The following is a 72,089-nucleotide window of genomic DNA, read 5'->3' on the forward strand; positions in this document are numbered from 1 at the left end:
GAAATAAAATGACACACAATGAAAAAAAATAAATCACATAAAAAAACAATAAAAAAACAAAGTAGTACAACTTAAAAGTTACTTTACACTTAAAGAACATAATAGGTGGAACAAATTTTGCAAAAAAAAAAAATTAATAACAAGAAAATGAAATTAAACAATAAACTAAATACATAATTGAAAAAAGAAATAAAAAACACCAAACTGTTTTCATAGCTTTTACTTGTACAAATATAAATAAATAGATTGATTAGCAAATGTCATAGTTTAATCGTTACTATTGGTATATTTGTCTACTTAGAAAAACCTTTACAAATAAATGTTAAAGGGACTAAAAAGCTAATGGAGAATCTTGGTAGGAATAAGATTTGGGATAATTTTTTGCTTGATGAAAGCAATGGAAGATATTTCTAAATGGAGGACTTTAAACTATATGTTAAATAGTTGTAAATTTTTTACTTTTATCTTTTTTTTTTTGTTTTCCTTGTTCATAGTGCTTATTGATTAACTTAAAATTAAAATACATCTTTATTAGTGTAATTACCCGTGAAATAATATCTTTACAGTTTGAAATGTGCAAAAAAATAATCTTGGTTTGATAACTAAATTGAGCTGGTGTTCAATGTTCATTACCAAAGTTTAACATTTTCATAGTAATGTAAACTCACGGATTTGTTTAAGTATTTTTTGGAATTTTTATTCACTTCACAAATAAGTTGTTGATCATTAAATACTAACTTAATTAAGAATAGAATATTGATTCTCTTAGCTTAGTTCACTTTGTTTGGAAATCTTATATACATGTAATGCAAAAATTAACTATTTTTTGTCTATGTTAAACAGTCACAAATTTTAATGAACATTAACATCGAGACAAAATACATTATATTTTTTCCCTTTAATATAGGCTAATTGGTTTTTAGTTCTAAACATACAATTTACTAATTAATACATGTTTATTTCTTTGTTTTCTGTAAAATGTTATGAAAAGTTATAAACAACATTCTATTCTACCATAACTAATTACTTTTTCAGCTTAAATGATTAAAATAGTTACTTATAAAAATGAAACCTTATACACAACATTCAATATCTTTTTACTATTTTCTTTAGTTTTTATTGTCTTTAGGAAGTTCTCTAGAATAGTGATACACATCAATCATACTAAAAAAAATAAAAAAAAAAGGACTCCAATTATGCTACATTGACAATGGTCCATAATATAACATATAAAAAAATACTTCTTTTTTGTATCACATTTAATTAAAAATTATATCAACAGAAACTCACATTTTATACATATAACTTACTTTCAATGCAAAACTACAAACTTTGATAACATTATCATTAACAAAATAATCTTAATTAGAATGAAACAATGGTCCTATACAATCTCAGGTAATTAGTTGGTTCTGTAACAAAAAAAAAAACTATCCTCTCACCCTCGGACAATCATAGTTGTAACCTAAACTGCAATCCTATTGGTTATACTATAAAATCCTCAAATCTGTGATTTATTACTACCAAAACAAAAAGCTTTATAAACATTTGCAATCCTAAAATTATTTCTTTCCTTTTCCTTTTACTATTTCATTAATTGTAAAAGATAAAGGCTTCTGTGTTAAAATAACAAGATAGTAACTATTGTGAAGAAGAGAAATGATGAACTGTCTCATATGGGAGTGGTAAAAGTAGCAAAAAAGGATAAATGGTAGTATTTTAGTAGAAAATGACTAGCAATCTAAAAGTTCTTTCTTATTCAAAGTTAATATAGTCATTCTTCCTTTCAACATTATTATATAATCAAGGTGCTATTGCAAAAAAACATTAATTTTTCTATGTTTTGATCAAGTTATTTCATACTAAGCTAATAGATTTTTGGCAAATTATCTATTAGATCAAGTTATCTCGCAATGAGTTGACAATATGTTGCTAGATTATCTAACTAATACTTTGTAAAAAAAAAATACACTTCTCATCTTATAAATATCATAAAACTGCAAATGCAAAATTCTAATGTTTCCAGCAACAATGAAAACATTATTCAAAACCTGCAACATAATTCTTGAACAAACTTCATTCTCTTATAAAAGAATGTTACAAGACATATACCATACAGATTTCATAATTTCTCTAAGAAAATCGTTACCTCTTTTATAAATGCACCTATTCTAGTCTTAATTATTTGCTTTATAGTTGTAATTTTCTTAGAAAACAACCATATTCACCCCAAAGTATACCTAGACTGCATGCATACATCCATAAATAACTTAATGCAACATGACATATTTCATTGAAAGGAATCAACAAAAAAAAAAAAAGGTCAACATTTTAATGTTTATTTGAAACATTGTCTTCAAGCAGAGGAATGTTCTATAAATCCATAGATGAGGAATTAGAATTTAGATAGAACCCTTGAATTCTCTTTTCCAATTTTAGATTCTTGTAGTTTTGTTTTTGATAGGTGTAGGTCTTGTAAATCCATGAAATGCTAACCTGTTACTCATAATTATTTCAATTAACAATAATGAACTCAGTAAACCTAATACCTAATCTATATCTATCCACTAATTCTATGAATACAACACTTTTCCTAAGCCATCTTCAACTTATCGAACTTCATTCTTTGGTTATAAACAATTATTCTTCATTAACCATACTTATAAATCACATTAAAAATAGATAATAAATCAAACAATTCAAGTACATCCACAATGCTCAACAACATCATTGAACTTAAAATTATAAGAAAATCACATTCAAAATAAAGGCTTTTAAACAATACATATCAAACCTTTATACTTTTTACTAAAACTCTAAATAATTCCTAATAACATCAAAATCCGACAATTAGTTTCTTGGCTATTTAAATTCATACGAAAATGTCCAAAGTAAAAAGCAAAACTAATAAAAACAACAAAAACTCATTTTCATCCAAGATGACAACATGCAAAAATAAAATCTTGAAAAAAAAAACACATTCACAACAACATGCAAAACTCTTAATCACAAAACCCAAAAACCCATTCAAACTCCATTAAAGAAAATTACAATATGTAAAACAAAAACAGTGGCAATGAAATAAATAAAAAAAAAAAGCAAAAACTCACATTTAATGAAAAAATAAAAAAGAAAAATTTTTTTACCAAAAAACAGCTAAAAAAAACCAAAAATCAAAGATAAATGAAAAACAACTCATAAAAAAAAGCTACCTTACATGCCACAACAAGTCTATTTCAAACACAAATACAAATAAAAAAAAAGAGCTTTGAAATAGAAAGGATGAACACTTGTGAAAAATAGAAACAGTAAAGACAATAGGTGTTAAAGAAACTGCTTTATCCTCTACTAGAGTCAAAGATAAAACAACCAAAAAATGAAACAGAAATGCCAACCAATAAAACTCACTCACTATAAAAGAAAAAAGAAGGACATGTGACATCTTTAGTTCTTTAAATGATTCTTTTTATATAGGGTTATATAGATTATTATTATTATTATTATTATTATTATTATTATTATTAACCTAGTTAAATAATCATAATTTATTTTTTTAATAATTTTTTGACCCTATCCTTTTAAATAATTTAATTATTTAAATTTTATAAGATACATATTTAAAACTACTTCTCTTAAAGTTTCTAAAAATTTTTTTTTTTCATATTTTTATCAATAATAAATATAACTAATAAAAAAATGAAAATTAAAAAGTTTTCATCAACATATGTCAAATAGTGACAAGTCTATTGAAACCATAGGAATATCACTTATTTGTAATTGTTTTTGTATCATCATTATGTTGGAGTTATTTTAAATTTATTATTTTAGGAAATAATTTAGGAATGGGTTGGTCGATTTTTTAGGAAGATCTTATCATGGACTCACTATTCAAGCAATTAAAGGATTTTTATCCTTGATAACTCTTGTAATAACGGGAATAAGCAAAACAAAGAAAGTAGATTGGATAATTTTCTAAGTTAAAATTACTCTTATGTGCATGAAAAGTAAATACAGTGTATCAAAAAGTAAGTAAATTGTAATAAAATTACAATATAAGTGTGGTTACATTGTGTTTTTGGTTTCAGAAACCCATTTTATATCATTTTAACTTAGATTTATACAACTAAAATTAAAGAATAAGAAAACAAAAATCCTAACTATCTCCTAGTTGTAATTGTTGCCACCTTCCTTGGCTTTATGTTACCATTTATGATTGAAATTGTTTTGTATTATTTTCCACTCCATGTAACTACTAAATAAATTTCAGCTTCAATCTTTTTTGAATCCTTTACCTTCAAGTCAAAATATCTTTTGCATGAAGAGTAATAACTATCCCAGATGAAGGTTACAATTTTTTTATCATATGTAGTAAGTCACTATGAATTCAATCTTTTTGAATTCTTTTTTATTCCTTTATTTTTTTTTCAGCCAATGAAAGAAACAATATTATAGATAACAACTCTTTACAAATTTCCCGTATTCATGTAGTAGTAGAAAATTGTGAATATGATATCTACTTTAAAAAACTCTAATTCACCAATTGTCTCTTCTATATCAGTTAATGAGGTGTTGTTAGCCCTTTTCTACTCAAAATCCCAACCAATGAAGATGAAGGTTGCTAAAGCCAACCTAATTCGTACATTCCCATTCTTTTCTTGTCTCATAATCAATGCAAATTTCTTTTCTGGTATACCTTCCATAAATGCATAACATCTTGTAGTATAGGCCTAAGTCTCCAATTTTTCTTTTCTTTTATGTTGTCTAAGTTGTTAAATAGAACTTCTGAATCTGTCTCTATAATTACATTTTAGAGCTTTTTTTTAACAACTATTTCCACTAGTAGAATCCACCTTGACTATCCTCTTGGCACCTCTAACTAACTTGCCTCTATCATTTCTTATAACCAACTAATACTTGCCTTTTTAGTTTCTCTATAAAAGGCTGCATCATAGTTTACTTTTAGCCAACCTTCCTTTGGCTATAACCACTTTGCTTGATTGTCTATGTTTAAGCTTATATTCCTCTTTATTACCCCTTTTTTTTATATTTTTACTAAACTAAAAAACAATATTCTTTGCTCTTAAAATAGAAAACTTTATATCTAACTCTTTCTTTCCATTGTTTAGCTCACACCTTGTTTTTTAGATTATCCAATACGTAAAGGCCACTGTGATTTTCATATGATTACCTCCCTCTTTAACCCTATCCAGATTTTCAAAAGTTCAAAGCAACAATTTTATCAAAAGTAGTTAATTTTTTTATTTTCTTTAAGTTTATAACAAACCTCCATCTATCTTCCTCTAGTCCAACCACACTATAGAATAATATGTTTCATAGTTTTTTTTTCCATAGATTCAAGTTTGAAAGAAATACATTCAAGCATATTCTCCATAAGAATGCCTTTACCTAATTACTAGGAACATTTAATTTTCACATTTCTTTCCATACCTTTACATCAATCACATTTGAGCTAGAAGGATTCATACTACTACCATCTTTTACACTTTTTCTTCAAAGTCATGTATTAAGTTTTCAAAGTATATTCTCCTTTTAAATATGGAGCCCATACTACTTCATCCTAGCCTCTTTTACAACTTAGACATATCTCTCGGTTTAGCTTAGACAAATCTTTTGGTTAGCTACCTTTTTTTTTAAAATGTTAAACATCCAACTTAAAACTAATTGGGTGTAAGTCAAGGGGCTCAACTTGAATATAAAACTAAGGCTATGAAAAATTTATTAGATGTGAGATAATACCACACTAACATGCCTCTATTACGTGTAGGCAAAGACAGAATAAGCCTTCCACATGACAAATTAGGAAAGGGCAATGAAAAGAAAGTCCTGGTTCTGATGCCATGTTAAGCATCCAACTTAAAATCAATTGACTATAAGTGGACGGACCCAACTTGAATATAAGATTTCAGGTGTCATAATGTTTAGATCTGGGGACCTATCGCTAGACATTAACTTAAAGAGTCATGACCAATCTTTTTTTTTTTAGGTGTGATTGACCACCTAAGGAATCTATCATTTCAAGGAACACCTAAGCATGACTAAGGGTCCCGACAAGAATAGGTTCGGGTCTATTAAACATAACAGGGTTCGAGAGTTCAGAGTTCGGTTACGAGTAAGAAAAGTTATAGCACCCTTACAATGCCCATCGAAAGATGGTACTACCTCAATCTCATGTTATCCATTAAGCCTTAAAAATTTTATCAAGTATTTAATTATTGGAAATTATTCTTAATTAATTCCAATACTTTTGGCAGAAAATTAAAAAAAATTCCTTCACCTCAACAGTATACAAGAAAATTACTGTTTTTCTTACAGAGGCTCTATCGTCAGATTATTTAACATTAAAAATTTTCCAAATAGAGAAAAGAATGATGATTCAATTTTTAATATAGATCCAATTTTTATTTTATAAGAAAAAAACTCATGCTTTTATACAAGAAAAATTGATACTTTCAACTTTTTCTTAAAGCATTTTAAGGTTTTATTTTTTTTTAAAAATTAATACTTCAACTTTTTCTTAAAAATATTTTTTTGAAAATTTTATTTTTAAGAAAAATTGATATTTCCAACTTTTGCTCAAAAATATTTTTTTTAACAATTTTATTTTTAAGAAAAATTGATACTTTCAACTTTTCCTTAAAAATATTTTTTTGAAAAATTTTATTTTATATTATTTTATATATTTTTTAAATTTATTCATGCAAAAATATTCTTAAAAATAAACACATAAAAAATAAAATAAATAAATAAATAAATACAAAAAAAATCAAAATGGCTTGGCTGGAGAGTTGGCATGGCTCGACTCGAGACACAAAAAGCAGCTCGAATGCTCGGCTCAAGAGAAAATCTGCCTAGCTCGGCTCGGCTTAGTAGCAAGGTTTGTGAAGTAGGTTGAAGCGGGTCACACTATGGGTTGAGTAGCCCCAGGTGGAAACGTGTAGATCTTGGTCTTTTTTAAATGCCCAAATGACGTCACTTTGAAGAGGCTATAAAAGCCCAAGTTTCAGCCCTCTGTCTCAGATCTCTCCTTCTCCTTCTCTATTTTTTCTTTTATTTTCTCTCATTCTCTCTCTAGAATCAAATGAATTTTGGTTGAATCTCTGTCAGATTCTAGAAAACGTTGCCAGAATCTAGATTGGTTTGCCTAAAGTCCATAAAAAAATTCAATCGACTTTGGAATATGGGCTGAATTCTGTGAAGCTTGCCGAAAAATTCAACCTACGCTAGAAAACACACAAAAAAATTCAACCGGCATCAAAAAATTTTATCAAATTTTGAAAATTTTCCAAAAAATTTTCAAAAATTTTTTCTTTTAAAAAAACTCCAAAAATTTTTTTTCTCTTTGCTTGCTATGTTTTTGTTTTGATCACCCTAATTTCCCTATTTTGTACTTTCTGCCTAATTTATTGTTGTGTAATCTTCGTGTTTCTATTTTTTCTCTTCTTTTTGTGTTTTCTTTTATGTTTTCTATGTAGTCAAGCCTATATTTATAGGGTCTCAAATCCAAGAACCCTAAACAGAATGGGATTTCCATCCTTTTTAGGTTTTACTTTTGAGTTTTAATCCAACTTAAAATTCCTCACCCAGTCTTACCCAAATTCAACCCCTATTTTTTTCATTTTTCCCATTTTTCTCCTTTTATTATTTTTTTTATTTTTAACAAAAATCAAATGTAGACCCCGGACAGATTGAAGTGTCTACAACTGCCCTTTTTTGCATATTTTTTGTGAAACAGGAATTGTGCAAAGATGTAGATAACCCCAATCAACTTGATACATCTCTTTTCCTTTTTTTTTTTTGTTTTTTGAAAAAGGTAAACAAAACTCCTCTAAACGAAGGCTCAACGACTTTGAAAAAATAAATTGCTCATCTAAATAGAAGCACCACGACTTCAAAAAAATAAATTGCTCCTCTAAACAGAGGCAACACAACTTTGAAAAAATAAATTACTCCTATAAATAGAGGCATCACGACTTTGAAAAAAATAAATTACTCCTCTAAACAGAGGCACCATGACTTTGAAAAAATAAAAAGCTCATTGACGATCATGTCTAGAGGAGTCATAGATCAGATCTGATGAAATTTGTAATGGGAACTCAAAGATTCACAATTTGAGTTAAAAAATCAAAGGTTCAGATTCGCAAGAACCTTTCAGCTTTGCAAGAATTCACTAAAATTTGATTATCAGAATTTTAATTTCATAAGGATTCAAATTTGCAAAATCTCAAGATTTGCATTTGCAAATTGCAAGATTCGCATCCAACATTTAAAGATTCTCATTTGAATTTTGGAGATTCACATCCAAAAGTTCAAAGCTTCTCAATCGAGTCCAAAGTTCACAATTGACAAATTTGGGATTCACATCTAAAAAGTTTAAAGCTTTTTGTTTGAATTTTGGAGATTCACATCTAAAAGTTCAAAACTTTTCATTCTAGTTTGACGATTCACATTCGATGAACTTTAGAGTTTCACACCTCAAAAATTTTTATTTGAAATTCAAAGATTCTCATTTGAGTTCGAAGATCACATTCGATAAATTTTGGGTTTTACACCTCAAAAATTCTCATTTGAAATTCAAAGATTCTCATTTGGGAACTCAAAAATTCTCATCAAAAGATTTTCAATTTTTTTTTCAAGCGACTCAAAATTGTGCAACAATAAATGTCATGATCAATAATGCAAATGTTTTCTTAATGATGCAAATACAACAATCTAGATTCTCATAATGCCATATTCTTAACCATGATTTAAATATTTACTGTATAATGTAAATGCGTAGCCAAACCAAAGTTTCAAATATACTCCAAACAACAATGCAAATGCAATGCATGTAATGTGGATGTCAATGTCATGAAATTCTAATCAAAATGTGGTAATATAGTCTTCAAGACTCCATCATCTCATGTTTTCTCCTTGTTTAGCTTCTCAACACTTTGGAACAAGTTTCATCAACTGATCATCATTATTTTCATCACTTGACCACCATTCATAGGCTTCTCAGCACTAAAAATTCTAGAACAAGTTTTGTCCATTACCTTACATCATTTAATCACGACTCACAGGCTCCTAAATACTAGCAATTTTAGTGTAAATTTTATCCATTGACCCACATTATTTTCACCATAATCATAGGCTTCTCAATACTAGCCATAAATTTTATCGTCTGATCTATATTATATTCATCACTTGATCACCATTCACAGGCTATGTCGATCAATTCATCTTTATATTCATCACTTGATCATATCATCTTTTCAATTTTTGCCATCTCTTCATTTTATTGGTTAATCCATTACTATATTCATCATTTGGTCTCACCATGTACCTTTTTAAATCATCCATTTTAGGTTTTTACCATATTTTTTTCTCCTTTATCATCTTGGATTTCTTTTCAAAGGAATGCAAGACTCTTTTATGCACATTGTCATTCATTTATCATCATTTTAAATCATGATAAATATAATGTAACCATATATTTTCTCGATTTATTCTAAGGATGTAACAATAAATGAGAACAAAGTGAATTGGAAGAAAGGTAATCAATGAGGAACGAGTTTAGTATAAAAACAAATGGGGCAGAAACAAGTTTGAAGCAGGTCATTGGGATGTGTGGTATATCCAAACAATGAATATTCAAACAATTCTAAACATTAATCATAATTCTTTTTCAAAAACTCATTTCATTGATTATCGAAGTCATTTTGAGCTCATTAAACTTTGCCCCATCTTTGAAGGATCTTCAGATGTTTCTGATCTCTCATCTATGTGTACTATTTATCCAACTTTCAGTTCAAAGTTTTTCTACCCAAATTGCCCTTTTTAGATTTTTAATTTGAGTCTTTCTTTTTTCTTTTTTCTCATTTTTTTCTATTTTTTCATTTTTTTATTTTTTTCATTTTTTCATTTTTTCATTTTTTCATTTTTTCATTTTTTCATTTTTTCACCCATTATTGATATCTTTTCCACATCAATCTTTAAAGCAACGAAGCATGATTTTGTCCTTCCATCACGAGGATACCTTAGCCCATCATATGATTATTTAATTTGAGCATTCATACTTGATCCAAATAGACTTTAAAAGGTTATAATATAGGCCATGGTGAGGGGTCATGAAAGAAATGGATGAAATAGGCTTAAAACATATGTTTAAAAGGTTTAAAACTAAAAGATCATCACTTGATGCAGCTTGGCATTTTGCCCCACTCTACATCATTTCACTAGTTTTTTCTTTTCCATCTCATTCCTCATAAAAAGGCTCTTATTACTTTACCCAAAATCATGTGTGACATTTATTTTTTTTTTATTTTTCTTTTTGAGACTTTTTGTGATCTTTAGGCTCTTTTCTTTCTAAAAAATTATCCCTCAGTATGAAGGGTGATCCTTGGTTAAGGTTCTTTTAGAAAAGAAAATCATAACAGGTTCAAAGGGGTAACAATGAATGATTTTTCAAATGATAAAAGAAAGACGATCACTTTTCATCTCAAATGTGAATGCTTTCCTTGAACATCATCTATTGAGCAAAAATAAGCTCACGAATCTGTATAAAGGATTGCACATCTTCAAGACATATTAATTTTACATCTGCTAGTAGTTGGCTTCTTTTACTCAAATAATCTTCTCAGATCAATGTGAATGAGTTCTCAAAATTAAATCCCAAAATTATTGCTATCATTGTCTAAATATTCATCATTTGAAATATGAAAATGGGAATGAAAAGTTATAAAAGGTAACAAAGCATGAAACAATGGTTGAATAAAAGAGAAAATGTAATGAAATGCATTAACTTGCCTTTATAAAAATCATAACAAATGAAATCCTATGGCCTAATAGAAATCCTCACATTACTTTGAAAGAAATTTTAAAATGACAAATGACTTCCAATCAGCCTTAACATTCTTTTTCTTTCCAAAATTATGCCCCCATAAGACCAGGTGAAGAATATTTCTTGTTATCTGGCCCCCTAATTCATTGTAGCTTCCCACGTTTTTTCGAATCAATGTGTTTTTGATTCTTACTTAGAGCATTAACGTTATGATTAGGCAATGATTGCCACTAACATTAGGTGTTGTTACTCCTCATTGATCAAAACTTACGATTTTATCCTTGATCAACTGTTGCACCTTATGCTTTAGAGTAGTGTAATTTTCAGTGGAATGGCCAGTAATTCTATAGTGGTAGTCATAGTGGGCTGTAGGATCATATCACTTAGAATAGGATGGCTTAAGCGGCTCCACATGACTGGAGGTGATCAAGTGGCTGTTAAAGAGCTCTTGGTATAACTCCGTATAAGTCATGAGGATTGGATCAAATACGAGTTTTTCTCAAGTAATTCGTTGCTCTTATGAACCATTTATTAAGCGAACAGGATAAATTTGAGGTCTTACAAGAGGTTGAATGTTAAGGTTGTATATGAGAGCTTGGGGGCTAAAAACATATTGGTATGTGGATGAGTAAGATGGTTGTGGTATGGGCTGGTATGGGTAGGATAAAGTATTGTTCACAACAGGATAGTATGGAAAGTAACTTTATGGATAAGGTTGATATCCCTTGAATTGTCTGTTAAAACTCACAACTTAAGCTTTGGTCTTTTTCTTCTTTAATGCCTTCCTAGTTTTGCCCTCTTTCAACTTGCCATTTTTAATGGCATTCTTAATGATTTCGCCTGAGATCACTATGTCAGTAAAATTTTTTATTGCATTCCCTATCATCTTTTCATAATAGAGGGATTTTAGGGTACTGACAAATAATACTATAGTTTTTTTTACAGTCAAAGGAGGTTGCACCTGAGTAGCCATGTTTCTCTACCTCTGGGCATATTCTTTAAATGACTTAGTCGCATTCTTTTTCATATTCTGTAAGGAAAGGCGATCGGGGGCTAAGTTTATGATATATCGATATTGACCGATGAAGTCATAGGTCATATCACTCCAAGAACGAATATGAGTCCATCCAGTTAGATATATCTCCTAGCAACAGAGCCAATAAGGCTATCTTAGAACACATGCATCAACAGTTTCTCGTTATTAGCATAGGCTATCATCTTCTGACAGTACATAGTAATATGGGTCTTTGGGCACTTTGTGCCACATATTTCTCAAACTCTGACATCTTGAGCTTCAGAGGAATAACCATATCTAGTACTAAACAAAGCCCAACAGCATCCACTGAACCATAAAATCTAAGTCTTTCCACTACCCGTAGCCTTTTCTCTAATAAATTTATCTTCTGTTCAGCTTTTAAGGCTTATAAAGTCTCATTCTCCTTGGGCCTCAATTTTTCTTTCTCTTTTGGATCATCAAAATTAAGGACTGGTATTGGTTCTATTGCCTTTTCAGTAAAGATAAGATTTATATAGCTTTGGTACTATGATGGATTTGAGACTGATGGCATTTCAGGGTATATGTATCCTACAGAATGGGTGAACTATTGTGATAGTAGACCTTGTGCGGGTTGGGCTTGATGTGGCTCAAAACTAAAAAGGTACAATAGGTTATCCACCTCTTGTGATGTATGGTATTGTTGGCTAGTACTTTCTTCTATACCTTTTTCCTTTGTTTAACTTGTTCAAAGCTTTCAAAATCTTATTCAACTCCCCTTCTAGCTTCTCTTGGGCTTTCTCTATCCTCTTAAGACGATTGAAATTTTCTTATTCCATCTGTCTAGCTGGAGCTCTTGTATTGTATTGGTGAGTGAGGTTCTTGCTTGGTGGAGCTATCCTTAAACCTTGAACACCATAATTATGATAAAAAATATTATGCTTTATGCATGATATGATAATACATGAATGAAATGCACATTTTCATGGATGTAAGTATGAGATGATGTATAGAATGAAATGATAATGATGCACGAAATTAAATGATATGATAATGATGCATCGAATGAAATGAAAATGATGCAGGTGCACAAAATCAAGCAAACAAATTGGTTAGATCATAAACTATTCCTTCTTGTGTCTTAACTTTGGGTTACATCTATCACTGGGTAAGAATGGCTCCATCTTAGGGTTGGGTTTTTAGAAGTGAACTATATACTATGTTAGGTGATTTTGACCACTAAAGGTTCTTCAATTGTTCCTTACATCATAATCCATCACAGACTAGCAAGGCAATCTAATCCTCATCCATTACATGCTATAAGTGAAAAAAGTTCAATTTGTGGGAGTATTTCTTTAGTCACTGCGAAGGCATTAAAACCTCACGAAAGCATAGGTACTTTACTCCCTTCTAGAAGGATGAAGCTCAGGTATAGAGCTCATGTTATGCACATGTATATTGATGACATGGTTTGCAATATAGATAAATAAAATGAATGGATAAAAAAAATCCTTACAAAGAATTCAATTTTATTAGGCTTTTTGGATAACACAAATTTATTTGCTGGCTTAACTCTTGACTTGCCCCCAGCGGAGTCGTCAAACTGTCATAACGTCTAAATCCGGGGATCTATCGCTAGACATTGACTTAAAGAGTCATCATCAATCTCTTTTTTTTTTAGGTGTGATTGGTCACCGAAGGAATCTATTCTTTCAAGGAATACTTAAGCTTGACTAAGGGTACCTAAAAGAATATGTTAGGATCTATTAACCAAAATAGGATTCGAGAGTTCAGTTACGAGTGAAGAAGGTTATAACACTCTCATAATACCCATCGAAATATGGTACCAGCTTAATTTCGTATTATCCATTAAGCCTTAAAAATTTTACCAAGTATTTAATTATTAAAAATTATTTTTAATTAATTCCAATACTTTTGGTAGAAAATTAAGAAAAATTCCTTCACTTCAAGAGTATATAAGAAAATTATTGTTTTTCTTGTAGAAGCTCCATTGTTAGATTATTTAATATTAAAAATTTTCTAAAAAGAGAAAGGAATGATGATTGAATTTTTTATATAGATCCATTTTTTGTTTTATAAGAAAAAAAAAACTCATGCTTTTATACAAAGAAAATTGATACTTTCAACTTTTTTAAAAAATATTTTTTTGAAAATTTTATTTTTAAGGAAAATTAGTACTTCCAACTTTTTCTCAGAAATATTTTTTTTAATAATTTTATTTTAAAAAAAATTGATACTTTCAACTTTTCCTTAAAAATATTTTTTTGAAAATTTTTATTTTATATTATTTTATATATTTTTTAAATTTATTCATGCAAAAATATTCTTAAAAATAAACACATAAAAAATAAATAAATAAATACAAAAAAAATCAAAACGGCTCGATTGAAGGGTTGGCTCAGCTCAGCTCCAAACATAGAAAATGGTTCGAAGGCTTGGCTTAAGAAAAAATAGGCTCGGCTCGACTCAGTAGCAAGGTCTATGAAGCAGGCTGAAGCGGGTCGCATTACAGGTCGGGTCGCCCCAAGCGAAAACGCGCGGATCCTGAACTCTTTTAAATGCCAAAATGACATCGTTTGAAAAGGCTATAAAAGTCCAAGTTTCAACCCTCTATTTTAGATCTCTCCTTCCCCTTCTCTCTCTTCCTCTTTTTTTTTTTTTCTCTCCTTCTCTTTTTAGAACCAAATGAATTTTAGTTGAATCTCCGCAGGATTTTGGAAAACATTGTCGGAATCTAGGTTGGTTCATCGGAAGGTCACTAAAAATTCAACTGGCTTTGAAATCTGGGCCAGATTTTGGGAAGCCTGTTGAAAAATTCAACCTGCGCTTGATAACTTGCCAAAAAATTCAATTGGCGCTGAAAAATTTCGTTGAAATTTGAAAATTTTTCAAAATATTTTTAAAAATTTTTTCTTTAAAAAAAAACTTCGAAAAATTTTTTCTCTCTACTTGCTGTGTTTCTGTTTTGATCACCTTGATTTTCCTATTATGTACTTTCTGCCTAATCATTGCCGTGTAATCTCTGTGTTTCTGTTTTCTCTCTTCTCTCTGTGTTTTTTTTTGTGTTTTTTGTATACTCAAGCTTATATTTATAGGGTTTCAAATCCAAGAACCCTAAATAGAATGAGATTTCCATCCCTTCTAAGTTTTACTTTTGAATTTTAATCCAACTTAAAATTTCTCATCCAATTATACCCAAATTCAACTCTTATTTTTTTTTATTTTTCTTATTTTTTTTCCTTTTATTATTTTTTATTTTTAACAAAAATCGAATGTAAATCCCGAACAAATTAAAGTATCAATAACAAAATATTAAAAATTTATTAAATATGAAATAATATCATACTAACATTAAATAATCATTGCTCAATCTTTTCAAACGTCACTTCTAAGCTACCTTCTTAGGCATATTATTATCTATTAAACCTGGGAAACTCAACTTTTGCCCATTCAGACCAGTGATCCAATTATCACACCAAATTCTTATATTCTGTTTATGTCCTACCTGCCATAGAAAGATGATCTTTAAGAAAATTCTACCATCCATAACACTGCTCAAGGCCTATGAAGCTTTGCCCCTTTTGTAGCTGTCAAAACAGAAATGTCAGACGTAAAGTCCTTTCAAAATTTTCACCCATAAGATCTTAAGACTTTATAACACCCTCCAACATTGTTTTGCTAGCAAAACTCTATTAAATAGCTCTAATTCTTTCAATTCCAAACCCTCAACCATATTTGCTTTTGTTAATATTGCCTAATTTTTCCAACGAATTTTTACCTCTTTTATCTTTTTGCCTCCAACAGAAATTAGAAACAATAGAGTTTAACTCCATACACACTTTTGAAAATTTGATACAAGACATAGTATATATCGGTATGGCACTAACTACTACTTTTATCCAAATGTCCTTACCTCTCATTGAAAAAGTTAGCCGCTTCCAGTTTTTAAGCTTTGCCAAGACCCTTTCTTTAACATACCGCAAAACCTCCTTCTTGAGCCTTCCTTATCGACCTAGCATTCTTAAATATGTTTTAGGATTAACAGCTACCTTGATCCTCATGCACTTTTCTATATATTTTTTTTAAAATTTCTTTGGTTACATTATTGTTGAAAATTAGGCTTGATTTCTCCAAGTTCACTCTTCGTGCAAAAACTTGGTAATATGTTTGAATTATTTCAATTTTTTTTTTTTTTGCAATTTCTAATATTAGCTTCTAGAAAAAAATTGTGAATCATTTGCAAAAAACAAATTAGATAAAAGTAGGGCAATATCTTTTAAGTTCAACAAATGTATATGATTAGTGGAGATTCCAATTTGAATCATCTTATATAGGACATCTATTAATTAAGAGGAAAAGATAAGGAGATAAAGGATTTCCCTGTCTAAGAGCCTTGGAATGAGAAAACTTACACATTCCATGATCCACCTTGTCCAAGTCTAATTACCCCAATTTAGCAAAATGGCTTGAAAAACCCGTCATTCTATCTGATCATTTGCCTTGTTCATATCCACCTAAGAGAAGAATTCTTGATGAAACGAGAGAAGCTCTCACTTTTTGGAAAAGACAAGTTTAGTCTTACCCTTATCCTTGTGTTAAATTTTATACTAGCTCAAAATTTGTAACATCTAGTAACTTCCCATTATACTAGACTTTTTCCAGCATAGTTGATTACCATAAGGAGGGATCCAATCTGACTTTAATTTTACTAGTATTGATTTCGGTCCATCATCCGTTACTCCGAAACCATCAAACTTTTTAATAATTTCAAATCTTTAATCTCTTTGCTTCAATTTCAACCCAATTTATTCTAATAATAATTGGTCTTAATGATACTCCAAAGATTTTAGGCCCTATTGGTTTGGGCTTTAATTAACTAGTAAATCACTAATTAATTTGATTATCAACCCAATACCCAATAATTATTTTACTTAGATTGAACTTAATTATGTAATTTATGAGCTAAATTCTTTGGCCCATTTTATGGATACTTTTGGGTGTCAACATAATGATAATTAATGAAAGAAAGTAGCAAATTATATTGGATTAATCTTATTATAATGAATTTATATTTCATGTATTGTCAATTTATAAATATTATATATTATTAGAGAACCACATAATAACACCTCATAAAATAATTTTAAATATATTTTTAAGATCAAGGGTATTTTTTTTTTTACTTTTTAAATTTTAAAATAAAATTTTTAATAAAATATCATTATATGATTCATTAACAACATATAACATTCATAAATTAAAATTTATCAAATATAAACTCATCTATAATTGATACCATTGCAAATTAATATATGGAGAATTCTTAAAAAGATGAAGTAGCATTTGATTTCACTTCAAATAATTTTTCCTCTCCATTTTTCTTATATACGTAACATTATCAAATGCTATTGTTTCTTACATAATCTCTATCTCAAACATATTTAATGACAATAATGCTGAATTTTGTTGTCAGCGACAGCTCAGACCAGGTTTTGATAAAGCTCTAGTGTATGCTACGTGTAACGTGAGAAGTTTCTTAGTCCTACCAACATATGCTCGTTTTGTCAAGTTATCATAATCGTTATCCTCGATTGCATCCAGAATCTTTCGATACAATAGCAACGATGACCAAACCTGAAAATTTTCAAACTGTTAGAACTTATTCAGACTTTCATGAAAGTGATGTTCCATGTTATGGAAATTTTAATATGAATCTTTTTGTTTTTGTTATTCAATCATCGGCTTGACTGCTCAATCGGTGTGAGATTCAAAGCTATCTTTTAAGACCGTGACAAAATGCATGCATTAATTAAATCATTGAACCAAGAAATGGATTGTAATTTGTAAATGTCAATTTCTTATGTAGTATTGCTATAGTTTATAGTGTTTTTTTTTTTTTTTTTGGTTTTAAACTACCTATGATGCAAAACAAGGAGCTAGATTTTTGTGTCTGTTCGAATGTGACAAAGTGTATTACCGGCCAGCGGCTATCCTTGTCAAGCTGTGAAGCTCCCTCCTCAGCTAGATTGAAAAAGAATCTTGCCCTTATAATTTGCTCTTTCATGAAATCTCTCCAGGCACCAGTTACCTTTCTGGAGAACACATCCTTGTCGCATAAACCAAACTGTGCAAGCTCATCTTGAGGAAGATAAAGTCTCCCCTTCAAAGCACTAAGAAAAAAAAAAAAGCGCAACTTGAAGTAAGTTGGGGATTTGAACAAGATATACTTATGAAGTTCATGAGTAACATAAGGACTTACTCTTCCCCTACATCTCGAAGTATGTTTGTTAACTGATTTCCAATGCCCAAGTAGAGTGCCGCGTTATATATAGTATGAGCAGAAACAGGGGACTCTGCTGCAATTCCCCTAACTGGAACACTCATCAAGCCAACAGTTCCTGCTACATAGTAGTAGTAAAGATAAAGCTCTTGAAAATTTTTATAGCGAAATTTTCTTGTGTCCATTCTCATGCCCTCAATCATGTCCCTGAAAGGCTATATATATGGGAGACAGATAATTCCTAAATTAGATGGATTTTTCCAAATGCTCCATGCTTGAAGTTGTATTGAATGCGTATATGGCATGTTAGGCACAATAATCATGACAAATGATTGATTCATTCTACAACAATCGATCAAATAAACTTTGAATGATTAGATTAAGCAGATGGTTCTGGTAGCAAACGTCTCTAAAATACCTTAATGTCCAGGGGAAAGTTAACAACGGTGTCGGATAGTGCTGCATCTAGCATGTCATAGGGGCGTCCCTCAAAGATGTCTTGCAGTCTCTCTTCTCACTTATCAAGAACAGCAGAATTCGTGTAGTCTGCATTCGGCCCGTCAACCAGTTCATCCGTCCTCCTGCACCAAACTGCAGCCACATATTTTCAGTCGCAAAAATAAAATACTTGAAAAAATTTTGGAATTAAAGAAGTATAACCCCTTTCCTCCAAAGCCATGAAACACTAAAAGTTGCCAGTCAATTTCTTCCTTTTCATTTTTTTAATGGAGAGGGAGAAAATAATCTCAAAACCTAATTACCATAAATTGCCCATATGGCCTTCTGCCGCTCTTCTGTCATCAATAAGGTGCCTGCATTATAAGCATCAGAAACATCAAACTCATACTCGTGTGTTCTAGATATATAACAAGCCTCATGTTTAAAACAAATGCAAATGTGCATATTCATAAGATGTTCCTTTTGGCAGAAAAGGTTTTAAACTTGAAAGAAGCTGAACTGATCAATCGAGACTATTTAAAACTCTTGGATAACTCTTTATAAGTTGATGGAGAGAAGGGAAATGAGGACGAGGTTCGACCTAGATAGAAAGTCTTCGCATATTCGGCGCAAATGTTCCTACACTTTTCGTAGGCTTCTTCAATGAACATTGGATGAAACTGCGGTTTTCTAAAGTTGCGTAACTTTGCTAATTTGTTAGGCCAAGATTGCTTGCTGACAATTTCTTGAACTTGTAAATCAGTGTGAGGAATGCCTTGCTTTGTCAATCCGGGGAAGGTGATTGATATTTTTGGAGCTGTGATCACTTCTGCTCTTGCCGTTGTGAACATGGATTTTGGAAACTGTAAGCTTCCGTTGCTCGCTCCAATGCAAGGTTTAGATGTAAGTGATAATATTATACACATCTCGCAATTCTAGCAAGATTCAGGAGACTGATCAGACTGGAAAGAGAGATTAAATATTGGGAAAGGTATCAAGATCGAGAAGTAAGTTATATAGAAATGCCTCCCTTGCTCACTTGAATAGCGAGATTGTTTGATACATAACCTGCATATATTATGCTGTTGGCTCCGAATCTTTTATTTCATGATCTAACTGGTCAGAAGTTTGTTCACTTGTATTTGTTCCTTTGTTGATCAATTGTCAATAAAAGATGTGATTAAAAGGGGACGTTCAACATAATAAGAGAGTCTCGGGAACATTAAAAAAAAAAAGATGTTTCCCATCGATTTACATCACTCAAATGGTTTGTAGTCAGTTTCTTTTCTTCTTCCAAGCTCCAATCATTTTTTTTTCCAAAGAGCATAGTATTATATATATATATATATATATATATATATGATATCTCCGAACCTTTAGCTTAATAATTAAAAAATGTTTGAAGAGATATTAAAAATTTAATTTCAAATCAAGTTTTTTTTTACTTGTATTAAGATTTTATTTTTTTGATGCAACAAAAAAATAGTATTATATATGACAACGTCGATCACATCTTTTGTGAATATTGAGTTGGACAAAGATGCAGGATTTGTGGGCACCAACCTAGCCGAGCATTGTCGGCAACCCCTGTCCTGTTTTGGAAACCAGATGGGAATCTTGATCTTGTTCGATGCCTTGTTACAACTTTCAGCTCGATTTTGATGGTCATGTCCTCAACGATCTGGAATCTAGTTCAAAAGGCTTATTCTCCTAGGAGCGGAACTATACTTTTCTTTTCGGATGGACAAGGTGCAGGAAGCAACAAGGCATATTTTAACTGTGAAATAAAATAATAATAATAAAATACTAAAAAATTCTTGAACTATTTTATTTTTTTAAAATAAGTGTTATATTTTTATTATACATAAATAAATTTTATACTTTTATTTATTTTTAATATTTTTTATTACAAATAAAAAAATAATTTATGTTAAAAGTTTATTTAGGTACATACAAATTAAAAATTTAACTATTTATTTAGATATAAATTAAAGATAAATAATTTATTTAATTACAAATTAAAGATTAAAATTTTATTTATATAATAACGATATAAAATTTATTTAAATAAATTATAAAATTCAAGAGCTTATTTATTATTTTACAAAAAAAAATTCAAATTAATCTTTACTGCAGTGGTGACAAACAATTATGATTTGGCTCCATTCTTAGGTTTAGTCTGCGTCTTTTGTAAAAGGTTTTACCTTTGAAATTTACCAAAGATCTTTCCTTTTTTCTTTTTTTTTTACTGTAGAGCAAGACAGAACAGGAGACTACAGAGCGTTAATAAACGAAGAATGCCAAAAAAAGATAAGACATTTTTTTTATGTTTTTAGAAACTAGTTTATTTGACACGCACAAGTTGACAATACGGTAATATTATTATCTGAAATTAAATTGTTATTAAAATAATTTTATCTCTATTCTTTAATAATAATATAATAATAAAATATTTTGATTGTATAGTGTAAATCGATAATTAATATGTCAAATAATTAAACTAATTTAATTTATTTAACTTGAATAAATGGTTTTACGTTAAACCAAAAAAAGAACTTGCAAGGGAGTTTGCAAAATTTTATTTATAAGACAAAATATATTATCATTTTATTTCAGATTCTCATAATTTGATGATAATTCACTTATATTATATATGTGCTTTGTTTTGTGTTTTTTATTTTTTATTTTTATTTCTGATCAATGACATATCAGAAGGCAAGATTTAAAGGAATTTCTTCACCGGAAATTCGTTAAGGTTTTTACTAAAAATGATTTAATAAAAAATTTAAACTAATAAATTAATAAAATTTAATGATAAGATTGATGATATGTAAAAAAAAATATTAAAAAATTTATTTATAATTTAAATTTAATTATTACTTCTCCAACGTAAAAATTTTATTAAAATTTTTAATAAAAAATGCTAAAATATTGAAAAAGTTCTTGTATATTTTTGGTTTTCTTAAATAAACTTTTTTATTTTGATTGTACTTAAATAAATTTCTATACTTTTATATATATTCTTGCAAACCTTTATCGCTAACAAAAAAGTTAATTGTCGTCAAACTAAGTATCAACTAGCATTTTACTGCCCCTTGAAACATTACATGATATGATGACATGATTAAATGGTATCGAGTTGAATTAAGATAATTGAGAAAAAAAAAATGTAATCACCAAATCAAGAATAAGGAATCACCATTTTGATATCAAAATTAATTAATATGTAATGAATTACCAAATTAAGATATTCAAAAGCAAAGCAAACATATATATTTTGTAATAAATGTCAAATTTTTTTACACAAAAATTCTAAATTTGTATCTCTTAATTTTATTATATAAAACACAATAAATTTTTGGTTGTCTAATATTTATATAGATTCTTAACTTTTGATTTTTTTTCCATTTATGTTCTTTACAACCATTATTTATTAAAATTTATTAATACCTTTGGTTTTCGAACGTTTATATTCTGATCTTTTTTTTTTTTTATGACTTATGGTTTTCCAAAATTTTTTTTTAAAGATGAAAATATGGTTTTCCAACTTCTTTTTAAAGGATGACATGTGTATATAAGTGTATTTTATATCTGTATTACATTTTCCATTCATAATAATGAGGTTTGTTTTTTTATAATGTTTGTGTTTTATAATTTTTTTTATCTTTTAATCAGGATTTATATTTTTTTATTTGATATTTCAATTCTTTTAACCGATTGATGTATTTTTTAGTGTTTGTATTTTTATTATTTTTTAATTTTTTTGTTATGATCATTTTTTTTTATTTCAAGTTTGCATTTTAGCCGATTGGAATTTGTTAGGATTGTTAAATTAACTTTTGAAAGAAATGAGAATGTTTAGCTTTTATGTTTATTAATTGTGAGGATATTTATAATTGTAAGACTAAATATGGCGTTACATAAAAATAATGTTGGTTAATAAAAAGTTATGTAAATAAATTTATTTTTGTTAAATTTATAAATATTTAATTTTATCTGAAATAATTTAACACTGTTAATCTAGATTCGTTTTTATGTAATGATACAAAATCTTCGTTTTTCAAGCCTGCTACTTTATTCATGCTATCCTAAAATTGGAAGTTTTAAAATGATCCATTTTTTTGGCCCGATTAAAGATCCAATTTGACCATAATCAAGGCTTGACATTGATAAAAATGAAGGCCCAACTAGGGGCTTGTTTGCAAGCCAGACAAAAAAGGAAAGAAAAAAGCCCAAATTGGTCATTGAGAGGTAATTGAGAGGGGCCCATGCATTTGGGAGCCCAAGAACAAACCCAAGAGGGGAGGAAGCCTATAATGGAGAGTTCTACCGTTCTTGCATGGGATTCTTCATGGACAAAAGAAGAGTTCACGTGATACAAAACTAAAATAAACAAAAAAGGGGGTGAAGTTTAAATGGCAAAACCAAAAAGCAATAAAGAAAATGAAGCTTGAGAATACCATTTTAAGACCTGCATATAAGGAGACAAAGAGGACAGCATCGGCAGGGGACAAGCTAAAGGTTTGAGCACCAAAAACCTACAGAGAAAGAAGACAAAGGTTAGTGGCCAGTAATAGGCAGGGGAGGGAGAGAGAATGAAGACAAACCAAGAGGAGACTTGAGGGAGAAGGTTGAGGCATAATAAAAAGGGGAGTTGAAACGCATACAGGGGACTTTTTTTTTTGGGAGTTTAGGAGAAGGGGGGTCCGCCGAGAGGTGAAGAAAAGCAAAAAAAAAAAAAAAAAACAGAAATGATAAAGGTAACTCCTTTCTCCTTTTTTCTTTGTCAATGCATATGACATATATTCTGCTCAATGTATGTAGCTGGAAAATAAAAAATGGACTCAGGTAGTCTCTAGGTTCCTTTTTTTTAAATCCTCGCTTATATTGTTTAAAGCCGTGGCTTTTCGTTCCTTAGAGAGGTTCCTAGTTTCTTCTTGGATATGCAATGACGATAAATTAGGCTAAAACGTCCAAGGATTCGGTTTTCTTGCACATGTTGCATGTGGCCTGGGTTTGTCCCTAGTACATAGGAATTGAAAGCTTTTAAGTCATGCTTTTTCAAAGTATTCAGGACAAGAAGAAAAGGGAAAGAACTAGGTTATAGTGCTGAAAAGGAAGGTCATGCCTTGTTGCCTTGAAGGCTTTTAACTCTCATGTTTTCAATTTTCTTTGCATGCTGACCAAAGGTTTTGAGGTTCGCGTGCATGTTTTGAATTCTGTTTCTCTTTGGGTTGTTGTACATGCTTCCAACTCCATTTGGCTTTCTGCATTTTCTGTTCTCCTTCTCCTGCATGTAAATGACTATAACTTAAGCTAAAACATCTAAGGATTCGATTTTCTTGCATATGTTGCATGGGGTCTGGGTTCGTCCCTAGTACATAGGAATTGAAAGCTCCTAAGCCATACTGTTTCGAAGTATTCAAGACAAGAAGAAAAAGGAGAAGAAATAGGTTATAGCGTCGAAAAGGAAGGTCACACCTTGTTGCTTGGAAGGCCTTTAACTTTCGTATTTTCAATTTCCTTTGCATGCCGACCAAAGGTTTAAGGGTTCACGGGTTTGTTTTGAATTCTGTTTCTCTTTGGGCTGTTGTACATGCTTCCAACTTCAAGTGGCTTTCTGTATATTCTCTTCTCATTCTCTTGCATGTTGGCTTGTTGCATGAAAACACAAAACTCCCTCTTTTGACGGGCTTCAGGCGAGGTGTTTGTAAATAGAAAGCTCAAACATTTTTTTTTTCTTTCATGTCTGTGCCTAGTTGTGTCGCGTGTAAAAGGAAGTTTAAAACTTCAATGTATCTACTGCTTCTGTTATTCTGCTCCATGGCCGAGGCTTGTAGGAAGGCCTGAAAATTTTAAGTTTCCTCCATGTGTGCGGGTAGAGTGGTACAAATGTGGTCCTCTTTTTTATTTTTATTTATTATATATATATTTATATATGTGATAATAACGTATGAACATCAAAAGCCAACTTGGGTCCATGATGGTAAGGTTGCATGGAAAATTTCTCCTTTGCCTTCTTTTGTTTAGCTCAAAATCGGATAGATCTAGAAAGTTCCTTTTAAGTGAAATTTTATAATTAATAAATTTTTATAAAGCCTAAGGTTGATTCCCAATAAGGTTTACTTCCGTGTATTTAATTTTAATCATGACTATGCATATTATTTTTTATATTATTTATTTTTAATTGCAAGTTTAATTTTATACATTTTTAATTTCTTTATTGATTGAATTCCTATGCTTGTTTTAATTTAATCTTTTATACTTAAATCTATGTTTGGCACATTTTATTTTTTATACACTTTAGATTTATGTAAAACAAATAACAATAGTAATAATAATAACAATGATGATGATGATGATGAAAATATCAAAGGATGAGATTTTAAGGAAGCTCGAGTTATGATTCTTTAGAATTTCTAGGTGAAAATGTTTTTTTAGAAAAAATATTACTAAAGTAATAGAGTATTTAGAAAAATATTTAATATGAAAGATTTTCATTCATTTAGTTTCCTAAAATTATATTAAATATTGATAAAATAATATATAATTACTCTTTTAGTAATGAAATTAATATTATGATTAATTAATTTTATCTTTCAAAAAAGTTAATTCATTAAAAGTAATAATCAAAACTAAAAATTAGGATTAGAATAAAAATGAAATAAGAAAAGAAAAAGTAAATGAAATTTTCGAGAATGAGATTCTAAGGAGGTCTGAGTAAAGATTCTTAAGAAATCTTTAGATAAGAAAATTCTTCTAAAAGTACTGTCAAAGTATTAGCGTATCTAAAAAATTTTTCAATAAAAAGATTTTCTTTACATTGTTCCTTTTTAAAAATTATTAATAATTTTGAAATAATTAAGGGATTAAAACAAAATTAAAACGAGTAACAAAAAATATAATACAAAGAAATTGAGTAATATATATTTTTTTGGTGCACATATTTTACCTTATTGTTAGCATTACATAATCTAGAGAGTAAACAAAATTTCCGATGATGGGAGTATGAGAAATTCTAGTAGTAATTCTTAATAATTTCCTAGGTAAGAAAAATCTTTTAAAAATTACTAAAGTATTAGAACATTTAAAAGTTTCTTTTTAATATGAAAAACTTTCATTTTATCATTATTTTCTTTAATTTCAGTTTTTTTAATAATATAAAACTATGTTTTTTTTAGGAAATAAATCTATTTATAGATATTATTACATTACTTTTAAATGCTAATAATTGTTATAAAAGCAAATGAAAAATCTTCAAGGATAAGATCTAAAAAAAATTCGAGTAGTGATTTTTTAGTAATCTTTAGGTAAGAAAATTTATCTAAAATGCGGCTAATGTATTGGAACACTTAGAATAATTTTCGATAAAGATTTTTCATTTTTTTCCTAAAAATGGCATAAGAAATGAATTTTTACAAAACATTGTTTAATTTTTAAGTTATAGATATCGTATTTTACAATTTGCTTACTAAATATAAATATTGAAGATAAATATGACTATTGAGAAGAGAATTTTTTAGAATTCCGAGTAGAGATCTTAAAAATTCTTTAGATGAGAAATTTCCTATTAATATTGCCAAAGTATTGGAATATTTTTAGAAAATTTTCAATATGTAAGGTTCTCGTTTATTTTTCAAAAATAAAAAAATATATACTAAAAAAATAACAATATGTTTTTTTTACTATATATAAAATGTAGAAAATTAAATTTTAAATGCCAAAATTAAAACAATTTTGGTCTAAATCAAAAGATAGCAAATAATTAATTGGTATCATTTTTAACAAGTGCTATGGGGGTGCTAATTATTCCCCATGCGTAATCGAATCCTAAACCAAAACTGTTTCCTAGGCCCAAAAATTATCTTTTTGATAAAGCTTTAATTAATTTTAAGGTTTTTGTTAAAATGATAAATTTTAATAGGTGGCCAGTCACATCTAGCCAAAAAAATATTGGTGGCAACTGCTTTTTCTTTTCAAATTTATTTAGCGGTCTCCAAAATCATTACGATAGCTTGGTGACTTCGTTAGGGATATCATTTTTTTAGAGAGTTAGGCCAAAAATTAATAATGTGCTATCTTTAATTTTGTTTTAATGGTCTTAATTGGTATTTAACCTTAATTTTCATAATTTTAATTTTTTCTACTAAAAAAAAATAATAATAATATAATAATAATAATAAGGAAAATGAAAAATTGCATTTCATTTTACCCATGTCATTTATTTATTATTTGCTTTTTTATTTAATGCTTCGTATGTATTATTATTGTTATTATGAGGTGCTTAGAATAAGGATTATAATACTTTGTTCCCTTATTCACTCACAACACATTCATATCATGCATGAGCTTTATACCTGAGCTTTAACTCTCTTAGGAGGGAGTAAAGTACCTAGGCTCTCGTGAGGTGATAACCTCCGTAATGACAAGTGAAATACTTACACTTAAATTGAACCATTTCTATTTAAAACTTGTAATGGGTGAGGATCGAGGTGCCTTACTAGTCCAAAGTGGACACCAATGAGAAATAGTTTGGGCACCTTTTAGATGCAAATCAATCTAAATCAAGCATATAGTAAGCCAAAAAGGTCGACTCTATGTAAAGCCATGTCTACCCTCTGTAGATCATCCTTAAAAATTAAGACAAAAAAATGGAACATTTGTATTGTAATACTTTTCTAAAGAAAATCATAAATGTATGCATTCATATTTGTTTTGATTTTTTTTTTAAATACAATAAGATCTTTATCTCATTTCCTTTTCTTTTTCTAAAAATAATATAAAGAGAAAACTCTTCTTTTTGTTTCTTTCATTTTTCAAGCTTTTATTACTATTTATTATTATTTATTATTTTCATTTTTTTATGTACTAACTTGTTGTTTTTTCCTCTTTTTGTATTTCTTTGCATAAATTACATTGGCATACTATAATAATATAGTGAGGTATTTTCTCTGAGATATCTTTTAGCCAAGTTCTTTTCATGTATCCCACAGTATTATAGATTTGTTCTTCTTTTGTAAGCACCCTTTGTGAATCTTACAATGAGGTGCATGAATGGTTTAAGAAAACTCAATAAAAGGAAAGGGATTGTTTATTTGTTGGTTTTGTGTTTAGATTACCAAAAAAAGTGCATCTGAATTTTACACATAATAACTTAGAAGATTTGGCTACCATATGGAATCGGATGAGTAAAGCTAGAAAAAAAAGTTTTATGAAAAGTATGGGCAGATTGCATCTCTTATCTCAATAGTGATTAAGGAGCATTTGATTCAAACAGCCATTCAGCTTTGGGACCTATCATATAGATGTTTCACAATTAATAAGGAGGATTTGACATTGACCACCGAGGAATATTCGATCTTGGTGGGATTAGAATTAGAGTACCCTGATAAGATATATGTAAGAAAACTAAAGTCAGGGTACCGGAAGAAGATAGCTAAATTGATGGGAATAAAGGTAGAGGCCATAGATGCTTTGACAAAAGATAAAAGCAAATGTGCTAACTTACCTTGGCATTTTTTTTGTGATTTCATTTTGGGAAACTCGAAAGATGATCAAGGCATAGCAGTGTTTGCCTTAGCAATTTACAACATGGTGATCTTTCTAAAAACTTTAAGGTACAATGAACTAGCGATAGTTGATCTATTAGGTGATTAATCCTATTTTAGCCATCCTAGTTGAGACAATTAGGTCATTGAATTTTTTTCGTTGGGACAAAGAGCATTTCATAGGGAGTGCATATCTACTATTTGTTTAGATAAAGAACCATTTCATATGCAAAAAAATTGTTTTTTCCAAGCCTTATTTTCAAAATAGAGCCCTAGTCAAAGAGTTTTGCTAGAGTTAGTGGCCAACATTAAAATTCAAAGAAGAGTAGGTAGTGTTTTTTTGAAGACTTATTAGTTATCAGGTCAAATGGATGGCACCATGGATGCCTCATGTGCCTATGTTATATCAAGGTGGAGATGATTCATAGATACTACTTTTGAGATTGTGGAGAGTGGTAAGTTATGCTCCACTAATAGTGTTAAAGAAATTCGATGCAAAGCAGTTTATCCCTACAACACATGGACTCGCTTAAGTAAAGTTTGCTTATGGAGAACGGGTTCATCAAGAATAATGGAATAATCAATGATGGTATTAAAAAAAACTCAGAGGCTAAGATTATGACCTATCCTTAACAAAGTCACTCTTAACTATTTAATTTGCAAGGTAAAGTATCCAATAGATATTGTGCTCCCTTCATGTGATTTCTCATTTCAACAAGTTGACCTATGGGCAAAAAAATCATTGTTAGAAGTTGAGCTTGTAGGCAAGAACTTGAAACAAAAAAAAGATAAACTGAAGAAAGATAATTTAAGACTTTGAGAAGAAATGGGACAACTAAAATATGAAGTGAAAGCCCGAGAAACTAGACTAAAAAAGGTAATGCAAGATGGGGATTGGTAAAAAATGATCTAAAGGATTTGCATTAAAAAACAAAATGATGTGAACCAAATTGAAAGAGAGAAAATGTGTCAGACTTAGTGGTAGGCATCATAGGGAGATGATTGAACTTTAAGAAGAGATGCAACTTTGAAAGGACAAAGCTAAGGAAAATAAAGAAAAAGCCATATGGATATCTTAAGAGCAACAAAATTAAGAAGGTTTGTATTCAAAAGCTTCAGTAAGGTTGATAGAACGCCAAAAAGAAAATGCTAGATTAAAGGCTCAAATAAAAAATAAAAGATAAAGCACTGCAAAATGCAAAAGAAAAAGGAATCATTCTGCCAATCAATTCAAAAAATGAAACAACAATTATGAGACCACAAGGGCCATATTTTCACAATCATCAAAGAATGACAAAATAAGGCAAAAAATCAGAGATACACTTGCGATATCAAAAATGATGCTCACATGAAGTGGAAGGTGGAGAGCTTGGAAAGGCAACAATACATACATTTGGCTACTCAAATTTGTAAGGTGGTGAGAAAAATAATGGAGATGGTCAAGAAGGTAGAAGCTTTGATATAAGAAATCAATCTAACCAAAAGTTATGAGAAATGTCTATTGGATTTTTTGGTTAAAGCTAGGGATCATTATGAGCAAATTAAATGTTTATATGGTTACAATTCTAGAATGATAAACTCTCTATATTCAAAACTTATTCAGAATTAATGAAAAGTTCTAATGTTTGAGATATGTCTTGGAGCAAATACCTTTCAATGCATTCATGCATACATTGTGTATATTTCTTTATTTCTAAATCTTTTACCTTATTACAATGATGTTTTTAAAATTAAAATAAAGATTTTTCTTTTACAAAAATAATATGGCATCATAATTTTTCAAATTGTGGTAATAAAGGTTTAAAGATAACTCAACCATCGAAAGTTCGAAACCAATATGTTCTCCACCTGTACAATACACAGTCATATATTAAAATTATGAAAAATAAGCAGGTAGCCAGGATAAAAAGAATGGAAAAAGCTCAAGAAGATATACGAGAACAGATGACCAAAATGCAAAAGGAGATGAGAAGACAAATGATGAAGTTAAGAAAGTTAATGAGGAGCATGGCCAATAAGAAATGTGTTGCTGAAACCTCTATTGCAAGAGAAAAAAATTGACCCCATGAAAACAACAATGTTAGAGAAGAGCCATTTTACCCACCTAAGTATACACCACCTTATGCTCGAGCTCTTCAAGTGATGTATCAACTGCCTATGCATGGGTAACCTTACCCATTCGTGAATGTGAACTTACCAACTAATCAATAACAAAATTAGGGGCAATTCGAGCAAAACCTAGGATGTAATTTAGTTAATCTAATTTTTGTTTCCAATTTAGATGATCTCGAAGAGCAAGAGAAATTAGAGAGCATATCAAAGTTAGGAGAGAAAAAAAATTCAACATAGGTATGACTTGTTAGAAGAGAGACTAAAAGTCATTGAAAAAAGTGATATCTTTAGAAGTATTGATGCAAATGAACTTATTTTAGTCCTTGATCTAGTAATTCTATTGAAATTTAAAACTTTTGATTTTGAGAAATATGATGAAAGTAAATGCCCATTGGATCATCTCATAATGTTCTATCATAAAATGGTAAGTCACATTGACAATGATAAGCTTTTGATCCACTGTTTCCAAGACAGTCTCACTGGGTCTATAGCTAGATGGCATGTTTAACTAGATAAAAGTCACATACATTCTTGGAAGGGTCTTGCTAGGTTTTTGTTAGGTCAATACAAGCATGTATTAGACATGGCTCTTGATAGGTTGCCACTGTAAAATATGAAAAAAAGAGCCAATGGAACTTTCAAAGAATATGCCCATAGATGGAAGGACTTTGCTATTCAAGTATAGCCACTTTTGACTAAGAAAGAGACAATGGTGCTTTTCATCAATACTCGCAAGACACCATATTATGACAAGCTTGTTTGCAATGTAACAAAAAATTTTACTAATATGGTGATTTTTGATGAAATGATAGAAAGTGCCATCAAGAGTGGTAAGATTGAGATATGTGATACCCCTAAAAAAGTAATACCATCTAAGAAAAAAGCTAGAGATGCACATGTAATGGCCTATGGGAATCAACCACCTAGAAATTTCATCCCATATCACCCCCATCCAACTTGCTAGCCTTATTACCCTACTACAAATAACAGTTTCCAAGGTCTATACCTATATCAACTGATACCCCCATCGAGGTTCCTATAGAGCTTTTACCCTAGCATGCCTACTTATACCTCTGCACCTATAGCCCAACTTGTTGTTCAATTAAATAGTTCAACAAGCAATCTTAGAGGTCCAAGGGTCATTCAAAGAAAATTTTGATTGACCACACTCCTATGTCTTACATTGATTTATTCCCTTAACTAGTAGCAAATAATCTCATTACGCCTTACCCTATAGAGCCATTGAAACCTCCATACCCTAGATGGTATGATTTGAATGCTTGATGTGATTATCATGATAAGATTATAGGCCATTCCATAAAAAATTGCATGGTGTTTAAAATAGAGTGCAACACTTGATCAATAAAAGATACATAAATTTTGACACTAACAGAAAACTAAATATCAATGAAAATCCTTGACTAAACCACGCTGGGCCAACAATTAATACAATAAATGGTGGTATGGTAAGATGAGTTAAGAGAACTGTTGATGAAGTTAAAACCCTGATGGGTCAAGTGTTTGAAAGCTTGGTCAATGCTAACATGCTTCATCCAATTCCCTTAAAACAAGAGATCTATCATGAAGATTATGACCTAGCCCAAACTTGTATTTATCACATGAATATGGTATGACACTTTATTCAAAATTACGACATGTTTCGCCAAGTGCTACAAACAATGATATAGTCATCATTAGTAGAGTTTTGTGAAAAAAAAGATCAGAACATAGTGAATGTAATAGAAGGAGGATCTTTAAAGAGTATTTTTGCTAAGTTTGTGCTTAAGCCAGTGACAATTTATTGTAATGAAAAACCAAGTGAGGCACAAAAACAGTCTTTGATGAATGGAATAAGAAGATGATCTTTAGAAAGTATGTTCCCTAAGTTTATGTTTAAGCCAGTGACTATCTTCTATAATGCAAAACCAAGCTTGGCGAAAGAGCAGCCCATTTCTTTTCCCCTGAAACCTATAACAATTTGAATACCTAGCCTATTCCCTTACCAATGTGATAAGGCAATGTCATGAAAGTATGATTATAATCTTACGGCACAAAGATTAAATGATTGTCATGTTGGAAGTGAACCAAATGCCACTAGCACTACAAATATAATCGAAGTAGGTGGAATGGCATGTAGTGGGAGATGTTATACTCCAAAATATATTAGAATATGCTAAAAAAAAACTAAGGAAAGAGAAAAGGTGTTGTGAGAAAGAAAAAAAACCCATTTTATAGTGGCTCAAGATGTAAGATATAAAGAACCTGTTACTAAAAAAAAGCTTGTGAGTTTTTGAAATTAATTAAACATAGTGAATACAACGTAATAGAGTAGTTGAACAAGATGCCTGCCTGAATTTTTTTATTGTCACTATTGTTGAACTCTGAATCACATTGGAATGCCCTATTAAGAGTGTTGAATCAAGCACATATGGATCGTAACATCTCTATTGAGAATTTTGACCATATTATGAGGAGTATTATGGCTCTAAATTTCGTAACTTTCATTGATGATGACTTTTCACTAGAAGGTCGGGGTAGTACCAAGGCCCTTCATATCACTACTATATGCAAAAGCCATATCCTAACTAAAGTTCTTATTGACAATGGCTCTTCAATCAATGTCACACCCATGATCACCCTAACAAAAATTTCTCATTGATGCATCATATATGAAGAATAGCCATACAAAATTTCTTATTAATGCATCATTTATGAAGAACAACCATATAGTAGTGAGGGCTTTTGATGGGTCTCAAAAGGAAGTGTTAGAAAACATCGACATACCAATGCAAATAAGGCCATGTAATTTTTTTATAAAATTTTACGTCCTGGACATTTTGCCATTCTATAACTGTTTGTTAAGATGATCGTGGATTCATATGGTAGCTGTTATCCCTCATCTTTGCATCAAAAAGTAAAGTTTATAATTGAAGATCAACTGATTAGTATTTATGGAAAAATGACTTATTGGTAACCAAGGCCATGATTACTTTATATGTGGAGGCTACGAATGAGGCATTAGAGTGCCTTTTTAGATCTTTTGAATTTGCTAATGCAAGTTATGTGGGAAAGATCGAAAGTGCCCACTCTACGTTTATCAAGAGTAACTAGGATGGCCATCAAACAAACACTTGGTAAATGATGGCGTGTTGAATATGACCTTGAAAAAAATTTACAAGGAATCAAAGAACCACTAAGGCTATTCTAAAATAAGGAAAGGTTTGGACTGAGATTTAAGGTCATTGCGACAAAAAGAAAGAGAACCATCACTAAAAAAATTAAAAAAAAAAGATTGGCGTGGCTTAAAGGATATGAGCCAGAGTACGAGAGAATGATCATCCCTTACTTCTATGATACATTTCGTTTAGACAGATGTATCAACTTTGATCCACTTAAGGTCACACAAAAGGGACCTATGCTAAATATATAAAAGGCTTTCTCTGAATTCTATATCTATGTAGTGGGTGATGAAGTGACAATAACTTAGAAAATGGAACTCTTATTTATCCATGTCCTCCAGGCAAGGAGATGAACAATTGAAAAGCAATAAAGTTGCTAATTATCTTAAATCTTTCAAAAAATAATGTAGTGAGTTAATTTCCCCAATGCTTTTGCTTAAGAGCATTTGAGAGACTTTTGGATGGGCTTATCTTTCCTTTATTATTTCAATAAAATTACTAGTGTTTTGCATTTTCATTTCCTCTATTATTTCATTAATTCAAAGTTACAATTTTTTTTCTTTTTCTTTTTCTTTTCCTATACACATGGCTACATACTTTCAATTTCACCCATTTTTAAGTTTTCAAATAATGAATACAAGGATAATCATGAGAATAATCCAAGATTTGACTTTGAAAAAGCTATTCATGTTGATGAATTTGATAATAAAGAAGATTCGGATGAGTACAATTTATCCCCTGATTTAGTAAAACTAATGGAACAAGAAAAAAAACAAATTGAATGCATGAGAAAGCTACCGATGTGCTTAATTTAAGTAATGAGAAAAATAAGAAAGAGGTTAAGGTGGACACATCCCTTTCATCCATAGAAAGAGAGAAGTTAGAAGAATTCTTTATGAGTTTATTGATGTGTTTGCATGGTCATACCCAAATATGCCAGGACTCAGTTTAGATAATGTAGAATATTGATTGCCATTAAAGCCATAATACAAGCTAGGGTAGCAAAACATGAAGCTCAAAATGTTGTTAAAAATAAAAAAAAAATGAAAAAAGAATTTGATGTAGGTTTTTTAAAAGTAATCAAATACTTGGAATAGATAGCTAACATAGGCCTTGTTCTTAAGAAGGATGAAAAGTTTGAATATGGGTCGATTAGAATAGGGCCAACCTGAAAGATAATTTTTTTGTCTTATATTAATATTCTTATGGATAACACTACTAGGCACTCTACATTCTCATTCATGGATGGCTTTTTATGATATAACCAAATTAAAATGGCCCTTTTTGATATGGAAAAAATTATATTTGTTACCATGTGGGGCACGTTTTGATATAGGTCTAAGCTTTTTGGATTGAAAAATACAATAGTTACTTATCAAAGAGCAATGGTAACCTTTTTTCATAACATGATGCATAAAGAAATAGAAGTGTATATGGATGATATGATTACAAAATCTCATGAGGGAGAGGACTATGTTACCAATCTTAGAAAGTTGTTTAAAAAATTGTAGAAGTATCAACTTAAGCTAAACCCAGCTAAATGCACGTTTAGTGCTAAGTCAAAAAAATTATTAAGATTCAGGGTTAGTGAGAATGGCATTAAAGTTGACCTAATAAGATACTCGCCATCTAGAACTATCTCCTTACGCACGTAAAAGAAAGTAAGGGGTTTTTTAAGAAGGTTAACTTATATTTCCTGTTTTATTTCTCAATTTCTAAACATGACCCAATTTTCAAGTTACTTCAAAAACATGGTCCCGGCAAATGGGATGAGGAATGTCAGCATGCATTTGAAAAGATTAAAGAGTACCTATTAAATATGTTGGTGTTGGTACTATTTGTTATAGAGAAACCATTGATTTTGTATCTCACCATGCACAACCATTCTATGGGATATGTGTTGGGGTAACAAGATGAAATGGACAAGAAAGAGCAAGTTGTCTATTACTTGTGTAAGAAGTTCACTAAATATGAGTCCAAATATTCCTAATTAGAGAAAATGTGCTATGCATTGGCATGGGCAGCCCACAGGCTCAGGCTATAAATGATATACCATACTACTTGGTTGATAGTAAAGTAGGATATTTTCAAATGTATCTTTAAAAAACCATCATTGTCAGAGAGGTTAGCAAAATGGCAAGTCATGCTTTCTGAATATGATATTGTGTATGTTGCACAAAAGACAACCAAAGGAAGTGTGATAGCTAAATTCCTTGCAGAGATGCAACTAATGAATATGAACCTATGAAATTTAACTTTCTTGATGAACATTTGATGACCATCTCCTAAATCGAGAAAGGGAACCAATAGAAAAGCCATGAAAAATATTCTTTGATGGAGCTTTAAATGCTTTAGGGCATAGGATTGGAGTAGTTTTGATATCCCCTGATGACAATTATTATCCAAACACTGTAAGGTTGGATTTTAATTGCACCAATAATGTGGTAAAATATGAAGCATGTAAGATGAGCTTACAAATGACAATTAAAAAAAAGATTGGAGTGTTAGAAGCATATAAGGATTCGGCCTTAGTAATCTATTAACTATGAGGTGAATGGGAAATAAGAGATTCAAAGTTGGTATGATACCAAAAGTATATAGTAGATTTGATTAAACAATTTGAGAAAATCCAATTTTGTTAGTACTTTAAGAAGATAATCAAATGGCTGATGCTCTAGCTACATTTGTTGCAATGTTTAAAGTGAGTGACAAAATGAAAATCCAATCAATTCGATTGAATGTGCAAGTATCACTGGCATATTGTTCAAGTGTTGAAGAGGAGATTGATAGCCTGTCTTGGTACTATGACATCATGTAGTATGCCAAGCACCAACAATATCCATAACATACATTAGAAGATGACAAATAAATTATCAGAAGACTAGTTATGAGATTTTTCCTCAATGGAGAAATCTTATACAAGAGAAGTTAAGATAAAATGTTATTAAGATGCATGAATGTTGTTGAAATGAAAAAGATGCTGAAAAAAATACATGAAAGAAGTTGTAGAGCATATGCAAACGGTCACATGATGATTAGACAAATTATGAAAGTAGGTTATTATTGGTTAACAATGGAGAGTGAGTGCATTAATTATAATAGAAAATGTCATAAATGTTAGATTTATGTAGATAAGATTCATGCTCTTTCGATCCCTCTACATGTTCTCGCACCTCTATGGCCATTCTCCATGTGAGGAATAGATGTGATTGGACCTATCTTTCCAAAAGCTTCAAATGGACATCGATTCATTTTTATAGTGATTGACTACTTACCAAAATAGGTCAAAACAGTTTCCTATGCTACTGTGACAAGGCAGTGGTATGCAAGTTTATAAAAAGGAAGATAATATGTCATTATGGCTTTCCAAAAAAGATCATCTCTGATAATGCTTGCAATTTGAATAACAAGATGTTAGCAAAGGTTTGTGCTCAGTTTAAGGTGAAACACAATAACTCGCCTCATATCGCCTAGAGATGAATGAAGCAGTAGAAGTTGCCAATAAAATATCAATAGGATAATAAAAAAAAGATTGATACTTATAAGGATTGGCATGAAAAGTTACCTTTTACGCTGCATGCTTATAGGACATCAGTATGTATATCTACTAGGGTAACTCTTTTTTTGCTTGTATATGGGATAGAGGCCATGTTGTCAATCAAGGTGGAAATTTTCTCTTTAAGAGTCCTGATGGAAGTAGTTTTAGAGAAAGTAGAATGGGTCTAGAATTGTTACAAACAATTAAATCTTATTGAAAAGAAGATGCCCACAGCTCTTTGCCATGGTCAATTGTACCAAAAAAAAAGAATGAGCAAGCACATAACAAGAATGTTTGATTTAGGCATTTTCGTGAGGGATAATTGGTTTTAAAGAAAATTCATTTGATTCAACACAATAATTGAGGAAAATGGACATCGAATTGGAAAAGTCCATATGTAGTCAAAAAGGCTTGTTTGGGTAGAATGTTAATCTTGGCAAAGGTGGACGGAGATGACTTGCCAAACTTGATAAATTTAGATGCTGTGAAAAAATACTTTGCTCAAGAAAGAGATGAAAATGGGTAAATAAAAAAAAAAGGAAAAAAAAATAAAAGATAAATAAAAAATGAAGGAGTACTCATAATTGAAAATCCAAAAAGGATAGTTTGAGTTGAAGGAAGGATTTAAGTTGAAAACTTGAAAAGGTGCTTTAGATGTAAATGAGTATCAATTTCCAAGTACAGGGGACAATGTCCAGTACAACAAACTCAAAAAGGTCAAGTGCATCAATGGAATAGGTTTTCAAAGAGAGAATTTTTGTATGTTGTTCATGATTGTCTGAATATTCATTGTCTAAATATGATTCCCTTATTTAAAATTTGCACTAGTGTTCACTTGTTTAAGTTTCTCACTTGACACATCCTTATACCTTCCTATAATAAATATTCATCTTTCTCTAATATATCTTGCTTTTTGATAATCTTCATTCTCAATAATAGAAGAAATGCTAATTGATCACACTGGTTATAAAATTTAGAATATGATAAATGATTGATAATATTCGTAAAAGGTCTTACATTATTTTGTGAAAGTTAAGGATAACAAAGTTAAAATAAAGACTAAGAAAAATGGAAAAGATTTGGGAAAGTGCCCATTTTTAAACTAATCAAATCAAAATGAAAACTTGTTGGAAGTGGTGTCAAATAACGGTATTGGCAAATGATCATCGTAGTTCATAAGAAAGCACTTTCTAGAGTATGTAGACCAGGATTGAGATTGGTTGTTTTGGAAAAAATGAAAATAAGAAAGGATTGACTTAGAAAACCTTGTTACCACAATTTGGATGTGTCATATTAGTTTTTGATAACACTTGCATCACATATATTGCATTCATTGCATTCATGAATTACATTCAATATATTTTTCAGAGAAAAAATTTGTACTTTAGGATTTTTAAGGTTGAATCCTTTAAAGAAAAAGGTCGAGGTATGGGAAAGGATTTTGAAACTAGCACAACTCATGAGACCCTTAGGTCACAATGTTACAAAGCATTTTCAAACAGATTTTTAAAGTTTCAAAGCCTTTATTCAGGGGAAACCATTTTCAAATAATATTTTAAAATTCCAAAGCCTCTATTGGAAAGGAGCCATTTTTAGACAAGATGTTTAAAGTTCCAAAGCCTTTATTGGGAAAAAGCCATTTTCAGTCAAGATTTTTAAGTTCCAAAGCCTTTGTTGGGGATGAGCCATTTTCTGAAAAGATTTTAAAATTTCAAAGCTTTTATTAGGGAAGAGCTATTTTCAAACAAGATTTTTAAAATTTCAAAACCTTTGTTATTTTTTTCTAATCAATGACATATCAACAGGCAAGATTTAAATGAAGTTCTTCACGTGAAATTCGTTAAGGTTTTTACTAAAAATGATTCAATAAAAATTTAATAAAAATTTTAAACTAATAAATTAATAAAATTTAATGATAAGATTGATAATATGTAAAAAAAAATATTAAAAAATATTATTTATAATTTAGTTTAATTAGTACTTATTTAACATAAAAATTTTATCAAAATATTTGATAAAAACGAAGCTAAAATATTGAAAAAGTCCCTGTATTTTTATGTTTTTCTTAAATAAACTTTTCTATTTTGATTGTACTTAAATAAATTTCTATATATTTTTTTATATTCATGCAAACCTTTATTGCTAACAAAAAGTTAGCCGTCAAGCTAACTATCAACTAGCATTTTACGACCACTTGGATGATTACATGATATGATGACACGACTAAATGGTATCGAGTTGAATTAAGATAATTAACAAAAAAAAATTTAATCACCAAATCAAGAATAAGGAAACACCTTTTTTATATCAAAATTAATTAATACGTAATCAATTACCAAATTAAGATATTAAAAAGCAAAACAATCATATATATTATCCAATAAATGTCAAGTTTTTTACACATAAATTCTAAACTTGTATCTCTTAATTTTATTATATAAAACATAATAAACTTTTGGTTGCCTAATATTTATATGGATTCTTAACTTTTGATTTTTTTTCTATTTATGTTCTTTAAAATTATTATTTATTAAAATTTATTAAAAGCTTTGGTTTTCTAACATTTATTATTTGTTTATGACTCATGGTTTTCCAACATTTTTTTTAAGGATGAGATTATGGTTTTCCAACTTCTTATTTTAAGAATGAGATGGTTTTCCAACGGCTCTCAACTACTTCCTACCTATAAATCAAGCATTCTATTGTAGACTAAGGGTAACAAGAGCCAAGGAAACTTATTGCCATTCTCCTATCAATTTCCTCAAGCATTCAAAGTTGTTTCAAGTTTGAAAAGTGCAGAATTTATATAAGTTTCTCTCTATTTTCTTGTCTATACAACTGTGTACTTCAAATTAACAAACACCTAACCTTTGTGAGGTTTTTAGAGTTTGTAAAACACTTCAAATTTTTGTATTGTGAGTTTGTAAACTTAAAGGGGAGGATAACCCTTAAGAAATGTTGAGTTTGTAAAGCTTTGAGAAGCTTGATTGTAATCTTTAACACATATAGTGGATTGAACTCTTTGGCAAGAAAGGCTAAGGGAGAGGATGTAGGTGCCTAAGAAAGGACCGAACCTCTATAAATCATGGTATTATATTCTCTATCCCTATCTCTTATTTACTTTCAATTATTGTGTTTAATTGTTTAACAAAATTTGTGCTTATTGAATATTATTTTTTGAAAACTTCATTAAAACCAATTCACCCCCTTCTTAGTTTATTCCAAATCTTTGAGCTAACAATTGGTATCAGAGCTAGTACTCTTTTTTATAGATTTAACAGCCCAAGAGTGTCCTAAAAATGGCTTAAAGAAATATGGTAATCAATGTGAAAGAACCATCCTCAACCTACAACAACTATACTAGCCAACAAAATGTATGTCTCATAGCAAATAAAACAGTTGCAACATCTCTTGTGAGTGAAGGGCATTCAATTGTTAGACCCCCTCTCTTTGCTAGTGACAACTACTCCTATTGGAAGAATAGGATGGGGTTGTTCATTCAAGCTAATGATTATGAAGTCTGAAGGGTTATTGTAAATGGTCCTCAAATTCTAATGAAGGTGGTGGATGGTAGGGAGGTGATCAAGCTAGAGAGTGAATGGGATGTCAATGACATGAAGATGGCTCAACTCAATGCCAAAGCAATGCATACACTCTTTTATACATTAGGGCCAAATGAGTACAATAGAGTTTTCTTATGTGAAAATGCAAAGAAAATTTAGGATAAGCTAGCTGTTACTCATGAAGGTACCAATCAAGTGAAAGAGACAAAAATTGGCATACTCACTCATGATTATGAGCTATTCAAGATGAAACCAGATGAAACTATTAGTGAGATGTCAAATCGCTTCACCGATATCATAAATGGTTTAAAGGCTCTTGGAAAGACTTACTCAAATGTGAAGATGGTGAAAAAAATTCTCAATAGTCTACCAAAGAGCTGGGAAGCCAAAGTGACAGCCATTGAAGAGTCTAAAGACCCTTACACACTCTCTTTAGATGAACTAATGGGCTTTCTCCTCACCTATGAAATGAAGATCAAAAGGGGACAAGAACCAATCAAGAAAGGTGGCATTGCTCTCAAATCTACCTTTCAAGCAGATAAAGAAAATTTTAGATAAGAGAAAGATGATGAAGATGAAGAGATGGCCATGTTTGCAAAATGATTTAAAAAGTTCATGAGGATGAACAAGTTCTTAAGCAAAAGAAGACCACAAAGGGAGATGACTAAAGAGGAATCAAGTAGAAGAGAAAAAGACCAAATTATTTGTTATGAATGCAACAAACTGGGTCACATTAAACTTGATTATCCTTTGTTGAAAAAGTAAAACATGACAAAACCAAAGAAGAAAGCTATAGTAGCAACATGGAATGATAGTGACTTCTCCGATGATGAATCAAATGAAAGAGAAGTAGCCAGTTTATGTCTCATGGCCTTTGATGAGTCTAAGGTAACCTCTAGTTCATATGATTTAAATTCATACACATTTGATGAACTACAAGATGCCTATGATGAGTTAGCTATAGAATTTGATAACATAAGCATGAAACATAGGAAAATGGTTTCTAAATTAAAACTAGAAAATGAATTATTGACTAAAGCAAAATAAGACTTAGAAAAGGAAGTTGAGCTCTTGAAGTTGAATGTCAATGACTTGACTAAGAAAAATGAAAATTTGCATAATTCATTTTCTAGATTTTATATAGGACATCAAAAGCTCAATGACATGCTTGAAACACAAAGAGCTTTCTTTGACAAAGATGGACTAGGTTATAATGGTGGCAACAAAGAAACTCATTTAAAAAATTTCCTTGTTAAGCCAAATGATTCATCCAGTATATGTGCACATTGTCATAAATTGGGTCGTTCAATACAATATTGTTCCTTGAAGAAAATCACTTATGGAGGTAAGCTCATTAGGAGAGTGTGGATTCCAAAAGGAGTTAGCTCATCTCAAGATGAGATTACTAAAATGAAGTGGATTCCAAAAGGCACAAAATTTGCTAGTACTAACACTTAAAGACCCAAGAAAATTTGGGTACCCAAAATAAAAATTTAATTGTGTTTTTGTAGGTGAATGAGTATTGCTATAAAGCCAATTCAAGCAAGAACAATTCATGGTACCTTGATAGTGGATGCTCAAAACACATGACCGGGGACAAAACTCTTTTTAAGACTTGAAAGCTAAAAGTGGAAGAGATGTTACATTTGGTGACAACTCTAAAGGCCAAATTGAAGGGATTGGCTCAATTGATAACAATTCCTCTACTACTATTAAAAATGTTTTACTTGTGCAAGGACTCAAGTATAACTTACTTAGCATTAGTCAATTGTGTGATAAAGGATTTAGGGTTGTGTTTGAATCCATGTGCTGTCAAGTAATTGATATCAAAACTAACAAACTTATTTTTGTTAGACATCGTCAAGGAAATATTTATGTAGTGCATCTAAATGACTTATCTTCTAAAAATTTTTATTTTATCGCTCAAAAAGAAAATCAGAGTTGGATTTGGCATAAAAGGCTTGGACATGCAAGTATGCATGTAATTTCAAAACTTTCTCAAAATGATTTGGTTGTTGGTTTGCCAAAGTTGAAATATGAAAATGACAGCATAGAAGAATTTCTTTCAAACCTAAGAATTGCATTTCAACTACTAGACTTTTTCAACTACTTCATATTGATCTTTTTGGCCCGACTAGAATAATGAGTCTTGGTGGAAAACAATATGGGTTTTTTTATTGTTGATGATTTTACTAGATTCACATGGCTTCTCTTCTTACATTCAAAGAATGAGGCTTTGGAAAAATTCATCACTTTTAGCAAACAACTACAAAATGAAAAAGGTTATTTAATTACTAATATTAGAAGTGATCATAGAAAGGAATTTGAAAATCTTAGCTTTAATGTATTTTGTAGTGAAAATGGTATTAGCCACAAGTTTTCTACTTCTAAAACTCCTTAACAAAATGGGATAGTAGAAAGGAGAAATAGAACTCTAGAAGAAATGGCTAGAGCCATGATTTGTGAAAATAATTTACTTAGATGTTTTTGGGCGAAAGCTATAAATACTTCTTGTTATATTATAAATAGAGCTATGATTAGGCCAATTTTGAAGAAAATCCCCTATGAGCTTTTTAAAGGAGAAAAGCCTAACATAAGTTATTTTCATTCTTTTGGTTGCAAATGCTTTATTTTGAACAATGAAAATATTTTGACTCCTCTTTGCCCCCATTCTCATGTATTTTTTCACAAAATCCTTAATTAATGTTTCATACTTAGGATCACTCTCTAAAGATATTTAAATATCTTAAAAAAGATTTTTTTATCCAGGAGTCAAAAGTGTACCCATCAGTATTTCATACTTAATTTAGTCATTCCTAATGTGCATGTAGCCACTCTAGATCAATTCTTGGATAATCACATTGACTTTGATGATATGCCTATCAATATCATCATTTGGATTCATTCAGCATTGTGTCAATCCATTTTCAACCTTATGGCTTTTAGAAATTATACCTATGTCCTTATAATCATGGGAGTCCTCATGAAAATAGTCATGATTCTCTATAACAAAGTATGAGAAAAAATCATGAATTCATGAGTCAACACAAGTATAAAAAATGATTAAGACTCATCTCAAGCATTTTTGTGTGATCCAACATCTTCAATCAAGGACAAAAATATTTTTATTTTTTAATATTTTTATTTTTTTTAATTATTATTATTATTATTATTATTATTATTTGCTTAAGGTATTCAGACACCCCATCTAGAAAAAAAATATCTAGAATGGCAAAACATTAATGGCATTTTTTTTATTCCAAGAATTATCACAACATTAATTATATTAAGAAAATAAAACTTATGTCAACTTTATGGATATTCGTAATTATGCAAGAATTTATCATGTTTTTTTATTTTAAAGAACAGACAAATGAACAAAAAAACAAGCCAACCTCACTTTGATACCAATGTAAGATAAAATACATGTAAGGTATATATACAAACAAAATCATATACACTTACTTGTTAAGCGAAAATGAAAATGAAAGCCTGACGTGAATTACTGGTTGTTAAACAAATTCATAATATGAAAATTATTCATTTCCATAGCTTAAATCCTTCAACATATCGAAGCAAGAATTCTTCTTTAGAGTTGTATATTGCCTGCTTGATTGCTCTATCTTCTTTTAGTTTTTATTGTTAAAAAATACAAACTTTCTCACATGTGTTTTTCTTAATGGCCGAATGCCATTATATATTGGCAAAAAGGGTGGCAGTTCACTTTTCTTTTAATGAAAATCTATAAATTGCTAAGGAAGTTTTTATGCCATAAAAATCAATTACCCAAGGAAATTAACTTTATATTTGCAACCTACCCATTATAGGCAGTTGCCAACAGAAATAAATAAAGAAAATAAGATTCTCACATTGTAGGATACCTAAAAATTATGCCAAAGTCACTATTAAAAGTATTCCACACAATATGACACCTAAAAAATATGCTAAAGCAATTATAACACACTAAAAACAAAGTGTATATTCTTAAGTTTAGGTTGCACTAATATATGGTGTCCTATCAAATTATTTACAACATGAAGGCAAAATATATTGTTATTAATGAATAGTGAGTACTAAATTTGGTTTAAAATTACCTAAATCATGAGTCATAACTAATAAGTTATGAGTTTTCAAAATCATTACAAACTAAAAGGCAAGGTCAACTCTTACCAAATAACAAAATAAAACTCAAAAAGTTTAATGGATGAAAAGAAAAGGAAATACCTAAAATGCGAAAAGAGAGGTACCTAGCACAATAAAGAATTTGAGAAAATAAAACTTGATTTAATCGATGGACTAAGCTTTTAACTCTGTCATTCCCTAACTATCAATAGACTACATATTGCTTCAATACAAATGCAAAATTAACATCAATATTTTAGCTATAGCCAACAGCTTTTCAATCTCATCAACATAGTTATTTTCAAACAAATAATAGTAAGCAATAACAAAGTAATATATGAATATCATAAAATCAAATGGAATGATTATTGAAGAAGATGTATACCTTTTACTATAGTCATAGAATTCTTCAAACACTGCTTCCTTCATCAAGATCATCATAGTGCACTTTGTAATGACCTTTGGTTGCTTTCTAAGATTGTGAAAGAAGACTTAACAAAGAATTATATCACAATATTTATTGGGTGGACAATGACTTTGTACAAAATTTTCTCATAAAAAAAATATATCAAATATATCTCTTTCTCTAGAAGAATGCTTGCTTGAAACTTTGTTTGTGCCTTCATTTGACAATACATTAGTACATAGCTTTGAACTATTTACTCTCTATACAACCTTTACATTGGAATCCTTTAATTGTTTCCCTAATGAGTAGATTAAGGTTTCATAAGTTTTCTAAGATATCAAAATGCATTTTCAATTAGGCTTGGAAGAAAAGAAAAATTTTCATTAATATTCTATTAGTTTAAACCAGACAATGATAAACTTCTATATTAAGGCATCAAATGCTGGTGGGACTATAATATTAAATTGAATATTATGTAACTTATACACCTCTAGTGGCATAAAAGAAAATATAAGTCCTAAATCAGCTAGTTCATTAACTATATTCAACATGCTTGAACATGACATACAACTGTACCTAACAATATTCCATCACAACATTAGTTTAACTAACTTTAATGATGGAAAAAATAAATAAAAGTATCTTAATTTTCATTGAACAATACCACAAAAGAAAATCAATTGATAAAAAGAGGCAAACTTATTATCTTTTGCTCAACAAACTCACTTATCCAACAAGTAGGAAAAATTAAATTCATATACAAAATTTCAATATTTCTATGATATTAAGATTTCTTTTCTACATAAGTGAGAACAAAATTATTAATACCAATGTGAACACAAGCCAAATACTGTAGATTCACATCACATTTAGAATGCTAAAATCTTAACCTAGAAAACACAAGCTTATACATAAGCAAACCCTGTATTATCTCTTTAGACCAACATCCCCTATAAAAAAAAGAAAAGAAAAGAAAAAACTTCAATTTTATTTCCTGACTTCGCAATATCCAATTATTCATAATTCATGTAAAACAATTCTTTTTTCTATCATTAAAAACTTGATCTTTGACAATAAGTCAAAGCATAACTATTTTCCAATGGTAAAGTTTAAAAATGCAAAAACAATACAAGATTGAAGCATTTGAACCCATAAGCTTTTTAAGACAAACAATCATGAAAAAAAAAAAGAAAAGAAAGAGAAGGGAAAACAAAAGAAAATGATGAGAAGGAAGGAAAGGATACATGAGAAGGAGGAAGGGAGGGAAGGAAAAGTGAGCTAACTGTAGTTATTGTTTTAACATGGTTATGTGAAAGTGGTTACCAACCAATAAGAATCTCATGTTTGTGCCAAGGATCATTACTCTTTAAAGCCAACCATGATTCTTTGGCCTTTTCAAAGATGAGTAAAGATCATTGCTAGGCCATTTATAGCCATTTTCAAAAATAGAGCAATTTCTCTTATTCTAAATACGCCAATAATCATTAGCAAAAATAATAGACTACAGAATCCCAAAGTAAATAACATTATTTTTGTAATTGAGAAAATTTTAAGATTGCAATTGTATTTGGAATTAATTAAATAATTAATAAAGTTTATTCTTTTATAAAAAAAGACCCAAAATTTTCATTTATGTTAAATACAAAAACCAATCTTATAAGAAAGTAAAAAGTAACAAAGAAGCAATTCCAATGAGAAAAAAAAAAAAAAAAGAGTACCTTTAACAGGCATTTCTCGGGGAATGTCAATGAACCCAAAGTATTTCTCTTACAACCTCCAAACTCCCTCAAATATCAATAAACTTATCAACAAAGAAAAAATAAATTAAACAAAATGATTAAGTAAATGACATTTAAAACTAAATTGGATATTCTAATATTACATTTAATATTCATATTCTTTCAAATATTTTGAACAATACATGCTTAAAACACCTAAAAATCCATAGAATTTGACTTTGTAATAGGAACCTCAAAAACTTAGTCAAGTATATAAAAGTGACAAAAACCTTCTTATCCGAGACAAATTTTAATTTAGGGCTAGAATAAAATAAAAAAGAAAAATGAGATAGAATCACACAAAATTCTTATTTCTTCTTGAGAAGGAAGCGGTTGAAAGAGTGGGTGGTTGTCATAGAGAAGCTTGATGATGCAAGCCCAATGGCTTGCTAGTGGTGTTCCATGCCATTGCTATTGTTATTCTGACACAGATCAGACGACTATTTGGCCAAACCTAGTATATTGATCTATTAGCACATTTGTTTATTTGTTTTCTTTCCCTTTATATCTCCATTTGTCCGTGCCTTTCCATTTGGCCCATCAACGTTGATTGCAGCTTCTGTTGGTTGGTCCATCAATAGTCTTTCTCTTTTTTTCCCTCTCTCAATTGTTCCCTTTCCTTTTCTTTGTTGTTCTCTTCCCCTTTTTGTTTGTTTTCTTTTCTTTTCTTTTCCATTATTTGTCTTGAAAAATCTAGAAGTTGCAATTTTTTGCCTACCCAAATTTACCTTTCAATTTTTTTTAAGACATTAATGAGGTGTATAGCAAATTACAAAACGAAATAGTCACGGGATAGTTTTTATTGTAATTATAGATGTGTTTTTTAATTTGATCATTATCATGTTCTCCATTTAACACTAAAAAAGGAGTCCTTAGTAAAGATGGTTATAAGATCTTATTTTATCAATTTAATTTGATTTAGGAAATTTGCTAATAGATTTTATTAACTTTATTAAACTTTGGTCATGTGGTTACAAAATTGACCCCTAATTTAATGGATGTGTAAAATTATTTTTATAATTTTCTTATTTCCTCATTTTTGTTTCTTTAATTTTTTTATATATCTTTGAAACATTTAAACTTGTTAATTAATATGGTACTTATTTTTTTTATGATTAACTTTAAATGATGATACGTAAGAAACAAATAACTCTTTAAGTATTAAATTAGTTAATAGATTCATAATTAATATATCACATTAAAAAATTTTAAAATTTAAATATCATATTAAATATTTTATTATAATTTTAAAATTATTCTTGACACTAATCGTTCTAGATTTTGCTTGTACTTAATTTCTTCTAAACAATCTTTCTCTCGTTCAAAGAAAAAAAATATATAGTATAACTTTTTCATTTGTCCCATTTTAATCAATTACTAGTAAAAAATAAAAAAAAAAGATTTCGAAGTTCAAATCAAATTTGATTCAGAATCCAGCACCAGACGTGACGGCCGCTGTAAACGGTGACTTTGGTCCACTTCTATGGAAATGGATTGTTGGACGGCGAAGATGGCTCAATTATTACAGCCGGTCGGGCGTATGAAAAAGGTGCCCCTTTACTAAATTATGTGCTATCATGGGTGCACATGCCTAAATAATAATTAATTAGTTGCCTTACTCCTAATTGAACACATTCATCCAACAGAGAAAAAGGGAAAAACATGTTTATATTTACTATAAATCAATCAATTTGCTAAATATTCCGATTATACTTTTATGATTTCTTATATTAAAATTAAATTTAATCATATCGAGTTAAATCTAATTAATTTTTTAAAAGTATGATCCAGTTCAACTTGAATTAGATCTAAAGTTCAAAATTTTTATTTAAGATTTAGTTCATCGATAAGTTTAATTAAAACTATAATAATGAAAGAGATTGGTAGAATAAAAAAAATTCAAATATACACTAGATCTATTTTAATTTATACTAGAAAAATACTTATGTGTTGTCACTGGCAAAAATTTGTTTATTTTATCATTTTTATTCATTGTAAATTTTTTTTACAAAATTTTTCTCATTAAAATATTCAAAAAAAGATGAAAATAAAAAACAAATAGAAATTATACGTGGATTCCTGAATTGGTCTTCTCTTTTCATAAAATTTATCCAATTAAAAAATAATATGAAAATAGAAAAAATAAAAAATAAAAAAATAAAGAAAAAAAAGCTTATCAAGGGTGTTACATTGACACTCTGTATTAAGCTTAAGTTGGCCAGATCAAAAAAAAATTATTAAATATATAAAAATTTATAAAAAAGAAAGAAAAGGAAAGCATATGGTGCACCTTTAATATTAAAGATCCCATAAAAAAAATAAAAAATATAGTATAAAGTGAATCCTATCTTTTAAAAAAGCTTTTAAAAATATTTATTTAAATATTAAAAAATAATAAAAAATGAAAAACAAATGAGAATGGAAGAATGAAACGCGGGACTGTAAAAGGGCTTAGTTTTGGTCGTACGTGACCAAAATTAATATTATAGATGGATTTGTTAAAATTTTTATTTGATGATTGAAACTTTTTTTTTTTTTTTTAATTCTCGTCACTTTACTTCTTTCATCATATGAGTCATCGATAGCCCTCACCCTTTAACAGTTTCCAAAAGCACTTTTGTTGTAGAGAACATGATCAAATCAAATTGTTAAAATTTTTTATCCAAGTAATCTTTTGGAATTGGAATTTTCAGTAACCTATTTATTTTGATTAGGATCTTTGAAGTTTCTTTATTTTTTTTTTCATTGTTATCCACTGTTATTGCAATCCCTCAATCCTAGTTTTTTTGTATTTGTTGGGAAGTTTATAGCAACAATGTCAAATTCAACACTTTGTTGGTGAGTAATTCACATGCGGAATCATCTTTTTTGCATATATGAATAGTATTATATATTTGAATTGCACACCGTTCGATATACTTTCACATAAAATATCATACAATAACAGAAAACATGGTAAATAATACAATATAAGAATTTTACGCGAAAAACTATAAAACAAACACATGCCATTAAAGACAAGATCCATTGTATGAAAAATTATTACAATCACTTAAAATTTCACCACTAATTCAAGATTCCAACTCATTCCGGTTTCCAATATGTTTTTTAGATACATAACAAAAAAAAAAAAAAATCATGAAAGATTACAAAAACAAAGACTTCTTTTTCTTCTTTTATATCCCTCTCATTTTCTTTCACTAGCTATAGTTGCTTATAGTTCATGAAACAAATGGCAATAGAACCTCATTACTTGATCATTAAGAATTTTTTATCCAAGATAATGAAGCCTAAATAAACTTAATTACCAAATAATTATTTAATTAATAAGATTTTATTGAAATTCAAATTGATTCCTAATTAGAATTTGAGTTACTATCTCTTAATCTTCACCCTAACATAAATTCGCCAATCTACCAATGTACATTGTCTCAACCTTGTCTTTCAACCACAATTCTCAAAACAAAGAATCAACATACTCCACCATATTGAGTACACACACTTATAATTTATAAATTCTAAAATTTTTTTTCTAGCTCATGTTGAAAAATCTTGTTCAGATAGAACTTAGGATCTTGTGGTTAATAACTGTATGCTCTAACTAATCGAGTTACTTTAGTGTTTTTAGTAGAGAATTATTCAAATTATTTTTGATAAAAAATGCCTTATATTACAAAAATGCTGAAGCCAAGAGAAAAAAATATATTATAAAATTTTTATTTATCCTATTTTGGTCAATTATTTTTTGAAACTTTTATTTGATCATAGACACATTTTTTTTTTTAATTCTCGTCTCTTTACTTCTTCTTTTTTTTTCCAATCATCTGAGTAGTTTTCCAAAAACTCTATTCTTGTAGAGAACATGATAAATTCAAAATGCTAAATCTTATCTCAAAACTCTTTTGGAATTGGAATTTTCAGTAACCGATTTATTCTGATTAGGATCTTAGAAGTTTCTTTATTTGTTTTTTCATTGTTCTCCACTGTTATTGCAATCTTTCAATCCTAGGTTTTTTGTATTATCACTTTATTCCATTTTGATTTGTTCTCATTACTTTTTACGATTTATACATAAATGTACATGACTGAATCATGAGCTCTAAATCTCAAATATGTACACATAAGTATGAAATTGAAAAATGATTGATAAAAAAAAAGAAAGAGCAATTAGATCTCTAATCACCACATTTTATTCACATGTCAAAACTTCTGTCCATAACCTTACATGTCATAATTTATTTTGACTATATATTTTGACTACACATTGCCTAATATTTTAATAATGAAACAAAGTGAACTAGATTTGGTGATCAAAAATAACAAAATAATGTCATAATTTGTTTCTTGTTTTTTACCCTTGCAACCAAATACAAACTAAAAAATTCAAAAAAAAAATTTCAAAAACATAAGAATTAATCTATCTGTATTTAACTTATAACTACTTCCGGTGTCTCAAATTATTTGTTCCTTTTCAACATTTACAGGGATTTTTTATGAAACTTTCATAAAGCTAAAAAAAAAATTAACATTTGTGTATTTAGCATTAATAATTATTTTTTATAAAATTGATTTTTCATGGATTTTAATATCAAAAAATAAAAGAAAACTTGAAAAATAAATTTAAATTATAAAAATAAGACTTTTAGATATTTTAAAAAAGATTACATAAATTCAGAATTCCAAGTAAAAAAATAAATAAAGAAAATAAGGCATAAAAATATTATAATCATAGTAATTTCCATATGTACACATGTGTAAGATTTTCTTTTCTTGACAAAAAAATATATTTAATTGATTAGTTTTTTTACTATCATTTTACATTATCTTTTGTTAGTTATGCTTTTAATTAAAATTTTTAATTAACTATAGAATGTATAGTTAAGAGAGAATTCTAACTATATTGAATTATTTTCATAAAAGAGGTTTACTTTTAGTATAATTCTAGAAATAACCATCCCGCTATGTTGAGGTGGACTATTTTTCTATCAAAAATTTTATTATTATTATTATTATTATTATTATTATCAAATGTTTTATTATTTCAAATATATTTATAATTATTTTAATATAAAAATAATAAACAATAAAATAAGTAAAAATCTTATAAAAGTATTAAAATTAAGATATAGTATTTCATATACTGCAGTTATAGTTTTTTGTTAATTTTTTATACTATATTTTGAACATTGAATTTTTATTAATATTTTGTTCAAATGTATGATTTTCATTTTATTGTAGTTTATAACATTTTTTTAAAAATATTTAAAACAAAATAAAAAATAATTTTTTTTTGTTATGTCTTTTTATATTTAGATTTATCATATTATATTTTTCAAATTTTATTTTTTTATAGTAATTTAATATGTAATTAAGTTTTACATAATTAATTTACTATGTAATTTAATAGGGGTATTATAATAATTTTCATAATATACCACATGTTAAAGGAAATGGCAAGAGTATTTTAGTAATTTAATATGTAGTTAATTTTATATTATGTTAAAATTTAATATGTAATTTAAAAGTGGTATTATGGCAATTTTTGAATAAAATGTCACATGTGAAATTTCTATGAAACAATGACAATGGTATTTTAGTAATTTAATAATATTATATTAAAATTTAATATATAATTTAATAAGAGTATTATATTTATTTTCAAATAATTATCACATGTCAATCTTCTATGAAGCTATCACAAGGACATTTTTGTAATTATGATAGGAGATGCATCATAGTAATTTTCAAACAAAATATCACATGTCAACTTCTTATGAAGTAATATAAGGGCATTTTCATAATTTTGGTAGATAATTACTCAGCAATCACAAAAGCATTTTTATAAGTATGATAATAAAGGTATTATAATAATTTTCAAACAAAATATCTCACATCAGCGTCTTCTGAAACAAGCACAAAGGCATTTATATAATTTTGTTAGGAAATTGCTATAAAAGGGTGCTTGGTTTGTGGAATCTTAGATTCTATGAGGGAAAGTGATATCTGAAAAAGTGTAGATTCCTGGCAAGGGGTGATTTTATGTGGTATGAGAATGTTAGATTCTTTTATTTGGTTGGCAGAAAGTTAGATTACTTAATAAAATCTTTTTACAATAATGTCCTTCCAACTATGTCAAATACATAGTTTTTGTTAAATATAATGGTATTGTTTGACCAACAAAATTTGAATTAAAATATAGTTTTTTATATTAAACAAAATAAATAAAATAACATATAGTGATACAAATTATCAAACAAATAATACGTTGTTTCTAAAATTAGAAATGCCATATTTAATATAGAACAAAAAAAATTTAAACAACTATTACGATGTTTCTGGAAATAGAAACGCCATAAGTGATATAAAAACATAAAAATTAAAATCAATTACTATGCATTTCTAAGAATAAAAACATCTTAATTGATATAAAAATTTTTTAATATAATTACTACATCATTTTTGAATAAAGAAATGCTATAATCAATATAAAAGACTAATTAAATCAAATACTATGTCATTTTTTTAATATAGGAACATCATAATTGATATAGAAAGAAATTTTTAATCAAATACTATGTCGTTTTGGAATATAAAAATGCCATAATTGATATAGCAAAAATTTTTAAATTAGATACTACATCAGTTTTTAATATAAAAATGTCATAATTGAGATAAAAAAATTAAATACATATACTACGTCGTTTCTGAATTGATTCAATCTTTAAACTTCATACATATTTTCTGAATTGACCAACTTTATTTCATCAAAACCCTAAAACTCCAAAACCCTGAAATCCTAACTGTTCATAGTTGGCATTACCTTCATCGTTGTGCCGTCGTTGCCACCATTGCATTTTTACTATCTACTAGGCTTTAAGTCTACTAATTGGGCATTAAACAAAACAACTGGATAAGTACTGCTATGCATCTAGTAATTATAACTTTTGGGCTTTGATATATGCCTAATAGTTATAATTTGGTTTTTTTTGTTATGCATTGTTAATTGGATATTTTGTGCTAATTTTGTATGTTGTCTTGATTCGCCTTAACACTTATTGATTACCAATTTTGTTCCAATTTTGTTGCCATTTTTTTCTTAGCCATTTTTATTGTATCTATATATAATTTATATAAGAAAACATATCTTTCCAAGGATGTTCCATTAGACATTCTCTGAGCATAGAGGAGTGGTAAAAGAACCAACACATCCATAGTACTTCAGTTCAATTGACTATGTTTTATTTACAGATACATTGTAAATAAAATATGTTACAACATAGTCATGACTATGTTTGATCAAACATAACAAAATATATTAAAATAAAATAAAATATGTTAACAAAATTTGTTAAACTAGCATAGTCATTTTGATACATTGTAAATAAAATATGTTGCAATATAGTCATTTACAACATAGTTATGTTTGATAAAATATGCTAAAATAAATAAAATAAAATATGACTTCACTTTAATTTTTCAACATCCAAGGTACCATGCTCAATGTTCAACATATATGTAGTACTGTGATATTTTAATGTAATTGTATATCATGTCCAATGTTATCTTCATTAGCATGTTGTCTATATTTTTCAATATCTTGATTCAATTAGCAATTTTGCATTTTGTGTTGTGGCTAACTCTTCAAGGTTCAATTGCTTGATATCCAAGATACCATGCCCAATGTTTCAATGTATTTTAGTAATGTGATATAGCTTTGGTATTTCAGTCCAACATATCTGTAGTACTATGATATTTTAGTATATTTGCATATCATGTCCAATGTTGTCTTGATTAGCATATTGTTTGGATAGTCCAATATCTTTATTTAATTAGCTAATTTTGCATTTTGTGTTATGACTAACTCTTTGAGGCTCAGATAGTATGCCTTACCAATTTTTTATGCCATGCTTTGAAAAGCATTGCTAATTGATTTAAGTCATTTGATTAGCATTGGACTCAGTGCTTTTACATTCAAATTCATTATTAGTATAATATGATGTATTATTTCTAATGAAAGGCTTTTTTTTTTGGAAAAAGAAAACTATACTTGAACAATTGATTTGTTTATTTCTAGTACATTTTTTTCTAATCAAGTTTTTTTGGTGTTTGTACTTTAAAATTGTAAAAACAAGTTTGGTTGTAGAAATCAAGTGTATAGGCTATTAGTATATGGTAAAAGTTCATAAATCAAGTGTATACTTTTTTGTCAACATAGTATGCAATTATCAAGTTTAGTTATATATAATTGCTACTGTTGAGAATTTGTAATTGCTACTGTTGAGAATTTGTTTTAAGCATACTGTTGCTTTATTATTTCTTTTGGTCTCTACTTTATTGATGCTTTTTTTTTCTCCTAGGAACTTTGTATAAGTGATATACTGGCTTCTAAAAAACACTTGCCTATCTCACTTAAACATGAAGATAAACATTTAGATGACACATCAAGTTCAAAAAAAAAAAATTTAAAGGACATTCTAAGCAAATTCAATCAATAGGGAACAAAATACATTTTAAGTTCAATGCTGATGGCTAACCCGTCTTAAGTGGTGCATCAAAGATGGCTAGTTATATTAGATCTATCATTCAAGAGAAAATATCTATTAACTTCAATAGTTGAAGGGTCGTTCCAACAAATTTAAAGGACAAAATATGAGAATCAGTTGTGGTAAGTTTTGTTAATCAAATTTTTACATTTTAATCACTTATGTGTATTGATTATGGAATTCTTTATAGGAATGCTTTGATGTCCTAGTTGAGTCCAAGAAGATTGTGTTGTAATTTGCTAGGAATAAATTCAAAGATTTTAAAAGTAGATTGACATAAAGTTTTATTATACTTAATGTTAATAGTGCTAAACTATTAACTCATCCCCTAGTCACATATTCAAATATAATCAATGATGCAAAGTGGATGAAGTTTGTTTTAGCTTTCATTTTAAAAGACTGACCTAGCCATGTTAAAGGGGTTGGGCACTTTGTAACTTGAACAAATTATTTCAAGACTTAGCCTAAATCTCGCACCTCTGAGACTACTGAATATATATCCATAATAGCTCAACAAAGACAACAATTTGCTAAATTTGAGGCACAGTTCATAGCAATACAAATTAACATGACACATCAATCTTTTACCAACAATGTTGAAAATGAATTCGTGGATCAAATGATTGAGCAAACCCCTTCCCTAGTAATACATGTTTTAAACTTTTGTCACTCGATTAATTGTTTATTTTTATTTTATGAAAATAGTTGCATTTTGTATATAATAGGCTTTTGAGATTGAAATGATATTAACTCCATCAGCAGAATTTAGTTTGCATGTGATATCCAATAATGCATAAAACCATTTACTAGATGCATCAGTCATAAACATTGATCTTGATGATTGACTATTTAATTAAACATCGATGTCATTTATTGGTCAAGATGAAATTCTACGAGTTTGTTTGATAAAGTAAAATCTAGTTACAGAAGTCTTCACATACATAAAGTTAGCTTATATATTTATTTATATATATACATATATATATATTGAATATTCATTCATATAATGTGTATACTGGTATTATAATTTATTTGTATTTACCATATAACCTTTTTTACATACATATGAAGGAGACACAAAAGACTGATAAGTATAAATTCATTGACTTATCTCGTTTAAGTAATGGTGCAAGCATACTAGCTATTTGTATATCTACTTTGGCATCTATAATACAAAAAGAGTCATAATACTTTCTAGTGCCTTATAATCGATGGTATGTGTAAGTTTTTTATGATTTTATTAATTATTTAAATATGTTTGATAAACGAATTAGCCAATTCTTACAAGTTTTACATTCTAAATTAAAATCGATACTATTATTTTCAGAGGTCATTGGCAGCTATTTGTCATTGAGTATGCAACCTTTATGGCATACCTTTTCAACTCGAGAAAATAAAGGTCGAAGCCATCACAACAACTAGCCATTTTAATAAAAAGGTATTCATCTTTGAAATAGTCAAATAATTTCTGTTATATTAACAATTTATTTATGAATATAATTATGTTTATGGGTTGCTTTATGTTATTTCAGGAGATTGGTTATTTGTGATAAGAACAAAAGAATAAATTGGGTTGCATTTTCGGTAAGTTTATTCATTCTATTTTCTTCAATTGTTTAGAGTTTAACAGCATTTTGACTACCAAACAATTTTTTACAAGTTCCTTATCAACCAAGAATGACAGAATATGGATATTATATCATCCGTTTCATGAAAGAGATCGTTATTAATGATCTTATAAGAACACCAAATAAGGTTAACATAATTAAAATTATGAAAATCTATTTTTACCATAAACTATAATTATGAAATGTAAATTGTTTGACATTCATTCATTCATTCTTGTATCATCGTGGGCTCAAAAAGAACAATTCACACAAAAGGAAATTGATTAAGTCCATCATGAATTGTGTGACTACGTATTTAGATTTGCACTATAAGGATTGAGGACACTGAGTCACTTGTAAATTTATATATAAAACTCTAAATTCTTTGTACTTCATATGATTCTATATTTTTTTATTAATACAATTCATAATTTTTTCATTTATATAATCGAGAATTTATTCATATATAAAAGTTTATATTGTATCATTTACATAAGTCCAAAATTATTCTGTTTATAGGAATAAAAAATTGTTAATGAATTTATGTAATTATAATATACATAAAAATTCAATCTATGTAATTATAATATACATACAAGATAAAACATTAGAATGTAATTACAAAATGCTATTCTAATTATAAAAACAAAATTGATATGATCTATTAGAAGTTGTAATTATAATATTTAAGCTGTTAACCATTTTTATAAATTTAAAAATTACAACCCAACAATATAAAACATATGAATGTTGTCAAGATATGAAAAATATTTAATTACAAATTATTTAAGCTACATGTGTCTAGGAAGAGGAAAGTCAAACAATGGTTGATAGGTATTTCATTTATGCAACTGCTTTCATATGTAATCTTTTCTAAATGCATGTGGCAATGCTAAAAAGAAATCTACTTTGTGAGTATCTTTCAATATATACTCACTAGCAGAAAGCATTTTATCAGTCAAGAAACCGTTGAGTTGCGTAATTTCATTGAAAAACGACATTCTTTTATCAGTACTCTCAGCTTCTTCTTGAAAAAAAGATGAAATACCATTGATTTTGTGTGTAGCCTTACAATATGCAACTCCTATATTGCCATTTGATCAACCAATTCAACTATTCCGTTGTTGCTCCTAAAATGTTTTTTTCTTGACAACATTCTAGTGGTGGATGGAGTTGCTGCACAAGCTGAACCTATTTCTTCATTCTCCTCTACTCTTTCCTTCTTATGTGCATTATGGGACTCAATCTCTAGAATGCTAAAGTTAGTATCCTCACCAGCATTCAATGATTCAACTACATCAGCTACTATTTCAGCTTTTTGACCAATTGCTCTGTCGATTCTAAATATCGTGACAAAATCATTAAAATGAGAAAAATATTTATTTTTTAACTTTCTTGCATGGGAATGAGTCTATACAAAAGTTAAATTAAATACATGTCAAATATTTTGAATAGAAATAAACATTAAAGTAAATTCTACGTTCATATTATACTACTTACTTGAAGTCACTCATCAAAAACAACTTTCTTAGTAATGACATATTTCTCCTAATCATTTCAGCCAAATCCACTTACATCTTTTATATCACAAATTGCATGATATTGTCTTTTGAGTGGCTTTACATTTGACTTGATATGTGGGTTGGCTTTAAATTGGGATTGGGGAATTATTGACTCCAACATCCTTTCAAGATGTCTTAGATATCCAACACTGAACATTTCATTATCGGCTCTCCATCTAGGATCATCTATCAAAACATGTAGGCATTGGATGAGATATACATCCTCATTCTTTGTCCATAAGTGGTTACCTATTAATGAGTTTTGTATTCTTTTTCTAGATGTATTTTTTTACAAGAAATCTTTAAGTGGCACTAGATGAAGACATTATGATATCCTAATCATATGGTTAGGTATTATGCAACAAAATGCATATCAAATCAAAAACCAACGAAGATGAACATATAATTAGTGTAGGAAGTAAACCAAGAGACATGAAAATAAAAAAATATTATTGTAAACAACAATCAAATACATCGTATACTTATCAAGAAATAAAAAAAAAATCTAAAACAAAGGTAGAAAACAAATAGTACACTCAATTACGTCATACAAACATCAATTTAATCAATAAAACAAGAAAAAAAATAATGTCATTAACCCTAGGATTGCAACCAATTCGCATACATCTCCTGTGCCAAATTATCTCAAAATTAAGTATAAGCATTAATTGGCTCAAAATACCTAATCAAATCTTGATGTTTAGATCCATTTGATTAGATATTACTTTTTTCAACAACATTTGCAAAACTACAAAATTATGAAAAAGGCAGCAAACAAAAATGATTCAATACTGTACTTTTATTAGATAAAATGACATCTCTTTTAAAATTACCCATCTAGCTTTCAGTATATCAAAATATCTCTAATATAATTTTTTGCTTGAAAGCGTTTCATATTGAAGTATTCTTGGGGTGTCAACGATTGCTATCCTTACCTTTAATCATTCAAGTGGTATTTTTTATCTCTATAAGGTGCCAAAAAATCTTTCCTATTTATGTATCTTGCATCACACAAATAATAACCTATTGCAGTGTCACAATATTAATACACATAAAAAAATATGTTTCATGGAAAATTAAAACTAAAATATTAAAGCTAATACCTTATAGGATCCTCAACAATTTCTATGTGTAATGGCATCCTTAAACACTCTGCCATCTGTTGTAGAACTTTTTTATCCTAGTAGAACAAATATGAATTGCATATCTAATGTGCAAACACCAAGAACATCAGTAGTAATTTTATTTTATCTTGTCCTATATATAGGCCTGTCAATTAAGTCTACATTCACCTTTATATATGTTTATCTAAGTCATATAAACAACCTTTGAACCATTTCTATCTATTATCTACTGAATTTTTTTATATCGATTCATGTTTTTTAAACAACAGGGAAAGCAATCTCAAAACAAAATTCAACATAACATAAAATTGCCTAACAGTTGTTTCTTCAAATCTAGCTACTTGACATTTTATAACCCCATCTTTTGTATGATGTGCAATAATGTGGAGGGAGTTAATAACTAGTTCTTCTATTGACATATATCTAGATGTCTGTAATCCTTTTTATGTTTGAAGTAATGGATATAATTTTGTAAAATCTTTCTTATCCATTCTACAATTATCTATACTCTATCTATTGCTCTCAAAAACCATTTTGTTTATGTTTAACTTCTTAATCAACATCCTATCATAAGTGTTATTAGTATAAGATAGTCTACATCTTTTTCTAAATTTAATTACAAGTAATGTTATAGCAACAATAAGTAACAGTTGAAACATTATCTCCGCCTGATTCAATTGCAAAATAAGCACTCTTACTAGTTGCATATTCTTTCTTATTGATAAACGAGCCATAACTGTTTAGAATAAAGATTTTCGTTAATGTTGAAAACATATGTCGAAAGCAAATATGTGCATTTTGTTTATGGAATCTAAGACACGTCAAAAAAAAAAAAAAAAAAACCAACAACAAAACATTTGTGAATCAAGGACTAAAAACAAAATGATAGATCTATATTAATGTTGTCAAGATCTAGACGAGATTTAAATAAATAAAATAAGATTTAAACAAATAGATCTACATCTTTTTAATCAAAATCTAAACGAGATCTAAACAAATAAAATAAAAAGACATTTGATTCAAATAAATAATGCAAAACGGATCATTTGTAACGGATAGTTGATTGATCATTTACTGATAAATAAAAGATAAAGTGAACAGCATAAAGATGATATCACGAAAGTTAAAGCTAATTTGGTTGAAAAAGAAAATGCTTCGATTAGAGTTCAATGATGTTGTCTGAAAGGAAAAAGTAGTTTTCGTTATTAAAAAAAAGTTATTTAACTTTTTGAAAGTGGTTTTTGTTACCTAAAAAGATCTGTCATTAACAATTACAATGTTTCTTATGTTAGAAACATAGTATTAAAAGCAAAATGATAAAATATTACATAGGTGATAAATTAATTGAATCATAGCAACCACAACATTTTGGTTATGAAAAACTTTGTGGTTGCTAGTTTTGTTAGTCGTAATAAAATTTTTTTTATAAGCAACTATGACGTATTGTTCATGAAAAAAGTAGTAGTTAAATGGTACTATGGTGTTGTGATCATAAAAAATGTTGTGGTTGCTTATTTCGTTCATGAAAAAAAATTAATCAACAATTAAGGCATTTGGTTCCTCACAAACATCATATTTGATAATGAAAAAAAATAGTACTCAAATATTACGTTAAGCTTCCAAAAAACATAGTATTTGAGCTATTTGTTTTTTAATATAACATTTGTAAATAAAAACTTATTATTATGTTTCTTTTTATACATTGGTTTTCAAAAAGGTAAAATAGAGCGATATAATTTTTTATTCAGGTCAAATATATTAAAATAATAAATTTCCTTCTAGAATGTTAAAAAAACCATAAGAATAAGGGAGTTTTTGATTTTGAAACTTTTGAGTATTGTTGGGAATCTAACATTAATCGTTGGAATAAGATACCCATGAATCAAATGTGGGAATCACATTCTCACAAGTAAGATTCTAGAAAAAAATATCAGATTTCTCCAAACTAAATGTCCTTTAAATGTAATTGAATAAATATAAAAAAGTATTTTCATAATTTTAATAAAAGATGACACAAAATGCCATATATCAACTTTTTATAAAAGAATTTTTAAAAGCATTAATGTAATTTTGGTGCGGTTTACTTTAAATGTATTTATTATTTATATAAACTTGTAATTCATTTAAATTGATAAAAATTCATTTATGAATTTAAATTAGAGAATTTTAAATAGGTATTCATGAACCACATAAAATTAGAAAAGAATATTAGAGTTATTTAGTTGAAATTAATCATTAAAGTAATTTATATTTGACTAAAATAATAAAAAATCTTTAAATTTTATAGCTTTATTTCAATAAGTATTTATATTTTTATTATATTTAAATAAGTTTTTAATTTTTAATTTACATCCAAATAAGTCTTTAACTTTTAATTTGTATCAAAATAAATCTTTAAATTTTTTATTTGTACTTAAATAAGTTTTTAACAAAAATCTTTTTTTTTTTCATTTAAAACATAAGTTTATTTGGATATAAATCAAAATATAATGATTTATTTGAATATAATAAAAATATAAAATTTATTTAAAAAATAAAATAATTCAAATATTTTTTTTTTGGTATTTTAACTTTTACTATTTTATACATATTTGAAATAGACAAAATTTTCAGATAAAAAGAAAGAAAAGACAAATTTAAATGCAAAGAAAAGTGTGAAAAATATTCATGTTATAAATTATCTTTAAATTATAATAAAATATTTAATATGATATCTGAATTTTAAAAATATATTTAATATAATATTTGAATTATGAATCTATCCATTAAAATGATATTTATGTTTAAATTGATTAATTTTAAATAATAATAAGTAATGAATAAATAATTTTTTAAATATTATATTAATTAATAAATTTATAATTTTAATATTATAATAAAAATTTTTAAAATTTAAATATTATATTAAATATTTTAGAGCAATTGAAGGGTACATTAAAAACAATAAATAGTTGCTGCCACAGCCATATTGACCTTAGAAGAGAGAGGCCAAAAAGCAGCCCTTCCTGTTTAATGCTGCTACTCATTATTGTAGACAAATATATAGGCTAGGATTTGCACTTTTAGTGGAATTATTTATTTTTGGTGTCCACATATGTTGTTTACTTATTAATTGTTGATGACAAGCGAAACGGATTAGACCACGGAAGAATCTTTGATGCCCGTCAATCCCGAATTTCTTGTTGCCCAGACCCAGAAGGCCGGAACCCCATCCAGCAATTATGGTTTCTGTTTCTGTTCTAAAATATCAGTAACTGATCACTCCCAGTTCCAGTCGTTGTTCCTTCCCGTTTTCTTTATCCTGCAATCACTCGATTGATGTGACTCTGACTTCCTCTTCTACTAAACGAGCGATCCACGGTTTCCTTTATCACTCCAATTCTCGTGAAGGCTGAAAACCAATCATGATGCAAGTCGAAATCCAGTCAATGAACCACAGAGCAGGCTTGGATCAACGGGCTTCTGCAGCCATGGGCCAAGAAAACCTTGCCAAGTCCCCGGACCACCAATCTCAACAACTCCCTATCACGATCAACAACCCAAAAACACCAAAACAGTTAACTCTTATCCCTCTCATCTTCCTCATCTATTTTGAAGTTGCTGGCGGCCCCTTTGGCGAAGAGCCAGCAGTCCAAGCTGCAGGCCCCCTCTTGGCCCTTCTGGGGTTCCTCCTGTTTCCTTTTATCTGGAGTATCCCTGAAGCTCTCATCACAGCGGAGCTTTCTACTGCTTTTCCTGGCAATGGAGGCTTTGTTATTTGGGCTGAACGTGCTTTTGGTCCATTCTTTGGCTCGCTGATGGGATCTTGGAAATTCTTGAGTGGTGTCATTAACATCGCGGCTTTTCCAGTTCTGTGCGTAGACTATCTGGAGAAGATTATTCATCCTTTGGAGTCAGGCTGGCCTCGGCACATCTCTATTTTGATTTCAACGATGGTATTATCTTTTGTAAACTATACTGGATTAACTATTGTTGGTTGGGCTGCTGTTTTGCTAGGTGTTGTTTCGCTTTTGCCTTTCATTATAATGTCTCTCATAGCAATCCCCAAGATCCAGCCCCATAGATGGCTCAGTTTAGGTCAGAAAGGTGTGAAAAGAGATTGGAATCTGTTTTTCAATACCCTTTTCTGGAATTTGAACTTTTGGGACAATGTTAGTACTCTTGCCGGAGAAGTAGATAAGCCCCAGAAGACGTTTCCTTGTGCTCTTCTTGTGGCAGTGATTTTCACTTGCATAGCCTACCTGGTTCCACTCTTTGCGGTCATCGGGGCTGTTTCTGTTGATCAAAGTGCTTGGAAGGCTGGATTTCATGCTGACGCTGCAGAGATGATTGCAGGGAAGTGGCTAAAATTCTGGATTGAAGTGGGTGCTGTGTTGTCAGCAATTGGTTTATTTGAAGCTCAATTAAGCAGCTGTGCGTATCAACTCGAGGGTATGGCAAATTTAGCCATTTTGCCCAAGTTTTTTAGTAGCAGATCCAAATGGTTCAATACTCCTTGGGTGGGGATACTGCTTTCAACTTTGATCACAATTGGTATGTCAAATATGAATTTCACAGATATCATATCATCAGCAAATTTCTTGTACAGTTTGGGAATGCTCCTGGAATTTTCATCTTTTATTTGGTTGAGGAGAAAGCTGCCTGAAATAAAAAGACCTTACAGGGTTCCTCTGAGGATTCCAGGACTGGTTGTCATGTGCTTGATACCATCAGCATTCCTTGTAGTTATTATGGTTTTTGCCACTAAAATTGTGTATTTGGTTAGTGGACTGACAACTGTGGGCGCCATTGGATGGTACTTTCTGATGAACTTTTGCAGGAAAAAGAAGGTATTAAAGTACAACATTGTTGAAGGTGAAGAAAGATGATCAAGATAGAACTCACCAAGGGAAATGCAGAAGGAAATGACACGTCAAGTCTTTTTTATCAGCAAACAATCAATATAATTAAAGTGGAACATTTGGTGCGGCCAAACATTTGATTCACATGTGTGTACATTTGATTAAATGATAAGACATGTATCTACCGCTCAAAGTACCGGATTTTGTCTCCCCTCTCCCAAAAAATAAAAAAAGAAAAAGAGTGAGGCATTTGCCTTTAAGTTTGTGAGGGATCAGAAGTGTATGAAAAATGAGCTTGTTAAATGCCTGGTACATGGAATCCTGCTTCTTTACCCATTTCAGTCTTTTGCTGTGTTTTAATCCACTCTTATGGAGATTTTCTTAACTGAGGGAAGGGAAAAAAATATATATAAAAGAAAAGGTGGAGTGAAGTAGCTTGTTCTCGGAGATGTGAATCTTAGAATTCCATTTTTTATTAAATGAAGATGTAAATGAATATTATATTATGAGAATGAAAATGAAAACGGTAATATAATATAAATTTTTTATTAGATATATATATATATATAGTAAATAGATTTTTTATTAAATAATATAAATTATTATTTTAAATTAATTAAAATTAATATATTTTTATTTAAAAAATGTTAATATACATTGATAAAAAAAATTACATAAATATATAAAATATAAATAAAAATAATTAGAAAAAATAAAATTTTCTCATCATATTAAATGAGAATCAAATTATTTTTTAAAATAATAATCTTATCATCCAGTAATTTAATACAAGTGTTATGAAAATTTTCTGGAATAATATCAATCAATATAATATAATTATTAAATACAAACCATTATAATTTTTAAAATGATTCTTTCATATCAAACACCTTTTTTTTTTTTTTTTTAATTATGAACAATAGGCTAATATCAGTTGCATATAAGCTGTTTTTCATACTTTGTCTAATCACTTAGGCTATATAAATTGTTTTTCCTACTTTGTCAAATCGATTAGGCTATCAGGCTGGAAATGCGGCAGCAAAGAATTCAGCGTATAGCAGGTAAGAAAGATCCGGATCCCAAAATTTCATGACTAAGTTGCATCCTCTAATACTACTACAAGGTTAGGCTTTCAAAACATAATATTCTATTCCAAGCATATCGGGATCAGATTTTTTATGAGTGACTATAAATGTCATCATTTGCTAAAGGTTGTTTGTTTTTGCTTTCAATTTTTTATTTTTATTTTTAATATTTTTAAAAATTAAAAATAAAAGATATATTTAGTTGATTTTTTTCTGTTTTTAAAAATTAAAAATAAAATTTTGAAAAATTTTAAAAATTATTGAAAATAGAAAAAATTATGTTTTTAATTTTTTAAAAATAATTTAGCATGTTACCACACAAGCACTGTTTATAAAAAATTATAATTAAATAGCTATAGTGATGTTATAATTATTATACTAATAAAATAATATTTTTATTATATAAATATTATATTAATAAAGAACATATTATTTATTTATTAATATAATATTTGTTAATATAATATTATTTACTTGTTAATATAATATTATTTATTTATCAATATATATTTTTTAATATATTATATTATAAATAATATATTAATAAATAATATTATAATATATTAAAATAATATATTGATAAATAAATAATATTATATTATAAGTAAATAATATTATATTAATAAATATTATTATATTAATAATATTATATCATTAATAACAAAAGAAACTTAAAAATTTTAATAATTTTCTCTTACATATTTTTGTTTTCACATTTTTAAAACAAAAATATTTTATTAAAATATATTTTCAAATTCAATAAATTAAAAATAAAATAAAAGAAAATATTTAAAAATATAAAATATAAAACATAAAACATAAAACGTAGAATAATACCAAAGGACCCCGAATTAACTCTCTCTCCTTTAAAAGAAAACATAGTATCATGAAAGGCTTAAACTAACTAGCAAATCCATCTAAAAAAATTGCACAAGTCAGAAGTTCTTTAAGGCTAATCAGTATCTATACCATATATAATATTTTATAATTTTATAACATTAAAAAAATCTCCAAAGAATTAATAGCAAGCCACCTGTCTAATGTTTTGAAATAACCATTTTACCTGTCTAACGTGTTATGAAATAACATGTGATATTTAAAAATATTTTTTTAACTTTATATATATAATAAAAAATAAAGAAATATCTAAAAAGTTACCAAAAAGCAGTAGAAAAATAAATCCAAATTGATCTAGAAAATTAAAATACAAATAATAAAAAATCGAAAAATAAAAAAAAAAAAACACAAAAAAACCACAGATTGAAGCCTACTCTATAAAAGAAAAAAAAAAAAACTTTTGCAGACAAATCCTCGACACATACTACTACCCATCATAACCGTAGAAAAAAATTGAATAACCATCACAACGTAGACAAAAAACACGAAAAGCCATCTTCAAATTCATATTCAATCAAAAACAATAATTTACATAAAAAATTGAAATAAAATAGCAAGTTGAAATTTTTAGGGTTTGCTTTCCGTTCGGGGGAATTTGAGAAGATCTACAGTTACTTGAAAGGATTGAAACATATAGAAAGGATAAAGGAAGAAAACAGAGGAGGTGTTAGCTTTTAAAATTGCGGCTAAGATTATAGATTTTTAGCGTGGAAGTCCAAATTTTCAAATTTAGATTTAGGCCTATAGGAGAAGATTTTAAAGAAATTGAACTGAGAAAGAGAAAGAAGAGCCTAAAAAAAGTTAGAAAAGGGGTTTTTTTAAAGTTTTTTAGCAACATCGGACAGTGGCGGAGTTAACGGCAGAGTTCCTACAAAGAGACCGGGAGAGAGTGTGAAAATGAGAGAAAAATTATTTTATATCTGGGGTTTAGAAAAGCTAGACAAAAGGAAATAATTCAAGTGGATCCAACCCAAAATTTTCGGCCATCAAATTTTGTACCTTATTATCATGAGATGGTTTATAAATTCATTTTTAATCAAATATATAATAACAATATTTTATTTATACTATTATTTTATAATATAAAAAATGAAATTAATGAAAGCATAAACTTAATTTACTTAATTGGGATTAGATAATACATTTGAAATATTTTTATTTTATATATATAATATATTTATTGTACAAAAATGATATAATACAAGAAAATTATGTTCATGCTTAACTTTTTTTTTTAGTTTAATTTTTGAAAGATGGATATTGAAAACTAAATCTTTGATAAGCATATGTGTAAATCTATCATTAGGTAAAATGTTTAAATACTTTTTTTTATTTTTTACCTTATTTTTTATTAAGATAAGTTTTTGAAAATTTTAATTAAATATATCAATTAAAATAAAAAATATATATAAATAGTTTAAAAATTAAAAATAGTTGCATAAAAAATTGTTATCTTGCAACGAAGTGCGAGAAAGCTTCTCGTTCAAATTGACAAAGTGGTTCAAGCTCTCACTTATAGACATAAAGTGTAACTACCTAGTGTTCAACTAATGCTCTACCATTGAAATCCATTAGCTAATTTTCAACTAAAATTAGCAAAATGCATTTTTTGGTAACCTTTGTGTTTCTCAGTAAGAAGATCCATAAAAACATGTTAGAAAGACTCATTAGATATAGTGGTGGATTTAGAATTTTTTTGAGTGTCTATTTATAATTATAATATAAACAAAATATGTAAACAAAAATTTAGAGTGCATTTGGTTTAGGGGAATGTATAATTTTTTTTTCGAAATCTTGATGGTAAGTATTTGTTTCCTATATTTGGTTTAGGGTAATCTAATTATAAGAGAAAAAAATCACATTTCTAATAGTATCAAAGTCCTAAAATCAGAAACTCACTTCTCTTTGTGGTATTTTTTAATTTTAAGGAAAAAAGTTACCTTATTTCCCAATTTAACTTGAATAAAAAATTTGTCACATATATGCTATCCTGTTGAAAAGTAAGTATAGAACTTAGTTTTAGATTTTTTAAAATTCAATTGTGGCATTTTTTTAAATAAGATGCCATAAATGGTACAATTTTTTAGTTTGATAAATATTCAAGTGGCTATTAGGGCATTTCATTGGAGAAACACCTTAATTGATTATCAATTAAGGTGCTGCTTCTTTAAAACACCATAATTGCCAAATATTAATCTTTTGTTTTCCTTATCATAAGCCATGTTCTGACATAATAGATTATCAATCATAGTTTGATAAAGATTCAAGTGGCTATTAGGGCGTTTCATTAGACAAATACCTTAAGTCATTATCAATTAAGGTATTTTTTTTTGAAACGCCATAACTGCCACATTAAAGTTTTGTTTTCCCTATCGAAAATTGTATTTTGATATTATGAACATTGTAATATCTAATTAAATTCAGATGAACTAACATTTAATACATCAAGTAATGCATTTCTATATATGAAAATGCCTTAATTGATGTCTTTATCATGTTTGAATAACCAGACACATTTTTTTTTTATTTTTATTTCAACATATCAGAGCTCAAAGTAAATACTTTTGTATTTTAGCCTACTTCAGTTTCAACATTCATCATTTAATCTTCGTCCTGTTAAATTTATTTGTGTTTGTTTTCAATAAACGATGTGTATATTATTTGATACCTAATTATCTATTCTACATTATTTGTTACATTCCAATCTTTTTTTTTTCTTTTTTCATCTTTTTAGATGTCATTTAGATCTGGATTGAACTATATTGATATATCAAATGTGTAATTCATTTTGGTTTTAGCTCCTTCATCCACAAATGTTTTGTTGATAGTTTATATTTTCCTTTTTTATGTTTAATAGATTCCATGTACCATATGCAAATATTTACTTTCCAATTATGTTTTCAACTTTACTGAGATTCTGTCTTCTAAGTAGTTATAGCTTGTTTATCACTAAGAATGAATATGCAAGTGGTTACATTACTTATGGTGCATTTGAACCAGATGGAGATTTTGTTGCATGTGTTATGTTTTATTGCTATGATTTTATTTGATATGAACCTTAGAAAATGACATAAACTATCTTATCAAGGAATATCTTATGATAAGCTACATATGAGAGAGCTAAACTTAAATGCAATAGTTTTTAGAGTAGTAGACAGTGTATATATAATACTATAATGGATAAGAGAGCTTTTAAAAAATTATATCATTTGCTTCAAATAGAATGGGGATTATAGGCATATAAACATATGTCAATAGAAAAATTGGTTATCAGTTTCCTCTACATCATTACCTATCATATAAAAAATAGGGATATGAAGCATCAACTACCTAGATCTGAAGAGACGATTAATAGGCAATTTCATTATATGTTAAATTTGTTTTAAGACTGCATAAGCTATTGTTTAAAAAACCTGAATCGATATCAGATAATTCAATAGATGAAAATAGTTCAAGGGTTGTTTGGGTGCTTTAGATGAGACATGCATCAAAAGCAATATAGACACAATTGACAAGCCTAGATACAAGACTAGGAAAAATAAAATTGCTACCAATTTCTTTGTGTTTTTACCCTAGATATGTAATCATATATGTTCTACCAGGATAAGAATGTTCTATAGCAGATGTCAGAGTGTTAAGAGATGCCATTATACATAGGAATGAATTGAGGATCCCACAAAATATTATTTTTATTATGTTGGTTTTAGGTTAAGAAGTAGACATCTTTTTTTTGTGTATTAATGTTGTTCCACTATAACGGATAATTACTATTTATGTGATGCCATATACACAAATGAAGAAGGTTTTTTAGCACCTTATAGTGGTCAAAAACACTATCTTAGTGATTGGAAGACAGGACTCCATTCGACAACCCTACAAGAATACTTCAATATGAAATACTTTCAAGTAAGAAATTGTATCGAGAGATGTTTTGTATATTGAAAGCTAGATGGATAATTTTAATAGAAAAGTCATTTTATTAAATAAAAACACAGTGTAAAATCATTTCTGCTTGTTGTTTCTCCATAATTTTATTAGGTCTGATATGGTAATTAACCCTACTGAAAGTGATGTTGCTGAAGAAAGTATAGCTAACCAGATAAATCTGAACATTAAGATTTGATTATGCATGTTAAGCCATCTTATTCTTGGACTTAGTTTAGAGACAATTTGGCTAATGAAATTTCACCCATTAGTTGCTTTCCTGAGGATAAGGAAGTTATAGAAATTTTTTACATATTATAACGTTTGCTCAATTTACTTGATTTATGTATCTTATGATTAAGTGTAGAATTTGGTTTATATCATTGTAGAATATTTGTTTATCTGATATTTCTTTTCTTTTTGAGTGTCTAATGTATATTACAATTTTTTATAATAATCTTTGTCTTCTTTTCATGTCTATTCATCTCATTCAATCATTTGTTGGGTTTTTTATTTACTATATTGATATTGTTGCATGATGTCTAACCATGTGATTAAAAATTGAACATGTCTTTATCTCATGCCAATCTTTCTCAATTTGTACGAGGCCTACTTAGTAGAAGAACAAATAGTTTAGGGATAAGTAACCATTCGTGGATAAGGGAGGAGGATTCCTATCTAGTTCAATACCTACATTCTTTGGCGAATAATCTTAGATGGAGAATGGATAACGGGACATTCTGAATTGGATATCTAAGTTATCTTGAATGATTACGAGAGCAACTCATTCATACTTTCCAATTTAAAGCCACCCTCTACATCGAATCAAGGGTTAAACAACTCAAGAAACAATATCATGTAATTTGTGATATGAAAAAATAATTTCTTTCCAACAACAAATAATTAATCAACACTCAACTTAAGGGTGTGATTTGGTAATTATATTACATTAGTTGATATAGTACTTTCTCTATTTTGTAAGTATTTTTTTACTTTTGATTTTTAATTACTAAAAAAATATTTATTTTTATTTTAAGTATGAAAAAAGTACTTTTCAAAGATAATGATGAAAAACTTAATTTAATAAAATATTTGAAATATAAACGGTCAAAGTTACAAAAAATTTATCGTAAAATATCAAACATATATTATTTAGGAGAAAGAATATAAGATTTAATTAGATAGAAAAGTGTAGCGAATCCTTTCCATAATTAACTTGCTTAATTTTCTTTTCTAATTAATAATATGTGAAAACTAATTTTTAATAATTAGCTTTGCTTTAACCTTTTTTGTTTATTTATTTATTTTTTGAAGGTGTGGTTGGGGGTGTCATTAACAAGTAAGCGGAATGAAATGGATGATGACAATTCCAAATTAGCCGAAAATTGAGTTAAACAACGACAAGTGCGGAAGACAGATACAGCATGCATTGAAAAATCAACATTGTTAACCAAAACATCATGTTTCATGCTTTTGACCGCTCTTTTATCTCTTGCATGCCACTCTCACCTACTCACATCATCTTTGAAGATTCCTTCACCTTCGTAATAATATTTCCAACAGAGGAAACAAATTCATACAATCGAAAGTGACCATTTTGTAAGTTTGCAACGATATTCCAAAAAGATGTCACAAAATGTAAATTGATTAATGTGATTGCTTTCAAACGTCCTTTTTCTCTTACATT

At 28.6% G+C, this 72,089-nt stretch overlaps 2 protein-coding genes across 2 annotated transcripts; one reads left to right on the top strand and one right to left on the bottom strand.

Annotated features, from left to right (window-relative positions):
* Nucleotides 1–17,251: 17,251 nt before the first annotated feature.
* LOC111285795 (phytoene synthase 2, chloroplastic-like) lies at nt 17,252–18,350 on the bottom strand. Its single transcript, XM_089763347.1, has 3 exons — nt 18,115–18,350; nt 17,833–18,025; nt 17,252–17,489 (listed from the first exon to the last, which is right to left on the bottom strand). Exons 1-3 carry the CDS (start codon nt 18,336–18,338, stop codon nt 17,325–17,327), a joined length of 582 nt encoding a protein of 193 aa, XP_089619473.1. The 5' UTR covers nt 18,339–18,350; the 3' UTR covers nt 17,252–17,324.
* A 44,239-nt stretch (nt 18,351–62,589) lies between these two features.
* PUT4 (Amino acid permease family protein) lies at nt 62,590–64,837 on the top strand. Its single transcript, XM_022874733.2, has one exon. It carries the CDS (start codon nt 63,060–63,062, stop codon nt 64,521–64,523), a length of 1,464 nt encoding a protein of 487 aa, XP_022730468.2. The 5' UTR covers nt 62,590–63,059; the 3' UTR covers nt 64,524–64,837.
* Nucleotides 64,838–72,089: the final 7,252 nt, after the last annotated feature.

The sequence above is a fragment of the Durio zibethinus genome, chromosome 6 (assembly GCF_047325235.1).
Source record: "Durio zibethinus cultivar Kanyao isolate XHJ-2024 chromosome 6, ASM4732523v1, whole genome shotgun sequence".
NCBI classification, from domain to species: Eukaryota; Viridiplantae; Streptophyta; class Magnoliopsida; order Malvales; family Malvaceae; genus Durio; species Durio zibethinus.

What these genes read in the sequence shown, in the direction of transcription:
- LOC111285795 (XM_089763347.1), bottom strand. Translation starts at nt 18,338, where the DNA reads ATGATTGAGGGCATGAGAATGGACACAAGAAAATTTCGCTATAAAAAT. An exon ending in CTTCGAGATGTAGGGGAAGA is followed by an intron (nt 18,026 to 18,114) that starts GTAAGTCCTTAT and finishes TTTTTTTCTTAG; the next exon opens with TGCTTTGAAGGGGAGACTTT. An exon ending in ACAAGGATAGCCGCTGGCCG is followed by an intron (nt 17,490 to 17,832) that starts GTAATACACTTT and finishes GAAAATTTTCAG; the next exon opens with GTTTGGTCATCGTTGCTATT.
- PUT4 (XM_022874733.2), top strand. Translation starts at nt 63,060, where the DNA reads ATGATGCAAGTCGAAATCCAGTCAATGAACCACAGAGCAGGCTTGGAT.